Here is a 70,101-nt window from a genome sequence, read left to right on the forward strand (position 1 = left end):
AATTTATTGTCATGATTCTGGGTCCTTTTAACCCAGCGTTTTGTGTTTTCTCTTATTGCGATTTTGGTTCTGTTCTTCCTCTGTTTGGTGTTTACTCTGTTCTGCCCGTGTGCCCTGTATCTAGTCTGCGTTTCTTAGTTTGTGTCCTTTCATGTGTAAGTTCCTGTTTTATTGTGAAGGTCTGCGTCTTATGTGAGTGTTTTCAGTTTGACTCCCTAGTCTCGTCACGTTAATCACTCCCAGCTGTGTTCCTCACCTGTGTGTAATCTCCCTGTGTTCTCTGAGTGTATTTAAGTTGCGTCTTCTGTCATAGTAGTTGCTGGTTCGTCTGTGTTGTTTCCCCTCGGTCTCCCTGCATCTCTTCATGTGTATTTCCCCGGACCTCCCTGCATCTTCGTTTCTGGTTTGTTTTGTTAGTTTTACCCAGTTTAGGTTCCAGTTTCATGTTCCCAGTGCCTTTGTTGTTTGTATTTCCTTCGTTAATAAATACTCACCTGCACCAGAGCTGCCGCGTCCTTGTCCTAAATAATTCCACACGGCTTGCCCCGGCAAACCGTGACATTTATAAAATACAATCGGTCACATTTTTGAACAAAGGAACTGTACATTTTATTCAAATTATTCACACTGACTTTTTTGAATCTGCACAATTTGCTTCCCCTTTATTTTAACATTAACTTTGACTATTGCCTCCTCTAGTTCCTTATCAAAGGGACTCCACAGCTCACTGTCAATGTGTACAGGCTTTGTCAAACGAGCAGTAGCGACAAGAAAGTCTGCAGAAGTCCTGCCGGGCTCTCACCTTCGACCCCACCGTCCGGCTCTGCCCGTGGGCTTGTCTTCCTCAGCCTGCAGCCCTTCCTGATCTCGGCCAGCAGGTTGTCGACGGTGCATCCTTCGTCCCAATTGGCCATGTCTGTCCTAACTGCAGCACAGACACACGTTCCCCTGTGAGCTTAGCGCACGTGTCACAAACAACAGGTGAAAGCTGTCACTGCATCACCTGACAGCCTCACAGGTACAGCAGCATTTAATCTTTACAAACTTTCTTCTCGTCCTGATGCTGTCACATCATTTCCTTTAAATATTCAGCTGCTGATAAACTGTTGCAGAAAAATGTTGCTGATGTCAGCTATTGATTCTCGACCTGTCCGTCACCGGCCCTTCACATGTCTCACCTGTTCTCCACTTGCACTTGACCTGTCCTTCACCTGCCACACCTGGAGAGACAGGTGAGGGACACCTGTCTCTCCATTTAAGGAGGGAGGATTTAAGGTGAAATAATGGTGTCTGACTTGCTGATCTTTCTGGTGGGGGCTTCTTCTCTCAGTTTCCTCCCTTCCTCCAACCTCTTCCTCCTCTTCTCCTGCTCCCTGTGACCTTCGTTCTCCTGATCGAAGAATAAAAGGAACACACAGTTCAAACTTCAGCAGGCTAACCGGCCCCCCAGAGAGGGCGGAGCTTAACATTTACAGGGAAACAGGACTAATGTGTGGCAGCTACCACACTTTGTCACGGTTCAAGTCAGAGCCGATTGGCTGGCTGAGACATAGTTTAAATGACACATGCAAACGTGCGGCAGGGTATGAGTCCTGCAGACTGAGCCGCACTGCGATTGGCGCTGACCTTGAGGGTTCGAAGGAAGAGGTCTCTGAATGCCTTGATGGTGCTGAAGAGCTCTTCGAGGGAGAAGCTGTCAATGAGATGTCCTCACTAAGATAATAAAACGAGTGTGTGTGTGCACACGTGTGGTATCCCATGATTCCATGCTGTAAGTTCAGAGCCTGTGAGAACAGGCTGGGCGGGGACGATAAGATCTGCAGCGTCTGAGGTTCAGCTGTTTGTTATGGTGTATCTGCAGTTACGCCCTGATGGTACACAGACCACGTCGTCGTTGCTCTCACCTGGCAGCGAGGAGCTGTGGTGGAGCTTTGTGAGCTCTCTGCTGACTTAGGTAGTCAGCCAGTGGCTTTCAGTTTGAGCTGTTCTGCTTGTCATGTTAGCCTTGAAACTAAGTGAAACTGACTCGCACTTCCTTTTGCTAACGTCCTGCCGATAAAGCTTTTCAAACCGACCCAAATGGCCTGCTCATGTCTCCCCATCCAGCTCATGCGACATCTGTTGGTTCGTCCATCAAGCAGGTAAACATGCCCCTCTAAACAAATGAAATCAGCCAAGAGAGCCTCTGAAAGTGACCTGGACCTACAGCAACATTTAACTGTTTATATGACTGAGCGCCAACTGTCCTGACTGCCATCGTGAGGCAGAGTTCAGATTACTTAAACTGATCTCATGAAATCACAAATCACCTCAGAGGAGACCGAGAAGGAAGGGAAAAAAGGAAAAAAGGAAGGACAGGAAGGAAATAAGGAGAGAGGAGGAAGTGGACGAGGACATGAGCATACCTTGTAGTTGTCGAGTGCATCGAAGACGAGGTGGTGTCCCCGAGGGTCGAAGACGGCAAGAGCAGCCAGCAGCTGGAACAGCTGCATCTTCACCATGACATTGGACGTGTCGAGAGCTGAGGGCATATAGGAGGAGGTGGAGTTACCGCTTTCATAAGTAATGACTCTGAGTCGTCATCTTCACCTCACAGGTACACCGGCTACCTGCTTAGCTTAGGCTGGAACAGCCACCTGAGTCTACCTGTTGCTCAGGGTAGCGTGTAAATATGATTTTAAGGTGGTTTTAAGGCAGATCTGCTTCATTCTAACTTTCTGGTCCTCCACCCACCTTGAGCCAGCATCCTGATGTAGCCCTCGTTGTCCAGGATGAAATGCAGCCCTGCGGACGAGTTCATGATGGTCCGGACACAGCTGACGCAGGTGAGCTGCAGCAGAGCATCGGCGATGTGGGCGCAGCCGCGGCCCGACAGAGCCTCCAGCGCCTCCAGCAGGAGGTCCAAACCCTGTAGTTCAAGGAACTGCACCATCCATGACTGATTACTCACCTCCAGCCGCCGCTGCAGACCCGAGTAGTTCACCACTGTGGGAACCTGGAGGGGCAGAGTGACCATCGGTCAGAGCTGTGAGACGCCCTCTCCTTCCCCTGCAGGACTCCTGAGGTTCTGCTTCTTTCCTACCTGCAGCAGTCGGATGCAGAGCTCGGGGTCAGCGTTCTCCAGATTGGCCTCCACCTTGCCGTCAGTGACTGTGGCGGGGCCTCTGGTCAACTGGTCCTTTACCGCCCCCCATTTGGTACTGGTTGCCATGATGACAGGCTAAAGGTTTTACCGATGTTTGAGCTGACGAGGGTTAAAACAGATACAGGTAATCAATCACAAACAATCAATGACATCATCATCTTTTTAACGTCCATGACAAGCAGACCTGACACAAGCGATGACATCACGCCCGTGTCAGCCTGCCTCGGGCTCACAGTTTCACATTCATTAACACATCTCTGAGTCACAAACTGAGCTCCTCCAGTGGACGCCTTTATCTGCTCAGGAGGTCAGAGTCCTTTACTGTGATTGGACTCCATTTGGCTTTAGTTGTGTCATAAATTATTATTTGAATTATGTTCCTGACTGACAGCTCGAGTACACTTCTGATGTGGACCAGTTTTAACTTGGTTTTATTCAGCTCCGAATCAAAGCTCCAAATCACAACAACAGTCACCTTGAGATGCTGTACTGTCTTTGTACTCTCAACAACCATATGAGTAAGAAGTTTTGTGACAGTGGCAAGGAAAACCTCAATTTTAACAGGAAGAAACCTCCAGCAGAGCCAGGCTCAGACCAGTTTGGGAGAGGGAAGGAAGACAGGACAAAGGCACTCTGTGGAATGCATGAATAACAAGAAACAGAGAAAAAGAAGAAGAATGCAGTGAATCAGGCTGAAGGATCAGCTGATTAACAGACTGATAATAAAGCACATGATTGGCTCCAGTAACAGAAAAATAAACACGAAGCGCTCACAGCTATCGTGGCTGTGATTTGGAAAGTGAATGAATCAGACTGAAGGCTACGTGAATCCTGCACTCAGTGTGTTGCAGAGTCTTCATCAGTGAAGAAGAGTGACTGCACGTCACAGCGTGGTGGGTGAAATATGTCAGCTATGTGGTATTTCTGGTATTCAGTGCGTGTGCATGTCCTGACAGCTGAGCACGCTCGCCACATTAACGCGCCGCTGTGAGAAAACCTGAACTTTAAACTTGAAAGGTGGAGTAGGTCAGTCACATGGTCAAAGGGTGTTTCCAGAGGCCTGGATTCAAATCTCCCCCGGGGCATTTGAATCCCCCCCCCCATCCAGCCAGCCTTCCTGCGTCAGTAAAGCTTCAGAATATTAAACACAACCATGAAACTTTCAGACTCACTGCAACATGGTCCTAATAAAGTGAGCACTGACTGTGTAAACCAGCAGAAACACAGGCAGGAAATTCACCTGTAAAGGTGTGTGTGGGTGTGTGTGTGAGTGAAGACAGACTGACTGGGGGGAGAAATTCCTTCTCAGCAGATGAGCTCAGGATAAAGACTCTTCCTCTTTTTGGACAGATGCTTCATCGCTTGGTTAAACTGTGGCCTCCTCCTCACGCCCGGCAGCAGAACTTTAACCACGGAAACAAATGCTCCTCATCAGCAGCAGCAGGTTTCAGTCTTCAGAGAAGGACCAGCAAACAAACTCAGCACTAGTTGTTCCAGTATCGGGAAAAACTGAGGGATGATCCTTTAAACCTGAAGCTCAGGTGTTTGTCATCATTTAACAACTTAAACAGACCTTTCACTGTACACATGCGCATATCTGTCAGTGGTACACCCTCACAGAAGAACAAATGCATTGATCTCAGTGCTGATGGATCAATACAGTGATTGGATAAGAGCAGACCCGCATGCTCCGATTCAAAGGTTCAAAAGTTTAAACACAGTTGTGGCTAAAAACCGCTGACAGGTCGAGCTGTGCCTGCCAAACCGGACTCCCTTCAAAATTAATCGAATTTAGTGTCTGAGCTTCAGTTCACTCGGTGCTGTGGTGGGTTCGGCTCAGCAACACCGGCCGGAGGACGGAGCAGCTTCAGCCGCTCCGCTGCTCCCACAGGTACAGGTGTATTTCACCGGGAACAGAAGAAGCTCATCACACAAACTTACCTGGAATCTGTCACTTGTGTCAAGCCGGCCTCCAATTCGAGACTTGCAGTCAAGCCAGCCTCCAGTTTGTTTTACGTTCCCTGTGTATTCAAAGTATTACGGAATGGATGTGGAAACCGGATTTCAAAATAAAAGCCAACTTCGAGTGAATTAACAGGTATGTTAAGAACATAATAACATATAATTTAGGCTTTTTTTTTCCTTTTTCTTTTTTTTCAAACTCTAATGTTAGATCTATATGATAGTGATGGCCCGCTTGAAGCTGACGCTCCGGAGCGTGTGTCGAAAAAAACAACACACTGGTTCAGAAGCACTGTGTCGAGGCTTGCTTCGTTTGGCAAAAGTCACGTGACCAGTGACGTCCGAAGCTTCATTACGCACGTAACTGCTTCGGTACCTGATTCAAACGGATATAAGGAAGTGAATCATCCACGGGATTCGTGGAGTGTGTTGATGGTGACATAGAGCGAAGAGGTGATCATTCCACTGACAGATATGGAGCCAGCGAGGAAGAGAGGACGTTCTGGCGTGTGGGAATATTTTGAGTTGATTTTGCTCAATTCATTTTATCTGCCGAAGTGAAAAACCTGAAATGTCCAAAATCATGTTTTCATAATGTAAATCTCATTACAGCATATGACTTTAGGAACACTTCCATGTGAATTAAAGCTGATGAAGACTACAACAATGTATTTGACACTATACGTACATTACATTGCTACAGTTTAGAAAATCATTTTGTTTATTGTTTTTAGGTGATAGTCTGCAGGACCCAGGAATACCTGCATATCTACCAGCTTGCAGTGCAGTTCCTGCACTCCACAGCCTCTTCTGTTCCATGCAAGTGGATTTTCTCCAGGGCAGGAGAAACTATTTCTAAGAAAAGAAACAGACTCAGCCAGCGCACAGTAACACTAATCCTCTTTTTAAATGTAAATTACAAAAGGGCTACCTGACATAGATCATGTTTTTACTTTGCAAGTTCTTGATTAGGGGTGGGTTTTGATTATTGCCTTTCTGATTACAATCCATGCTAAATTGGATAAATTTATATTGATTCATTACAATCCTGTGTCGATTTGTAAATTAACGTTATTATGCCTGAAACGCCAGCATCTCAGGTTAAACCTCACAACATGTCGTCAAACACCATACAGCTAAAACAGTACCTGGGAGCAGGTTTACGGATTCTGCATACAAACGTAAACACAGAGCGCGGACCCGACGCGTCAGAGTCAGATTTTGGTGTGTCGTCGGGTCCGCGCTGTGTTTGCCTCTTTTTTTTTTCGCTGGCTTCTGCAGCTGCAGGTTCATAACTCTCTGTTTACATCTCTAATTAAGTCTCACATGTGTCAGCTTTCTTTTAATAGATACGAAATTATGGATATATACTGATAGATGACCAGAATTGTAATATTTCTGACTGAGGCAAAACTTTCAAGATTCCAATCAAATTGAATCGGATCCTGTATCGAATCAAAATGATTCTACAAATCAGTAACGATGCAGCCGTACTCAGCCCCTAAGCATTTTCCCTTTCCAGTTCACAATCAATCCCACCCCTAGGTCAAAAATATGTATAGGACAATTGGCCTAATCTAATATTTTGTATGAACCTGTCCAGCTGTCCAGTGATTAAATGACAAGTAGATGGGGGCAGGACTCCACAGCAGGGGCATACTCCATAATGTGCTGTGCAGTCTCATATGTATATTGTATATGTTGCTCACTTATTGTATTTACCAACATAAAGGAGTTATGAGCAAAGAAAGGCCACACCATAGTGCATGTTTAAATAGGGAAAGTTTATTGATCAAAATGTATTACGCAAATACGCATTACATTTTTTTCAGCCCCCCAATCGAGAAAACAAAACCAATTACATGTTCAAAGCAACGGAACGGTGGCCCAATATCAGAGAGAACTCCACTCTTGAGTGAGCAGTGATGATTGAGTGTGCGTGTTAGTCCCCATAGGGAAATAGTTCCTCTGCATTTAACCCATTCACCCAGTGAATTTTTTATTGAGCAGTCTGTTTTATTTTGCAGATTCAAGCTGCTCTTCAAAATATTCGCCACCAGATGTCACCGGAGAGGACTGTGTTGAAAAGCTTCGAGTAATGAACCATTTTTCAATACAAGCTTCAGTGCTTCGGAAAGCTTCATTTGGCCATCACTACTATATGACACAGCCTTGTACCCTAATTGTGCCCTGTCACTATCAAGGCCATCTTATTTTGCCTTCCAAAATAAAAGCCTTTTCAAATTGTCCATATACGACCTACTCTTTTAACGATTTCAAAATGCTCTTAAATGAAAAATTCATGTTTCAACAGGATAATTCCACTTTAGATCAACAGTATACAGCCCCACAGTGATACCATATCAATATCAAGTCATTCTGATTTTGACTTCCAAAGTAAAAGCCTTTGACAATGTCAAAGTAAAAGCAGGAGTGACTAAAACAAGCTCTCTTCAATTATTTTGGGATGTTATTTACTTATCAATTGTGAAAAAATTGCTCTGAATAAACAGAGAAGCAAAAACGCTCATGAACTGGCGTGGAGAAAGACGTGTCTGTGTGAACAGGGAAAAAGCTGAACGTGGCGCGGCGCTTCCACGTGCAGTGTCTACCATCACGAGTAAAAAGACTGCAACATTAACATTAGCATTGGAGGCTAAATAGAATTTTCGACACATCTCCTCCTCTATTAAAGCTCGTTTTCAGCAACCGAACACCAAGAAACATCAAGAAAACCTCACTGCGCCGATAGAATACCGTGAATTTTATATAAGTTTGAATAACTTACCGTTTGTGTAAAATACTCCAATGAGTACGGCAGGCATCCACCACGGTGTAACCAGCAGAAGCACATGGAAAATCGGCCCGGCAGAGCAAACTATTTATTGATCCACGGGTTTACCTGGGCAGAAGCCCAGGGGCCTGCCAAGTTAAATAACTCTCTTCAGAGTTCATTTGCTTGGACTTGAATAACACTGTTTAATAACTCCAACACTGAACACTATTTGAATCAGAATGTGTTAAAATGACACTTTGAGAGTGGAAATCAACTCTAACATCTTTAACCCTGAAATTTTAACACTCCAGTTTTTGCTGTGTATATTTAGCCACACTGATGTTTCTGTTTTTAGTTCAGATATTGTCATCATTGTGGATGTTTTTGCTAGATGCTGTAAATGTGTAGTACGTGTGTGCCACATATGTGTTATAGGCAGGAACACAACGGTTACATCATTATCATACAGCATACGGATGATGATGCCCGATGAGGAGCGAGACGAGGAAGCCGACGAAGCCGCCTCCCCCTCAGTCTTTTCTCTCTTCAGAGAGCTTGACCTCTGAGGGCCGCCATGGCTCTGACTCTTCAGAGGAACCGTCACCTGCTGTGTGGGAGGGATGTGGCCGTGCACAGATGCCGGCCTCTCGCCGCCTTTCCGCCGCTCCAACTTGGCTCTGAGTGTGGAGTACGAGTCAGCATGGGCGGGGTTGTGGGTGAAGGACTGAGAGCGCTTCTTGCGTGGGTTGTCATCAAAGAACTCAATGATGAAAGCTTGCTGAGTGAGGTGCTCGGGGGGCGCCTGTTTGGGAAATTCGGTGGGTGACAGAGCTTTAGGAGGACTCTGGGACAGGGGCCTCTCAGGGGCTACGGGTGAGGCAGAGGCCGGTCTGGGTGGAGCATACTGCAGTGGTTGGTGTAGCTGACTATGGATGGACTGGCCTGATTGGATGACCTGCTGCGACGCCTGGGACAGCTCTGATTGCATAGAGTGCTCAGTGCGGACCGAGTGGTGGGATTTACCCCTTCCTTTGAGAACTGGGTCCTCTGAGTCACTCTGGGTCCCATCCTCATGGTGGTGACCTAAAGACAGGAATAAAGATGTCAGTGAGTACTAGCTTTTGAACTTTGAAGCTCAATGGTCACAAGTGTATGACTGAAGCTTTGATAGCCTCAAACAAAGACAGAAGTTTAGTGGGGTCAGTAAAATCAGAGAAATATCAGAAGATTCAGGGACCGTGTGTCAATAAATTGTTAACAATGAAGTGCTGGACAGGTTTTATCACCAGCAGGAAGCATAATCCCCGATTACCTGTGAATGACAAACAGGTAACACAGGTATGGTCCGGAACACAGGTGCAACTCTGACCTTTCAGGGTCTTGATGTTCATGGCGAGGTCACTCTTGGTGCTGTAAACGTCTTCAGACGGTGGGCGTCTCTTCATCATGCTTACATCACTGTGGACCAGCCAGTCAGCCACCTTGCTCTCTGCTGACATCACCTCTGCAGGTGTGGCCATGATGGCTGTCTTGGTGGGTGTAGCCTGCAGCTTCCTCTGGCGAGTGGAGAACTTGGTGATGTGGTCTTTAATCTTGATCTTCCCAGGCATGCAATCATCAAACTCAATGGTAAAGGAGGCATGGCTCTGAACGACAGGCGGAGTCGGAGTGGGAAGTGAGGGTGGGGCCGGGGGCGTGTCAGTGTCCTTGGTGGGGATCTCATGGAGCTCCGCGCCTGAGGACTTAGGGTGCTGGAAGTCCTTGGTGGGGATCTCAAAGTAGCTCGGCTCACGGTGGTACGAAGGGAAGGCGGACTTTGGCTGACAGTCTGACAGCGATGCAGAAAATTCTGGATCTGCAGAGGGAGCGTCTTTCTGAACATCTGACAGAGGCAAAGAGATGACATCTCACCAACATCATCAATAACGCACCATCAGCTCAATTTAGCTTTATTTATACAGCACCAGTTTACTGCACTCCTCCACTTTATTAAGGTGTGCGTACCTGAATGTGGCTCATCGCTGGTTTGGACTTTACTCCCATAATCCTCCTCTCCCCACCAGGAAGGCTGGCCATACAAAGGAGTGGGCCGACACACCGGCGCCTCTGTCACAGAAACGTGTGATAGGTGAAATTGCCGACCAATCAAAGTGTCCCGAGGAGCGTGAACAAACGACTTTCTGGTTTGTTACTAAAACATTTTCCTGAACGAGCAGATTTATAGTAAAAAATACATCAGAACAAACAGCAACACATCATCTGCGTACAGGAACACACAGCGGCCAGACACCTGATCCAGTACTTTTTAACCCTGCACCAGGCTTTCTGGTGCAGGGTTTTGTGTTACATTATGTTTTGTACAGTGCAGTATATTTTTGACCCTGTGTGATGTCAAAATTTTGTGTTATTGCTTGTATTACGCCCAGTATTGTTAGGAGTACATTTGATACACAGTATATTTACTGCCAGTACTGTTGCTGTATTATTGTTACCCTGTGCGAGGCTCTTGGTACTCTGCGCTTTCTCGCCTCTCGCCCGCTCATCCACGTCACTCTTCTTCCCCTCTGAAGGCTTTAGGCTCATCTGCAGCTGACTGCTGTACTTCTCATGCTGAAACAGAAGAACGAGGCAAACGTACTCAAGGTACTGCAAATTGCATGTACTCACGGTACTGCATGTGCTCACGGTACTGTACATGCTGTGTGTAGTCATGAGAAATTCATGACGCTCTGAGTAGTTTTGGAAATGCAAACTAAATGCAGTTAAACAAGGAAATTAAATAACACCCTCTATGCAGTAATTTGTACAATAGAAAACACACACCCACAAACACCAACCTTTAGGGCCTCCTCTGGGACTTTGTGTTGACTTTTCTCCAGAACGTAGACGTGAGAATGTGAACAACAGCTCAGAAAAATATTAAAATTATCACACACACACACACACACACACACACACACACACACACACACACACACGCGCGCACAGACACGCACACAAACAGTGCGTGTGTGCGTCTGAAGGATATCGTATCCGAAGCGGATGATGTCGGACAGTTTGAGGGTGATGTAGGTCTGATCAGGAATCCGAAGGTCGTTTACAAATGTCTGCAGGAAACAAACAAACAAACGTCCAGGTGAAAATTTCTGATTATGATGCTGAAGTCCACTCTGAAGGTTTTCACTCTTTTGTGATTTTACAGTTCTTGCCTGTTTAAATTAAAGTGGAATTAAATTTTTTTAAGTTAATAAAAAAAAAAAAAAAATCTTTGTACTGTAACCTGTGACTTTAGGCATCACCACCCCCCACCTGTGTTTGCTGCTGATTGGTGGATACCTATGATAATGTACTGATATGTTGTGTATGGCTCACCCCATTGAGGCTGCCCAGGTCCTTCACCAGGTGTTCATCAGTGGTCGGGTTGTAGTTGATGACAGCGTGCTGTTTGTCCACACTGCGAGACTGAGACACACACACATACAACTCTTTTTGCTTACTTTCACTGCGACTCAAACAAGACACCATTACAACTTCCTTTTTCAGACCAACCTAGAGGGAGGCAATTTCTACTAACCCGAACACCTGCACAGGTCAGCCTCACCTGAAGCATCAGCTCGCAGTCCTCTCAGCCCACAAAAATCATCTCTCGGGGGAGGCGGTGTCGAGTCCCCGAACTGCTTACCAGGAACCATGATGTCACACTCATCTTCACAGGCCTGCTGAGAAACCCCAGAGCATCCTGGGAAATGAAGACAGAGGCAGGTGATACAGGTGGGTTTGTGCGGGCCTGTTGTGCCACCGTGACAGATTTTAAATATTTAATCAGACAAAATGAGTAATTTCAGACGATCCTGCTCTTACTGATTTGTGTGTGTTTGAATCCTGACAGCTGAGGCACCTGCAGGTGTGTAGTCAGGTCCAAAAGGACCTGCAGGTTGTCCACACCAGCCTGAGTCTGAGGTTCAAACACCTTCAACTTTCAATTAAGCACTGAATGAACTCCTACAGACATTTTTATTCACAGTGCTCTGATTACAGAGGTTCGGCACAGAAACGGGGTCATGCAGTCAAATATGTGATATTTATTAAAAACACAGAGCATGAGCAAATCAACTGTTCATTTCATCTTTAGAGTTAAAAGTTGAACTAAAGCACTGACCAGCAGAAAATAAAACACGAGCGCTTTATAAAACTTCTAATTTGAAATAACGGCTCAGAGATGATTCTGTTTCCTGGGAAGGGGTTAAAGATATTTCCTATTTCTAACAGGAAATATCCAACTGTCAAATGACCACATGATCTCACACACACACACTCGCACAGGTGAGAGTCACTGACATTAAAACTTCAGTTTTAGTGTTTTTCTGCACATATACTGCAGTATCATCAGTACTGTCAATACTTTTGTGTGAACCACACGAACAGATGAAGTGAGAGTTTGGAGTTTGAGCACTGGGTTTTGTATGCAGGAGCTCTTGCAGACACAGCTGAAGGATAGATGAAGCTCCTCTGCAGCACAGACAGCAGTGCCACAGACGCTCTGTCCAATCAGAGGCTGACACACGGGCACACATGGAGTAGATCAGCTCCTCCATCAGTCACTGAGACTTCACATCCACTCTGGAGCTCACTCTGTGAAGCTCTGCCCTTCTCAGGAGGTCAGAGGTGATTGGACGGCTCACTCCAAAGGGTTCCATAGGTAAAAAGTCTGGGGAAGGGAGGGGGGATCTTCCTGTTTTTCATCACGGCATAGAACCAGTGAAGAAAACTGCTCATGATGTGGACAAGTGTGGACAACACACACTCAGATGCACATACACACAGACAACCACAGACACTGAGCTGATGCTGGAGGAGAGGAGCGGCTCTTCAGCAGCATCTCTCCAGGCCTCAGCGCCTCTCGGCGGCTGCTGCCCAGAGCTGCTCCTCCTGTCCGGTTCCGACAGACGTGTGTGTGTGTGAAGGGTGGGGGAGTTACAGACAGATGACAGACAGGCTCTCCTCCTCCACGCCCTGCCCTCCCCCTCTCTTACCTCCGGGCTCTTCCCCGCTGCTCTTCGCTTCTTGGATCTGGGGCTGGCGTGCTGCGGGGCGGGCAGAGCATGAGCGGGTCCCGTTATCCGGACTCACACGGACTGGGGCGGCTCGGCTCCGATGATGCTCTACAACATCTCCTCCTGACGCACCCGCTGCGTCAACACGCACCGCGACAGCGACCACCGCACCGGAAGAGCTGCCGAGACCTTCACAATTAAAGCCCGCACCTGATAACATGCCCAGTGAGGTTCGAACAGGTTTTATTAGAAAAAATAGAATATTACAGTCCACTGCAGCACCGACCGAGTCTGAGGCAGGCACACCGGGGCTGGCTGTCAAATTACCTGGTACTGCCACAGCAGAGGGCGCTGTGGAGCTCTGTTATCATACATTTGGCTTGGCAGTGGTCAGTAGTTAGACTCAGAGGCACTATGTTGTAATTTCGGTGAGTCAGACTGAATTTTCATGTTGTTTTTGTTCACACAAAACTAGCCATTGATTAAAATGAAACAGTGGTTCACCTGCTGGCTAAAGTCACGTGGTAGGCAGGATTCTGCAGATTGTACCGATAGGGATGGTGTGTGCTGAGCCAATCCAGCGGTGCACACCTCACACGACTGAGTCGAATGGCTGTGTAAGTGGCAAGTCAGACCTGCATGATCCAGCAAGACTTAAACCGGAGAGCAGCTCAGAGTCCCTTTTACATACTGTAAGACTTGAGCACGGAAAAGCACGGCCCCCTCAGCGTTGGTCTGCTGAGGAGCGATGATGGAGGATAACTCATGTACGAGTAAAAAGTGTGACCACGCGAGTAACTTCGTCACAGCACACCTGACTGCAGGTGTGACCGTGACGGAACGGCTGCCCTCGGCCTACTCTTATTGTGAAGGCGGGTCGGTTTCCGGTCGCGCGCTCGGCAGTGTGAGGGTTTTCGGAAGACCCGCTCATCGGTAATCAGCACAGATTCTTCTGATCGATCAGCTCAGCGTGCGCCGGGCAGAGGTCACATGATTTGGAGCGCCGTCGCTTCAGTACGGGAAGCGCCGGTTTTGCGTGACGTCACCGCAACGCTGACACGGGGATGAGGATGATGACGTCATCTATTGTAAAAAAAGAAAAAAAAAGAAAAAGAAAAAAAAAGTAAATAAGCACGTGCACGTCTCCGGTTCATGGCTCTGCGTGTGACCGTCTGTGAGCTGCAGATGAAGAGTCTACCTCACATGTGACTCAGCTGCTTACCTGCGCTGTGTGCGTGCGTGTGTGTATGTTGGGGGGGTGTACACTAATTCAGTTTTATTTATACAAGCTCAAGGCGCTTTATATTGTAAGGTAGACCTTACAATAACCCAGCAGTCATATGACCTCCTATGAGCAAGCACTTTAGCGACAGTGGGAGGGAAAAACTCCCTTTTAACAGGAAGAAACCTCCAGCAGAACCAGGCTCAGTGAGAGGGCGGCCATCTGCCGCGACTGGTTAGGGTGAGAGAAGGAAGACAGTACAAAAGACATGCTGTGAAAGAGAGCCAGAGATTGATAACAAGTATGATTCAGTGCAGGGAGGTCTTTTAGCACATAGTGATTGAAAAAGAAACATCCATCATGGGTGGATGCATCTGGGAGTTATTTTTTCTAAACAGGCTCAGATTTGACCAATCAGATTACTGCATATGGCAATGAGTACTTTGTGGCTCAAAACCTGGAACTGAAAGTCCAACATGTTGGTTCTCGGAGAGCTGCTGCTCCGTCAATCACAGCAGCTCCTTGGTGCAGGTGACCGTCAGGTGAGCACAGGAGCTGCTCGCTTAGAAGAGCACGCAGCAACACGACATATGAGCAAGCGGAGTGAGGTATGGGGTCTTCACAACCCCTGTTCTCTGTACACCATCAGGACGCTTGGCCTCCCTGTGGCTGCGGGCTGCTTGCCTCCACCCCAGGGAAAAGGGTAACATCTCCTGGGTCTGGGGGTTGTACACATGGGTGCTCACAGACACAAACTATATCTTCCTTGGCTGCTACCTTAAAGCATATCGTGCGCTGTTGATCTTGCGTGCTGCTCAACATTCAATATTTAGTATTTACTGTTACTTACACGTAGATAGGTTGTTGCTTTGACCTCTGTTTTGTGTTGTTCTCTTGTTGTTTGTTTTCTTTTTTCTTCTGTTAACAGGTGACCCAATGGATTTTCTCAGTGTCTTCTCTTACTGTCCCCCGATCCCCTCTGTTTTTCTTTCCCCCTTTTCTGTCTAATTGTCTGTCCAATTTTTAATAACTTTAAATAAATAAATAAATAATAATAATAATGATAAAGATCAATCAAGTGGACCAATATCACATTGACACGTTTTCTCCACTTGAAGAAATAAACCCGTTGGGCATCTTTCCTGGCCCTCAGACAATTCTGATTGTTTTTCTGTCCCGTTCGGTACTTTAGCAAACAAACAAACAAAAAACAGGACTCATCAAAGAGCTAGAACAACATTTATTCTAACAGTAAAAGTCTCAGCGAACTTTAATCAACAATAAGAACAGAAAAGTCTAAAACCTGAACACCTGCACGGGAACAATGTGAGGCTTTTAATCTAAAAGGTCTTTTGCAAGAAACCAGGTGAGCAGGCAGGTGGCATTAACCTGGAAAGAGTTTATTTGCTGTGCTTTCTGAGCCCCACCCACATCAGACCACCTGAGCTCAGAGACAGTGCAGCGCCTCGACCTGACAGGAAGTGCACACAGAAACCTTGCTGACATCACAAATGGACGCAGTCACTTCGGCGCCACTGAGAGGTGAGCGAGGGTTAGATCAGTCAGTCACAGGAAGCTCCGCCCAGAATCCTTGCTGCTTCCTCGTTCTTTATGATTGTGTTTCCCTTTTAACCCTTGGTAGAACCTCAAAATCCCATCCTTTCGTGAACCTCGGGACCAAAAATTGTCCCGCCCCAAAAGTGCTCTAAAAATGTTATATATCAATATTTTTTTCTACTTTAAATTAGTCAATCTTTTAAAACTACTTCTGCTTAAAATATCCATGTCAAGTTTTAATTATATTTTCGTTGTTTTAACCCTTTAAATCCCAGTTTTATTACATGAGCGCCCTGTTTTTTTAGCCCCAAAAAACAAAAGAACTAAATATTTTCCAAAAAAACCCATTTGAAGTAATATTTGTTTGTTATTATAATTAGGCCTTTAGATGGACCAAAGATTGGCACCAACATTCATTTCGATCCACTTTTATTTTTTTTGCAGGAGCGCATTTCATAAAATGCACACACTATCGGTCCTAATCGACCACGCCCAAAAAAAGTGCTATAAAAAATTTATATATTAATATTTTATTCCACTTTAAATTAGCCAATCTTTTAGACCTACTTCTCCTTGAAATATTCATGTCAAGTTTTAATTACATTTCGCGGATTTTAACCCTTTATATCCCGGTTTCGTCACATGAGCGCACTGCTTTTTTTGCCCCAAAAAACATAAAACTTGAATATTTTCCAAAAAAAAACATTTGAGGTAATATTCAATTGTTATTATAATTAGGCCTTTAGATGGACTAAAGATTGGCACCAACAGTCATTTCGATCGCCTTTTTTTTTTTTTTTTTCAGGACCAGAAAATGGTGCCTTATTACTTTGCATTGATTTAGTTACTTCGACAATTTCACTAATGGTTATCTCTCTATCAATTTCTGTTCTGTCATTTACCGATATTTGTGGAATCGGTAATCTATCAAGCGTTTCAGCAATCTTTTTTTCATCAACCGGATCTGAGGTATAAAGATTGGAATAGAACATTTTAAACTGGTCATTAATGGTTTTCGGATCAGACGTCTTTTCTCCAGAGGTTTTACAGATTTCAGAAATCGTGTTAGCTGATATGGATTGCTTAATTTGATGTGCCAAAAGTTTTCCGGCTCTTTCCCCATGTTCATAGAACTTTTGCCTTGATTTGAAAAATAAACGTTCTGTTTGCTGAATGGACCGAATTTTGTATTCTGAATTTAGTAATAATTTTCTCTTATATAGGTCTGGTGTTGGATTTTCTGCATATAAGCAGTCAATCTCTTTTATACTGTTGGCTAGGTTGTTCATTTGTTGTAAGTATTTCTTTTTTTGAAATGAGGCGCTGTGGAGAGCATCCTCACACAGAACATGACATCGTGGTTCGGGAACAGCTGTGTGAAGGACCAAAAAGCTCTCCAGAGAGTGATCCGTACAGCAGAACGCTGCTGCAGGATTGCTCTCCCCCCGCTTCAGGACACCTACACCAGGAGATGCCGGACTAGAGCAGCGCAGATACTGAAGGACCCGTCCCATCCTGGCAACAAACTGTTCCAACTTCTGCAATCTGGTAGAAGGTTCCGCATCTTCCGGGCAAGGACAGAGAGACTCAAGAGGAGCTTCTATCCCCAAGCCATCCGTGCCCTAAACACACACACCCGCCCTCTCACATCATCTATAATTGACTGAGTCAGGACTCTTCCAGACACTCTAAACCAAGGCACAATGTACATTTCAATTCCTTTAATTTTAAATATGTTTATATTGTCTATCCTGTAAAATAGTCAGATGTCTATTCATATTAATGTACAGAATTCACCTGCTTGCTGCTACTACTGCACATTCACCCAGTGTGTATACTATCTATCTATATCTATCTATCTATCTATCTATCTATCTATCTATCTATATATATATATATATATATATAAATAAATATATAAATATATATATATAAATAAATATATAAATATATAAATAAATAAATAAATAAATAAATAAATAAATAATGTTCTTCCTCTACACCCCCCCCCCCAATTTTTGCACATGTCGAGGAGCGTGTCAGGCTACATTTCACTGTGTGTTATACTTGTATAACTATGCATGTGACAAATAAAGAACCTTGAACCTTGAAACATATGAAATTATCTGGCCTCTAAGATAGGCCTTTAATGCCTCCCATACAACAGTCATTTTCATCCCTTGGGTTTGATTTGTCTCTAAGAAAAACTGTATTTGCTCAGAGACCTTTTTTTTTTTAAATGAGTCTTTAGTTAGGAGTAAAGGATCAAGTCGCCAGGCCGGTTTTTGACTTAAGCGTTCATAAAAATTTACATCTAATTGTACTGGACTGTGGTCTGAGATAACAATAGAGTTGTATTGGCAATCTAAAACCTTGGGAAGAATTCTACTATCTACAACAAAAAAAATCGATCCGTGAGTATGACCGGTGCACTGGTGAGAAAAATGAGAATTGTTTAGATGTAGGATTTTTGTCCCTCCAGGGGTCAAAAAAAGCATAAGATTGCATAAAGGATTTAAGAACATTACCCGCTTTTGAAATTTTGCTATCAGGTTTTGGGTTTGATCTGTCAAGTTGAGGATTAAGTACGCAGTTAAAGTCACCACCCAGTATCAAATGGGACTCTGTTAAATCTGGCAGGTGTTTTAAAAAGGTACAATAAAAATTTGGGTCGTCCCAGTTTGGTCCATATACATTAGCAAGAATGACTTGTTTCCCATACAACCTGCCCTGTATAATAATATATCTCCCTCTGGTATCCGCCACAGTTGATAGTGGAATAAATGGAATCCCCTTCCTAATTAGAATAGCCACACCCCGTGATCTATCCTCAAATTTTGAGCTAAATATTTGGCTTACCCATGTTTTTTTTAGTTTAATTTGTTCACTTGATCGGAGGTGTGTTTCCTGCAGATATACAACATCGGATCTCAATGATTTTAAATGAGTAAAAACCCTTGTGCGTTTAACCGGATTATTTATACCTTTAACATTCCATGTTATAAAACGAAGAGGCAGATGACTTTGCGAGCTTGCCATTCAGGTACCAAAATGCAGGTGCAGAAAAAATATGTCCCAACCTCTGGAACCCCCCCAAAAGAAAGAGGGGGAGAAGGAAAAAAAAAAAGGGAAAAAAATAAATAAATAAAACGAGCCTCAAAACCCCATGCTGATCTACTATTATCCCTGAGATCGCAACCCTCCAGGCTAGGATAGCACAGTGACTAAACGTACTGTTAACCCTCAAACAGCCCCTCAACTGGGCAAATATATAACATTTAATAACTAAACAAAACTCCAAAACTTATATTTTCCACTTTCCCCGTGTTTATTCTAATCAAATGCCCCAGAATAACAGCAATATCTCGAACATATCAAAAATCGGAACGAAGAAGGAAGGCAGAGTATTCATAATCAATTAAATCAAAAATCATTCTACCTTCCGGCCTTTTATGACTATGGCCCAATTATTTACTTGACATCTCCCCAGCACCGACGTATAACTATGTCCCTTGAGTTCAAGCAATCACACATGTGGAGTCCAACTTATCTTTTCTCACACGGCTGTACCTCTCACGGCCGTCGTAAGTCTTTTTTGATAAAGTCTATTGCAGCCGCTGGGTCGGTGAAACGATTGTCCTGTCCCGTCGGTGAAGTGATGCGGAGAACAGCTGGAAACAAAAGTCCAAACTTAACGCCAGCCTCGGAGCAAACGTTTAGCCTCCATAAAAGCAGCTCGTTTCTTTGCCACCATTGCTGTAAAATCAGGAAAAATGCTTATCTTCATGTCCTGCAGCAGCAACGGCTGCGACTTGGCGGCCCTTCGGAACACCTCTTCCTTGTCTTGGTAATAGTGAAACTTCACCACGATTGCCCTGGGAGAGTTTCCCTGTTGACCCAAGCTTCGATGAGCGCGGTCCAGCATCGGAGTAAAGTCGAGGCCCAGTATGTCTTTCAGCATTGTAGCAATAGCTGCCGTAGGTTTCCCGGTGTTTTCAAAGCCCTCCTTCACCCCTACAATGCGTGCATTGCACCGGCGTTGTCGCCCCTCGATGTCGTCCAACTTGCTGGTCAACTTAGCAACGTCCGATTTCAGCTTGCTAACCTCGTTTTCCAACTCCACTGTCCGGTCTGAAGAAGTATTCAAGTCAAGTCAACTTTATTTGTCAATTCTGCCACATGTACAGGACATACAGAGAATAGAAATTTCGTTACTCTCAAACCCTAGTGATTAAAAAATGCAAATAAAATAATTAAAAAGTAAAAATTTAAATAAATACAATACAATTTTACGTATAACAAAAAAAAAAGCTATACAATATACAACATTCAAAGCAAACTCAACACTTTCCAAACGGGTCTCTTGCTTCTCCAGATCTTCTTTGATTGTGTCTATTTTATCATTTAAATCTTTCGTGCTTGAATCGATACGGTCCAATATCCTCTTTTCAGAGCTAGCAATAGCTCTCATAATCTCACTCATGTCATGGGGTGGTGCCTCCGGTCTGTCCTCAGCATGGTCCGAGGCTTTTGCGGCCTGCTCTTTCCCCGATCTAGTTTTGCTCATATTTCGTACACCGTAGCCTTGAAGATGTAAAAAGTGCCTCAGAGCAGCACACGGGCGTGTTATCGTACTGTTGTTAAAAGTTCGTTAGTTTTGGAGCAATGGAATTATGAAACAAGTTAGTCCATTGAGGAGCCCTGTACAACACGTCTTCACATGGCTACCAGACACGCCCCCCGTCATTTTGTTATTATTCAATTCAGAACTGCCCAGACCAGACACAGTGACGTTTCACCAGAATCCCTTTGATCTCTGATCTTCTTTATGACATCAGCACCCGAAAACCTATAAATAGGGGAGAGGTTCTCACTCTTGTCAGTCTTTCAAAGAGAGTGGAAGAATTCACTAGGCAGGAAAACACTTAAACTACTCGAAACTTCCGTTTCTGACACAGTTGACCGTCTTTTTAAAAAATCTTTTAGTTAGTACAGAGATTTAGCATCAACTTCAATTTGAAATATGAGTCTGTCAAATCCTGTTGTATGCAACATGAGAGCCGAGAACGAAAAACTTCAACAGCAAATCAAAGAGCTGAAAAATGAGAATAAAACTCTCAAACAACAAAACTCTACCATATGTGACCTTAAAGTCGAGAACGCCGACCTTAAGGAGCAAAAAAGAGAGCTCATAAATGAGAACAAGATTCTCCAAAAAAAACATTGAAGTTCTCTTCAAACGAAGTGGGTTCTCTAAAAACAAGAGGAAAAGAGACCTGCAACTAGAGAATGAAACAATTCACTTCAAAATTCAAGAGCTGGAATATTGTAACCAAATTCTAAAGGATTTAAACAGCTCCAAAACCAAAGAGATCCAGCAACAGAAAGAGGTGATGCAGGAAATGGAGGCAGAAATCGGAGAGATGCAAAGCAGCAAGACAGGCTTGGTTATAAAAGTGGGAGACATGGAAAAGGACAACCCGTCTTTAAGAGAGGAAAATGATGTGACGGTAAAACGCATGTGTGAGCTGAAAAGGGACTTTGAAAAGGAAAAAGATGACATGCAACAGGAAATACAGGCTGTTAAAACTGAGCTCCATCAGGCAAACACAGCCTTTAAAGAGTTACAAGAGAGTGAAGAAAGAAAAAGGATCATGAATGAGGAAAACAAAACAACGGACAGTGAACAGCTCAGACAGACCCTGGAACTCCAATGCTTTGCACATGAAATTGACATATTGAGGCATAACGAACTTCTTGAACAGGACCTCCAGGAGCTTTCCAAAAGGAGTGGTGATTCTCAAAAAGAACTGAAACCACACGATGAGGGTGTGAAAGGAGAATCACGGATCTCCAAAGCCACTGAGAAAGACTCCCAACATGATTTTAACGTGACCAACAGAGAAAAGGAGTTTTTGTACCATCAATTTGAGGCAGTGAAAAGAGAGCTCCTAATTGAGAACAAAATTCTCCAAAGAAACGCTGAAGTTCTCTTCAAACGACGTGGGTTCTCTAAAAACAAGAGGAAAAGAGACCTGCAACAGAAAGAGGTGATGCAGGAAATGGAGGCAGAAATCGGAGAGATGCAAAGCAGCAAGACAGGCTTGGTTATAAAAGTGGGAGACATGGAAAAGGACAACCAACATGATTTTAACAAGACCAACAGAGAAAAGGAGTTGTTGTGCCATGAATGTGAGGCACTGAAAAGAGAGCTTGTCAAGAAAAATCTGTGTAATGTACAGGAAGCCTTGAAAACAAGACATGGCGTTGGGAGTCTGAGCTTGGGTTTGCAAAGTTTCACAGGAAGCACATAACAATCTGATAAACAACTACGATGTCCAAGTTGACATACTCAAACAACAAAATAAGGCCTTAGAAAATACGGTTAGCGACCTTACCAAAAAGATGTGGAATGGACGGGAAGCGATGAGACAAATGGAAAAGAACTTTCAAGAACAAAGGAAGCTACTCGAAAATCTCCGAGGAGAATTCGAGGAAATTTAGCACAACTAGGACTTTGGCCCTCCCTATTAAACCTGGTTAACGCAGGTTCAATAGGGCTATAACTCAGACAATGGAAGTTCATTTGATTTAATTGGCCCAAAATGAGTGACTGCACCCAGACACTCAGTAGCAAAAGAATTACAGAGATTCAAGAGAGAAAACTGTTTCTGCATAGACTCCTATAGTACTGCAAGTCGTGTCATCGCTTGGTGTCCTGCATAGAGTGCAGGTTTAAGGTATCTACGTATCTTTCAGAATTAGAAGCTATGCTGCGTCAGGGGTTATAACAGCTGTGCCCCCCCCCAACCGGTCGAGGCAGATGGCCGCCCCTCACTGAGCCTGGTTCTGCCGAAAGTTTCTTCCTGTTAAAAGGGAGTTTTATTCTTTCCCACCGTCACCAATGGCCTTGATGACTGATAACCTTCACAGACACTGTCATCAAGGGTTTGCTCACAGGGGATCATCTGATTGTTGGGGGGTTTTCTCTCTTATATTGTATGGTCTTTACCTTACAATATAAACAGCCGAGAAGCGGCTATTTTTGCGATCCGGTGCTTTAGAAATACATCTTAGCTGAACTGAACTCCATAACATCTGGACCGAAATGCCTACACACAACGGTAGGCATTTCAATCAAGAGCTCTGTCCAAAACGTTCAGTGACAAGCATCAGCACCAGGATTGTTTTTTTAGCTCACCAACAGTTCATGTTCCATACCCAGTTTTTATTGTGACTGCAACTTTGTAAGACTGGGTTGGGAGATGTTCTTGTGGTGAGCTTTTATTCACATAATTGGTTTCTTTAATAGTGAAATAAAATATATTTGTATAACTGGAAACAGCGTTCTCATGTGTGATTATCACATTGTATTCTTTAAACCATGTAACAGAATATATAATATATATAATTTACTCATAGTAATATTAATATCTAATGTGACTGAGTTTCCTCATCTCTACTTATGTGCCGATGTGTTCACTGAGGCCATTGTATGGTCCATTTTGGCTGCATTTCCATGTTTTAAACATGAAATTTGCTTATTTAAAGGGTGTCTCATGTATCTCTTATGCAGAAATATGTGTTGCCTAGCTGGACAAATGTAGCACAGGTCTACTATTATTGGCCTAATGTATTTTACCAATCATTTCAGCATCCAGATAATCTCTTTCATACTCCCTTAGATGAATTTAGCCTGGTTGTCATGAAATAGGCATTTGAAACAATAACTACCAGTATCTTCGAATGTGTGTGATTTCACTAATCCTACACATTCTTTGCAAGACAACTGGGTGCTTTTATGTAAAGAATGATCTGAGAACACTGAGGCTAATGAAGTAACAAGAGAAACATAGTAAGTAGTCTTTCAGTTTGCATGATCAATTTGGATTATTGTTCATTTTCATTTACCATGTCAACATGTTTTAGAGCAACGTTTTCTGATTTTGAGCTCTTTTAGGTGTAAGTCATCGTCAGTGATTACCCTAAGCCCAAAGCAACACCAAACATGGGCAACCAAAATGCATCATTTTGTTAGCATGTAATTGTTCTCCCAATTCTTAGAAATCAGGAAACAACAAAAATAACAATTTTAACTTACAGACATGAAACACTCCCCCACCCTGGAAAAAAGTCCATTTTGCCTTTTACAAAAATATAAGGTTAGTGTAATGTTAGATTTTGCATTAATACCTATGACTGAGACCTCAAAGGTAATTCCTCGACTGCTTCAGTAACAGCCTGGTTGATTTTAACAAGTTAAGTAAATTTGCGGTCAATTTAGACTCAATTCAAAATCTCCTACTTGGGACGAACACTAAATGTAAATAGCTGACTTTCTAAATAAACCTATCCATCTTTGCAAGGTCCATTTTTGCTTTCACTAAATTCCAAATGTTTAGCCATAATTAGCTTAGCTGTCCTACTCTTGTTACTGCTCTTTCCTACTGCTGTTACAATCAAATGAACATCTCTGCAAAGATAAATTAGCTGAGACCTTAGGTTGATGGTAGTTACTAGCAAACATACAAACTTACATACACTATATAGTACAGTTCTATGATACATCACCAAATAGAACAATTTGTGGCAATGCAGACAAGCAGAGAAACATGCACAACATTGCTTCAGTCTCATAGCTACATGCAGCACAGTCAGTCCACCAAATCATCAAGCACTTAAAGTACCATTACTCATTAAAGACAGAAGGAAAATCACACTGCAACTCGATACACCTGGACAAGAAGCAAACTGGTAAGAGGGCTGATTTTACATTGACAGTTTACATTCAGGACTACGCTGCTATTGCTTTTCTTTGTTGTAACTTTTAAACTTTTTAAAATTTCTCTTCCCATTCAAATGAATGGCAAAATCTTCAAATCTCTTCAAACCTACCCTACTCTGAAACTTAACTACTTCAGAGTATGCAATAAGGTTGATTGTGTTCATCTGGACGTTGTGTTTTCAGTGGGAGAAACGCTACGTCATTCATCCAAGTGACTTCTTCACTTTTAGTCTCATTCACATTGCATTTTTGCTCGCAAATAATTTTCTAGTTCATGTTAGTATGTTATGTTTACAATGTCCACTGCCTTTTTTAAGCAAGCTACTGGAAAGCACACAAAATATTCATGAATTGTATGTAAAATTATTTTGTGAAAAATAATTATTGTTTTTTCCATCTCCCTTCACTCTTTGGCTCACCTTGTTCTTCCTGATCTTGTACAATCTCTTTGTCCTCTCCCTCTGATTTGAATTGATTAGGTAAATTAATAGTGAATTTAGACAAAATTAAACATCTGCTACTCTAACAGCCATCTTTCTATACACACACATCCCTCTTTACAATTTAGTCACAACAAAAAGTTACTTTGACGAGATTTAAGCATTAAAAGCTCGCTGGTCAGTCATCTCCATGTGTTCTGTCCTTGGTCTTTCTCCCATTGCTCATCTTCTTAGCTTGGCCTGGATTTACTGAAGGGCTCCTAAATGTGGGTTCCATTTATGTAAAATCATACTAACTCTTCACCACAATTATATATTTTAACTGTAGGCAACACTAACTAACTGTCAGAGAGCCTGACAGATGCTTACGGCACATCAGTTGACCAATCTAGTATTTGCCAAAGCTTCACAATGACATGTTTTTGTTTTTTTTGGTTTGTTTGTATAAAAGTCAACCCGACACACTGTTATGTTGATCACTCTGGACGAGTGTTTGTTGAAGCACCACACATATGGCTTTCATGGTTTGCCAACCTGTTCACCAACTCTCCGGTTGGTCTTCTGCACATGCTCCTGCTCTCCAGGCGGCAAATGCTGCTCCTCTAGGCCGAAAAAAGTGCATCTTCCCGGGGTACGATCACCGGGGACTCCTTTTTCCAGCACACACGTGACAACAAATACGTCATTTCCTGTTGACCAAAAAAAAAAAAAAAAAAAAAAATGCACCCTCTCACGGTCCTAGGGACCGAAAATGGTCCCGCCCGATCAGCGGGCGAAGCCGCTGCTGCACGCCGGGAATCAGGCTTCCTTTCCCGCAGGTCTGTTTAAGCAGCCCGCTGTTTTCCAGCAGGGGTCAAATGTGAAGCAAGGGCGCCACCCGGTGGACAAATAAAAAAATTACAACTCTAAGGCCTCCTCCAAAATGAAAGTGAAACTTAAACATCGACGATCCCTTTGACCGTAATTAATTTGCAGTGAAAAATAGCGTTTATAATGGGTTTCAAGGGGCAGAAATCGGCCACGAGGTTCGATAGTGGATGTATGCCTTTTATTCAGCCATTTAAGCTCATTTAAAAAACTCAGACTGAAATTTTAAAATAAAATGGGAAAAAAAAATACATGTTTGAAAATTTGGCTATACTCCATTAAACACTACGGAAGAGGATTAGGGCCACTGGAAAAAAACCAAACAATTCTGACTTTAATCTCAGAATTCTGAGATTAAAGTCAGAATTCTGAGAAAAAAGTCAGAATTCTGAGAAAAAAGTCAGAATTCTGAGAAAAAAGTCAGAATTCTGAGAAAAAAGTCAGAATTCTGAGAAAAAAGTCAGAATTCTGAGAAAAAAGTCAGAATTCTGAGAAAAAAGTCAGAATTCTGAGAAAAAAGTCAGAATTCTGACTTTAATCTCAGAATTCTGACTTTAATCTCAGAATTCTGACTTTAAAGTCAGAATTCTGACTTCTTTTTTTTTCTGAGATTAAAGTCAGAATTCTGACTTTAAAGTCAGAATTCTGACTTTAATCTCAGAATTCTGACTTTAATCTCAGAATTCTGACTTTAATCTCAGAATTCTGACTTTAATCTCAGAATTCTGACTTTTTTCTCAGAATTCTGAAAAAAGTCAGAATTCTGACTTTAATCTCAGAATTCTGACTTTAATCTCAGAATTCTGACTTTTTTTTCTGACTTTAATCTCAGAATTCTGACTTTTTTTTCTGACTTTAATCTCAGAATTCTGACTTTTTTTTCTGACTTTAATCTCAGAATTCTGACTTTAATCTCAGAATTCTGACTTTAATCTCAGAATTCTGACTTTAATCTCAGAATTCTGAGATTAAAGTCAGAATTCTGACTTTTTTTTTTCTGAGATTAAAGTCAGAATTCTGACTTTAATCTCAGAATTCTGACTTTAATCTCAGAATTCTGACTTTTTTTTTTCTGAGATTAAAGTCAGAATTCTGACTTTAATCTCAGAATTCTGACTTTAATCTCAGAATTCTGACTTTTTTTTTTCTGAGATTAAAGTCAGAATTCTGACTTTAATCTCAGAATTCTGAGATTAAAGTCAGAATTCTGACTTTAATCTCAGAATTCTGAAAAAAAGAAGTCAGAATTCTGAGATTAAAGTCAGAATTCTGACTTTTTTCAGAATCCTGACTTTTTTCAGAATTCTGAGATTAAAGTCAGAATTCTGAGATTAAAGTCAGAATTCTGAGATTAAAGTCAGAATTCTGAGATTAAAGTCAGAATTCTGACTTTAATCTCAGAAAAAAAAAAGTCAGAATTCTGAGATTAAAGTCAGAATTCTGAGATTAAAGTCAGAATTCTGAGATTAAAGTCAGAATTCTGAGATTAAAGTCAGAATTCTGACTTTAAAGTCAGAATTCTGACTTTAAAGTCAGAAAAAAAAAGAAGTCAGAATTCTGAAAAAAGTCAGGATTCTGAAAAAAGTCAGAATTCTGACTTTAATCTCAGAATTCTGACTTTAAAGTCAGAATTCTTTCCTTTTTTTTTTCCAGTGGCCCTAATCCTCTTCCGTAAAACACAGTGGAAATGGTGTGGAATTAAAAAACGCAAAGGCCACGAAATGGTCCCAGGTTCTACAGAGGGTTAAACACTTTGTTCTCCTGCAGGTCCAGTCCTGTCGCCACAGAAACAAGTCCTGACCCATGTACCTGGAACCATAGAAGAAGAATAAAATAATAAATGATATTTAAAAAAAGACCTTAAATCCCACAACATAAAAACATTTCGACCAATGAAATGCTTTAGAGTGAAGGACAGCAGTGAATCGCCGCTGACGTGGATTTATGCACAGCTGCAGGTGAGCTCACCTCACTGAAGGATGCATTTTTTCTTTTTCTTCAAACGCTTTCTTCCTGTGTGGCCTTCTGGAGATCAAAGAGAGGATACGATTGGTCGGTTTCTAGATATAAAGCTTATTTCATCATCAACACTAAAGGATGTTCTATCATCGTCTTGATGAGACCTTACAGCCTGAGCCTCAGCTCACCATGTCACAGGAAACACTAATGTTCAGGAACAGGAAGTGACCTCATAGACTCAGAGCTACATCACAACAGCCAGACTGACCCGGCTACATCACCATGGTATGGCAATCTCGACTCCACTCAACTGTAATCTGCGGCCGAGTCTCCGTCACTCTGCTGCAAACACTGAACACAACTTGATCTGTGTGGGTGGGCTGTGGGACAGGAAGCATTAAAATTTCCATGTTTCAGAAACAAACAGCAGCACTGAGCGTGCTCAAAGCCTGAAGCAGAGAGCACAGCGCCTCACTCTACCTGCTGGGCTGGTGTCTAAGGTGTTTGATGCGTTCCGGGGAGCAGAATCTTCCGGGTTAGGATCTTTGCTCCTGTTGACCTGGGTCACATCCTGCTGACTAGCTGTGTGCTGGACTTCCTGCTGCGCCGGTCTGGTGTCCACTTCAGACTCCGGACCCTGGACCTCAGCTGCGGGGCGTTCACAGAGGGCCTGGAGCTCTGAGGCAGCTCTGTCTGGCTCTGCTGGCTCCGGTTCTGGTCTGGTTCCAGCAGGTGGATGTGTGGGAGTCCGGACCTCCTCCCGAGGCTTCTCGGGAAAATCTGGCTTATCTTGGGCCGGTGACATCTGCGTGACCCCGGGGTGACCTGAAAAGGAGAACTTGATCAAACGAGCAGTAGTGACAAGAAAGTCTGCAGAAGTCCTGCCGGGCTCTCACCTTCGACCCCACCGTCCGGCTCTGCCCGTGGGCTTGTCTTCCTCAGCCTGCAGCCCTTCCTGATCTCGGCCAGCAGGTTGTCGACGGTGCATCCTTCGTCCCAATTGGCCATGTCTGTCCTAACTGCAGCACAGACACACGTTCCCCTGTGAGCTTAGCGCACGTGTCACAAACAACAGGTGAAAGCTGTCACTGCATCACCTGACAGCCTCACAGGTACAGCAGCATTTAATCTTTACAAACTTTCTTCTCGTCCTGATGCTCTCACATCATTTCCTTTAAATATTCAGCTGCTGATAAACTGTTGCAGAAAAATGTTGCTGATGTCAGCTATTGATTCTCGACCTGTCCGTCACCGGCCCTTCACATGTCTCACCTGTTCTCCACTTGCACTTGACCTGTCCTTCACCTGCCACACCTGGAGAGACAGGTGAGGGACACCTGTCTCTCCATTTAAGGAGGGAGGATTTAAGGTGAAATAATGGTGTCTGACTTGCTGATCTTTCTGGTGGGGGCTTCTTCTCTCAGTTTCCTCCCTTCCTCCAACCTCTTCCTCCTCTTCTCCTGCTCCCTGTGACCTTCGTTCTCCTGATCGAAGAATAAAAGGAACACACAGTTCAAACTTCAGCAGGCTAACCGGCCCCCCAGAGAGGGCGGAGCTTAACATTTACAGGGAAACAGGACTAATGTGTGGCAGCTACCACACTTTGTCACGGTTCAAGTCAGAGCCGATTGGCTGGCTGAGACATAGTTTAAATGACACATGCAAACGTGCGGCAGGGTATGAGTCCTGCAGACTGAGCCGCACTGCGATTGGCGCTGACCTTGAGGGTTCGAAGGAAGAGGTCTCTGAATGCCTTGATGGTGCTGAAGAGCTCTTCGAGGGAGAAGCTGCTGCTGTCCTCACAGAGGTAGGCGGACAGGTGCTTCCTCTGCTCCTCCACAGATGACAGCAGGAGTTGCAGCTGCTCAACAGCCTGCAGGCTCTCCTGGTAACACCACATAAGAACAACAGGTAAGTTCACCTGGAACAGCAGGTCTGTCCCACTAAAACGGTGTCAGTGAGTGTACAGACTGGATTTATCTGCCCGTAAAGGTGACAGCCTCATCCTGAGTGACTCACCTGTATGGTGGACAGGTACTGCTCCTTCATGTCGTCAGATGAGGAGGAAACGCTCCTCTCTGAGTTTTTCAGCCGTTTGTTTAGAGTCTTTGTTTCAGACTGAATAGAGTCCAAGCTGAGCCTGCAGGTGGAGTCAGAGGGCAACATTTAACACCGCTGCAGGCGAAACACCTGAGCTACCACGTCACAGACTCCACCCAGCAGTCTGTACGTGACTGAACTCCTATATGTGTTTACCCAGCAGCCTTTGCACAGATCTCCAGGTCATCGGGCAGGTTGAGCAGGTCGGGGTGATTCTCTTCAGCCTCCTAAGGGTCACAAACAGCAGCAACTGAATTATTATGAGAATACTGCAGTATTCCCCAGTATTCGTAGTATTCCCAGCATTACCTGCAGGATGTGGTGCAGCAGCGTGACTCTCGACTTGTTGGCTTTGGTTTCGGTCAGAATTCTGACTTTAATCTCAGAATTCTGACTTTTTTTTTTTTCTGAGATTAAAGTCAGAATTCTGACTTTAATCTCAGAATTCTGACTTTAATCTCAGAATTCTGAAAAAAGTCAGAATTCTGACTTTAATCTCAGAATTCTGACTTTAATCTCAGAATTCTGACTTCTTTTTTTCAGAATTCTGACTTTAATCTCAGAATTCTGACTTCTTTTTTTCAGAATTCTGACTTTAATCTCAGAATTCTGACTTTTTTCTCAGAATTCTGAAAAAAGTCAGAATTCTGACTTTAATCTCAGAATTCTGACTTCTTTTTTTCAGAATTCTGACTTTAATCTCAGAATTCTGACTTCTTTTTTTCAGAATTCTGAGATTAAAGTCAGAATTCTTTCCTTTTTTTTTCCAGTGGCCCTAATCCTCTTCCGTAAAACACAGTGGAAATGGTGTGGAATTAAAAAACGCAAAGGCCACGAAATGGTCCCAGGTTCTACAGAGGGTTAAACACTTTGTTCTCCTGCAGGTCCAGTCCTGTCGCCACAGAAACAAGTCCTGACCCATGTACCTGGAACCATAGAAGAAGAATAAAATAATAAATGATATTTAAAAAAAGACCTTAAATCCCACAACATAAAAACATTTCGACCAATGAAATGCTTTAGAGTGAAGGACAGCAGTGAATCGCCGCTGACGTGGATTTATGCACAGCTGCAGGTGAGCTCACCTCACTGAAGGATGCATTTTTTCTTTTTCTTCAAACGCTTTCTTCCTGTGTGGCCTTCTGGAGATCAAAGAGAGGATACGATTGGTCGGTTTCTAGATATAAAGCTTATTTCATCATCAACACTAAAGGATGTTCTATCATCGTCTTGATGAGACCTTACAGCCTGAGCCTCAGCTCACCATGTCACAGGAAACACTAATGTTCAGGAACAGGAAGTGACCTCATAGACTCAGAGCTACATCACAACAGCCAGACTGACCCGGCTACATCACCATGGTATGGCAATCTCGACTCCACTCAACTGTAATCTGCGGCCGAGTCTCCGTCACTCTGCTGCAAACACTGAACACAACTTGATCTGTGTGGGTGGGCTGTGGGACAGGAAGCATTAAAATTTCCATGTTTCAGAAACAAACAGCAGCACTGAGCGTGCTCAAAGCCTGAAGCAGAGAGCACAGCGCCTCACTCTACCTGCTGGGCTGGTGTCTAAGGTGTTTGATGCGTTCCGGGGAGCAGAATCTTCCGGGTTAGGATCTTTGCTCCTGTTGACCTGGGTCACATCCTGCTGACTAGCTGTGTGCTGGACTTCCTGCTGCGCCGGTCTGGTGTCCACTTCAGACTCCGGACCCTGGACCTCAGCTGCGGGGCGTTCACAGAGGGCCTGGAGCTCTGAGGCAGCTCTGTCTGGCTCTGCTGGCTCCGGTTCTGGTCTGGTTCCAGCAGGTGGATGTGTGGGAGTCCGGACCTCCTCCCGAGGCTTCTCGGGAAAATCTGGCTTATCTTGGGCCGGTGACATCTGCGTGACCCCGGGGTGACCTGAAAAGGAGAACTTGATCAAACGAGCAGTAGTGACAAGAAAGTCTGCAGAAGTCCTGCCGGGCTCTCACCTTCGACCCCACCGTCCGGCTCTGCCCGTGGGCTTGTCTTCCTCAGCCTGCAGCCCTTCCTGATCTCGGCCAGCAGGTTGTCGACGGTGCATCCTTCGTCCCAATTGGCCATGTCTGTCCTAACTGCAGCACAGACACACGTTCCCCTGTGAGCTTAGCGCACGTGTCACAAACAACAGGTGAAAGCTGTCACTGCATCACCTGACAGCCTCACAGGTACAGCAGCATTTAATCTTTACAAACTTTCTTCTCGTCCTGATGCTCTCACATCATTTCCTTTAAATATTCAGCTGCTGATAAACTGTTGCAGAAAAATGTTGCTGATGTCAGCTATTGATTCTCGACCTGTCCGTCACCGGCCCTTCACATGTCTCACCTGTTCTCCACTTGCACTTGACCTGTCCTTCACCTGCCACACCTGGAGAGACAGGTGAGGGACACCTGTCTCTCCATTTAAGGAGGGAGGATTTAAGGTGAAATAATGGTGTCTGACTTGCTGATCTTTCTGGTGGGGGCTTCTTCTCTCAGTTTCCTCCCTTCCTCCAACCTCTTCCTCCTCTTCTCCTGCTCCCTGTGACCTTCGTTCTCCTGATCGAAGAATAAAAGGAACACACAGTTCAAACTTCAGCAGGCTAACCGGCCCCCCCAGAGAGGGCGGAGCTTAACATTTACAGGGAAACAGGACTAATGTGTGGCAGCTACCACACTTTGTCACGGTTCAAGTCAGAGCCGATTGGCTGGCTGAGACATAGTTTAAATGACACATGCAAACGTGCGGCAGGGTATGAGTCCTGCAGACTGAGCCGCACTGCGATTGGCGCTGACCTTGAGGGTTCGAAGGAAGAGGTCTCTGAATGCCTTGATGGTGCTGAAGAGCTCTTCGAGGGAGAAGCTGCTGCTGTCCTCACAGAGGTAGGCGGACAGGTGCTTCCTCTGCTCCTCCACAGATGACAGCAGGAGTTGCAGCTGCTCAACAGCCTGCAGGCTCTCCTGGTAACACCACATAAGAACAACAGGTAAGTTCACCTGGAACAGCAGGTCTGTCCCACTAAAACGGTGTCAGTGAGTGTACAGACTGGATTTATCTGCCCGTAAAGGTGACAGCCTCATCCTGAGTGACTCACCTGTATGGTGGACAGGTACTGCTCCTTCATGTCGTCAGATGAGGAGGAAACGCTCCTCTCTGAGTTTTTCAGCCGTTTGTTTAGAGTCTTTGTTTCAGACTGAATAGAGTCCAAGCTGAGCCTGCAGGTGGAGTCAGAGGGCAACATTTAACACCGCTGCAGGCGAAACACCTGAGCTACCACGTCACAGACTCCACCCAGCAGTCTGTACGTGACTGAACTCCTATATGTGTTTACCCAGCAGCCTTTGCACAGATCTCCAGGTCATCGGGCAGGTTGAGCAGGTCGGGGTGATTCTCTTCAGCCTCCTAAGGGTCACAAACAGCAGCAACTGAATTATTATGAGAATACTGCAGTATTCCCCAGTATTCGTAGTATTCCCAGCATTACCTGCAGGATGTGGTGCAGCAGCGTGACTCTCGACTTGTTGGCTTTGGTTTCGGTCAGAATTCTGACTTTAATCTCAGAATTCTGACTTTAATCTCAGAATTCTGACTTTAATCTCAGAATTCTGACTTTTTTTTTTCTTAGATTAAAGTCAGAATTCTGACTTCTTTTTTTCAGAATTCTGAGATTAAAGTCAGAATTCTGACTTTAATCTCAGAATTCTGACTTTTTTCTCAGAATTCTGACTTTAATCTCAGAATTCTGACTTTAATCTCAGAATTCTGACTTTAATCTCAGAATTCTGAAAAAAGTCAGAATTCTGACTTTAATCTCAGAATTCTGACTTCTTTTTTTCAGAATTCTGAGATTAAAGTCAGAATTCTTTCCTTTTTTTTTTCCAGTGGCCCTAATCCTCTTCCGTAAAACACAGTGGAAATGGTGTGGAATTAAAAAACGCAAAGGCCACGAAATGGTCCCAGGTTCTACAGAGGGTTAAACACTTTGTTCTCCTGCAGGTCCAGTCCTGTCGCCACAGAAACAAGTCCTGACCCATGTACCTGGAACCATAGAAGAAGAATAAAATAATAAATGATATTTAAAAAAAAGACCTTAAATCCCACAACATAAAAACATTTCGACCAATGAAATGCTTTAGAGTGAAGGACAGCAGTGAATCGCCGCTGACGTGGATTTATGCACAGCTGCAGGTGAGCTCACCTCACTGAAGGATGCATTTTTTCTTTTTCTTCAAACGCTTTCTTCCTGTGTGGCCTTCTGGAGATCAAAGAGAGGATACGATTGGTCGGTTTCTAGATATAAAGCTTATTTCATCATCAACACTAAAGGATGTTCTATCATCGTCTTGATGAGACCTTACAGCCTGAGCCTCAGCTCACCATGTCACAGGAAACACTAATGTTCAGGAACAGGAAGTGACCTCATAGACTCAGAGCTACATCACAACAGCCAGACTGACCCGGCTACATCACCATGGTATGGCAATCTCGACTCCACTCAACTGTAATCTGCGGCCGAGTCTCCGTCACTCTGCTGCAAACACTGAACACAACTTGATCTGTGTGGGTGGGCTGTGGGACAGGAAGCATTAAAATTTCCATGTTTCAGAAACAAACAGCAGCACTGAGCGTGCTCAAAGCCTGAAGCAGAGAGCACAGCGCCTCACTCTACCTGCTGGGCTGGTGTCTAAGGTGTTTGATGCGTTCCGGGGAGCAGAATCTTCCGGGTTAGGATCTTTGCTCCTGTTGACCTGGGTCACATCCTGCTGACTAGCTGTGTGCTGTACTTCCTACTGCGCCGGTCTGGTGTCCACTTCAGACTCCGGACCCTGGACCTCAGCTGCGGGGCGTTCACAGAGGGCCTGGAGCTCTGAGGCAGCTCTGTCTGGCTCTGCTGGCTCCGGTTCTGGTCTGGTTCCAGCAGGTGGATGTGTGGGAGTCCGGACCTCCTCCCGAGGCTTCTCGGGAAAATCTGGCTTATCTTGGGCCGGTGACATCTGCGTGACCCCGGGGTGACCTGAAAAGGAGAACTTGATCAAACGAGCAGTAGTGACAAGAAAGTCTGCAGAAGTCCTGCCGGGCTCTCACCTTCGACCCCACCGTCCGGCTCTGCCCGTGGGCTTGTCTTCCTCAGCCTGCAGCCCTTCCTGATCTCGGCCAGCAGGTTGTCGACGGTGCATCCTTCGTCCCAATTGGCCATGTCTGTCCTAACTGCAGCACAGACACACGTTCCCCTGTGAGCTTAGCGCACGTGTCACAAACAACAGGTGAAAGCTGTCACTGCATCACCTGACAGCCTCACAGGTACAGCAGCATTTAATCTTTACAAACTTTCTTCTCGTCCTGATGCTGTCACATCATTTCCTTTAAATATTCAGCTGCTGATAAACTGTTGCAGAAAAATGTTGCTGATGTCAGCTATTGATTCTCGACCTGTCCGTCACCGGCCCTTCACATGTCTCACCTGTTCTCCACTTGCACTTGACCTGTCCTTCACCTGCCACACCTGGAGAGACAGGTGAGGGACACCTGTCTCTCCATTTAAGGAGGGAGGATTTAAGGTGAAATAATGGTGTCTGACTTGCTGATCTTTCTGGTGGGGGCTTCTTCTCTCAGTTTCCTCCCTTCCTCCAACCTCTTCCTCCTCTTCTCCTGCTCCCTGTGACCTTCGTTCTCCTGATCGAAGAATAAAAGGAACACACAGTTCAAACTTCAGCAGGCTAACCGGCCCCCCAGAGAGGGCGGAGCTTAACATTTACAGGGAAACAGGACTAATGTGTGGCAGCTACCACACTTTGTCACGGTTCAAGTCAGAGCCGATTGGCTGGCTGAGACATAGTTTAAATGACACATGCAAACGTGCGGCAGGGTATGAGTCCTGCAGACTGAGCCGCACTGCGATTGGCGCTGACCTTGAGGGTTCGAAGGAAGAGGTCTCTGAATGCCTTGATGGTGCTGAAGAGCTCTTCGAGGGAGAAGCTGTCAATGAGATGTCCTCACTAAGATAATAAAACGAGTGTGTGTGTGCACATGTGTGGTATCCCATGATTCCATGCTGTAAGTTCAGAGCCTGTGAGAACAGGCTGGGCGGGGACGATAAGATCTGCAGCGTCTGAGGTTCAGCTGTTTGTTATGGTGTATCTGCAGTTACGCCCTGATGGTACACAGACCACGTCGTCGTTGCTCTCACCTGGCAGCGAGGAGCTGTGGTGGAGCTTTGTGAGCTCTCTGCTGACTTAGGTAATCAGCCAGTGGCTTTCAGTTTGAGCTGTTCTGCTTGTCATGTTAGCCTTGAAACTAAGTGAAACTGACTCGCACTTCCTTTTGCTAACGTCCTGCCGATAAAGCTTTTCAAACCGACCCAAATGGCCTGCTCATGTCTCCCCATCCAGCTCATGCGACATCTGTTGGTTCGTCCATCAAGCAGGTAAACATGCCCCTCTAAACAAATGAAATCAGCCAAGAGAGCCTCTGAAAGTGACCTGGACCTACAGCAACATTTAACTGTTTATATGACTGAGCGCCAACTGTCCTGACTGCCATCGTGAGGCAGAGTTCAGATTACTTAAACTGATCTCATGAAATCACAAATCACCTCAGAGGAGACCGAGAAGGAAGGGAAAAAAGGAAAAAAGGAAGGACAGGAAGGAAATAAGGAGAGAGGAGGAAGTGGACGAGGACATGAGCATACCTTGTAGTTGTCGAGTGCATCGAAGACGAGGTGGTGTCCCCGAGGGTCGAAGACGGCAAGAGCAGCCAGCAGCTGGAACAGCTGCATCTTCACCATGACATTGGACGTGTCGAGAGCTGAGGGCATATAGGAGGAGGTGGAGTTACCGCTTTCATAAGTAATGACTCTGAGTCGTCATCTTCACCTCACAGGTACACCGGCTACCTGCTTAGCTTAGGCTGGAACAGCCACCTGAGTCTACCTGTTGCTCAGGGTAGCGTGTAAATATGATTTTAAGGTGGTTTTAAGGCAGATCTGCTTCATTCTAACTTTCTGGTCCTCCACCCACCTTGAGCCAGCATCCTGATGTAGCCCTCGTTGTCCAGGATGAAATGCAGCCCTGCGGACGAGTTCATGATGGTCCGGACACAGCTGACGCAGGTGAGCTGCAGCAGAGCATCGGCGATGTGGGCGCAGCCGCGGCCCGACAGAGCCTCCAGCGCCTCCAGCAGGAGGTCCAAACCCTGTAGTTCAAGGAACTGCACCATCCATGACTGATTACTCACCTCCAGCCGCCGCTGCAGACCCGAGTAGTTCACCACTGTGGGAACCTGGAGGGGCAGAGTGACCATCGGTCAGAGCTGTGAGACGCCCTCTCCTTCCCCTGCAGGACTCCTGAGGTTCTGCTTCTTTCCTACCTGCAGCAGTCGGATGCAGAGCTCGGGGTCAGCGTTCTCCAGATTGGCCTCCACCTTGCCGTCAGTGACTGTGGCGGGGCCTCTGGTCAACTGGTCCTTTACCGCCCCCCATTTGGTACTGGTTGCCATGATGACAGGCTAAAGGTTTTACCGATGTTTGAGCTGACGAGGGTTAAAACAGATACAGGTAATCAATCACAAACAATCAATGACATCATCATCTTTTTAACGTCCATGACAAGCAGACCTGACACAAGCGATGACATCACGCCCGTGTCAGCCTGCCTCGGGCTCACAGTTTCACATTCATTAACACATCTCTGAGTCACAAACTGAGCTCCTCCAGTGGACGCCTTTATCTGCTCAGGAGGTCAGAGTCCTTTACTGTGATTGGACTCCATTTGGCTTTAGTTGTGTCATAAATTATTATTTGAATTATGTTCCTGACTGACAGCTCGAGTACACTTCTGATGTGGACCAGTTTTAACTTGGTTTTATTCAGCTCCGAATCAAAGCTCCAAATCACAACAACAGTCACCTTGAGATGCTGTACTGTCTTTGTACTCTCAACAACCATATGAGTAAGAAGTTTTGTGACAGTGGCAAGGAAAACCTCAATTTTAACAGGAAGAAACCTCCAGCAGAGCCAGGCTCAGACCAGTTTGGGAGAGGGAAGGAAGACAGGACAAAGGCACTCTGTGGAATGCATGAATAACAAGAAACAGAGAAAAAGAAGAAGAATGCAGTGAATCAGGCTGAAGGATCAGCTGATTAACAGACTGATAATAAAGCACATGATTGGCTCCAGTAACAGAAAAATAAACACGAAGCGCTCACAGCTATCGTGGCTGTGATTTGGAAAGTGAATGAATCAGACTGAAGGCTACGTGAATCCTGCACTCAGTGTGTTGCAGAGTCTTCATCAGTGAAGAAGAGTGACTGCACGTCACAGCGTGGTGGGTGAAATATGTCAGCTATGTGGTATTTCTGGTATTCAGTGCGTGTGCATGTCCTGACAGCTGAGCACGCTCGCCACATTAACGCGCCGCTGTGAGAAAACCTGAACTTTAAACTTGAAAGGTGGAGTAGGTCAGTCACATGGTCAAAGGGTGTTTCCAGAGGCCTGGATTCAAATCTCCCCCGGGGCATTTGAATCCCTCCCCCCCATCCAGCCAGCCTTCCTGCGTCAGTAAAGCTTCAGAATATTAAACACAACCATGAAACTTTCAGACTCACTGCAACATGGTCCTAATAAAGTGAGCACTGACTGTGTAAACCAGCAGAAACACAGGCAGGAAATTCACCTGTAAAGGTGTGTGTGGGTGTGTGTGTGAGTGAAGACAGACTGACTGGGGGGAGAAATTCCTTCTCAGCAGATGAGCTCAGGATAAAGACTCTTCCTCTTTTTGGACAGATGCTTCATCGCTTGGTTAAACTGTGGCCTCCTCCTCACGCCCGGCAGCAGAACTTTAACCACGGAAACAAATGCTCCTCATCAGCAGCAGCAGGTTTCAGTCTTCAGAGAAGGACCAGCAAACAAACTCAGCACTAGTTGTTCCAGTATCGGGAAAAACTGAGGGATGATCCTTTAAACCTGAAGCTCAGGTGTTTGTCATCATTTAACAACTTAAACAGACCTTTCACTGTACACATGCGCATATCTGTCAGTGGTACACCCTCACAGAAGAACAAATGCATTGATCTCAGTGCTGATGGATCAATACAGTGATTGGATAAGAGCAGACCCGCATGCTCCGATTCAAAGGTTCAAAAGTTTAAACACAGTTGTGGCTAAAAACCGCTGACAGGTCGAGCTGTGCCTGCCAAACCGGACTCCCTTCAAAATTAATCGAATTTAGTGTCTGAGCTTCAGTTCACTCGGTGCTGTGGTGGGTTCGGCTCAGCAACACCGGCCGGAGGACGGAGCAGCTTCAGCCGCTCCGCTGCTCCCACAGGTACAGGTGTATTTCACCGGGAACAGAAGAAGCTCATCACACAAACTTACCTGGAATCTGTCACTTGTGTCAAGCCGGCCTCCAATTCGAGACTTGCAGTCAAGCCAGCCTCCAGTTTGTTTTACGTTCCCTGTGTATTCAAAGTATTACGGAATGGATGTGGAAACCAGATTTCAAAATAAAAGCCAACTTCGAGTGAATTAACAGGTATGTTAAGAACATAATAACATATAATTTAGGCTTTTTTTTTCCTTTTTCTTTTTTTTCAAACTCTAATGTTAGATCTATATGATAGTGATGGCCCGCTTGAAGCTGACGCTCCGGAGCGTGTGTCGAAAAAAACAACACACTGGTTCAGAAGCACTGTGTCGAGGCTTGCTTCGTTTGGCAAAAGTCACGTGACCAGTGACGTCCGAAGCTTCATTACGCACGTAACTGCTTCGGTACCTGATTCAAACGGATATAAGGAAGTGAATCATCCACGGGATTCGTGGAGTGTGTTGATGGTGACATAGAGCGAAGAGGTGATCATTCCACTGACAGATATGAAGCCAGCGAGGAAGAGAGGACGTTCTGGCGTGTGGGAATATTTTGAGTTGATTTTGCTCAATTCATTTTATCTGCCGAAGTGAAAAACCTGAAATGTCCAAAATCATGTTTTCATAATGTAAATCTCATTACAGCATATGACTTTAGGAACACTTCCATGTGAATTAAAGCTGATGAAGACTACAACAATGTATTTGACACTATACGTACATTACATTGCTACAGTTTAGAAAATCATTTTGTTTATTGTTTTTAGGTGATAGTCTGCAGACCCAGGAATACCTGCATATCTACCAGCTTGCAGTGCAGTTCCTGCACTCCACAGCCTCTTCTGTTCCATGCAAGTGGATTTTCTCCAAGGCAGGAGAAACTATTTCTAAGAAAAGAAACAGACTCAGCCAGCGCACAGTAACACTAATCCTCTTTTTAAATGTAAATTACAAAAGGGCTACCTGACATAGATCATGTTTTTACTTTGCAAGTTCTTGATTAGGGGTGGGTTTTGATTATTGCCTTTCTGATTACAATCCATGCTAAATTGGATAAATTTATATTGATTCATTACAATCCTGTGTCGATTTGTAAATTAACGTTATTATGCCTGAAACGCCAGCATCTCAGGTTAAACCTCACAACATGTCGTCAAACACCATACAGCTAAAACAGTACCTGGGAGCAGGTTTACGGATTCTGCATACAAACGTAAACACAGAGCGCGGACCCGACGCGTCAGAGTCAGATTTTGGTGTGTCGTCGGGTCCGCGCTGTGTTTGCCTCTTTTTTTTTTTTCGCTGGCTTCTGCAGCTGCAGGTTTCATAACTCTGTTTACATCTCTAATTAAGTCTCACATGTGTCAGCTTTCTTTTAATAGATACGAAATTATGGATATATACTGATAGATGACCAGAATTGTAATATTTCTGACTGAGGCAAAACTTTCAAGATTCCAATCAAATTGAATCGGATCCTGTATCGAATCAAAATGATTCTACAAATCAGTAACGATGCAGCCGTACTCAGCCCCTAAGCATTTTCCCTTTCCAGTTCACAATCAATCCCACCCCTAGGTCAAAAATATGTATAGGACAATTGGCCTCATCTAATATTTTGTATGAACCTGTCCAGCTGTCCAGTGATTAAATGACAAGTAGATGGGGGCAGGACTCCACAGCAGGGGCATACTCCATAATGTGCTGTGCAGTCTCATATGTATATTGTATATGTTGCTCACTTATTGTATTTACCAACATAAAGGAGTTATGAGCAAAGAAAGGCCACACCATAGTGCATGTTTAAATAGGGAAAGTTTATTGATCAAAATGTATTACGCAAATACGCATTACATTTTTTTCAGCCCCCCAATCGAGAAAACAAAACCAATTACATGTTCAAAGCAACGGAACGGTGGCCCAATATCAGAGAGAACTCCACTCTTGAGTGAGCAGTGATGATTGAGTGTGCGTGTTAGTCCCCATAGGGAAATAGTTCCTCTGCATTTAACCCATTCACCCAGTGAATTTTTTATTGAGCAGTCCGTTTTATTTTGCAGATTCAAGCTGCTCTTCAAAATATTCGCCACCAGATGTCACCGGAGAGGACTGTGTTGAAAAGCTTCGAGTAATGAACCATTTTTCAATACAAGCTTCAGTGCTTCGGAAAGCTTCATTTGGCCATCACTACTATATGACACAGCCTTGTACCCTAATTGTGCCCTGTCACTATCAAGGCCATCTTATTTTGCCTTCCAAAATAAAAGCCTTTTCAAATTGTCCATATACGACCTACTCTTTTAACGATTTCAAAATGCTCTTAAATGAAAAATTCATGTTTCAACAGGATAATTCCACTTTAGATCAACAGTATACAGCCCCACAGTGATACCATATCAATATCAAGTCATTCTGATTTTGACTTCCAAAGTAAAAGCCTTTGACGATGTCAAAGTAAAAGCAGGAGTGACTAAAACAAGCTCTCTTCAATTATTTTGGGATGTTATTTACTTATCAATTGTGAAAAAATTGCTCTGAATAAACAGAGAAGCAAAAACGCTCATGAACTGGCGTGGAGAAAGACGTGTCTGTGTGAACATGGAAAAAGCTGAACGTGGCGCGGCGCTTCCACGTGCAGTGTCTACCGTCACGAGTAAAAAGACTGCAACATTAACATTAGCATTGGAGGCTAAATAGAATTTTCGACACATCTCCTCCTCTATTAAAGCTCGTTTTCAGCAACCGAACACCAAGAAACATCAAGAAAACCTCACTGCGCCGATAGAATACCGTGAATTTTATATAAGTTTGAATAACTTACCGTTTGTGTAAAATACTCCAATGAGTACGGCAGGCATCCACCACGGTGTAACCAGCAGAAGCACATGGAAAATCGGCCCGGCAGAGCAAACTATTAATTGATCCACGGGTTTACCTGGGCAGAAGCCCAGGGGCCTGCCAAGTTAAATAACTCTCTTCAGAGTTCATTTGCTTGGACTTGAATAACACTGTTTAATAACTCCAACACTGAACACTATTTGAATCAGAATGTGTTAAAATGACACTTTGAGAGTGGAAATCAACTCTAACATCTTTAACCCTGAAATTTTAACACTCCAGTTTTTGCTGTGTATATTGTTTGATAGTTGGAGTCAGGCGAGTGTTGTTGTAGACTTTAAGTCGCTGTGCGAGTTAATATTGCTGGAGGAGTTTAAGAACTGTTTTCCTGAGCAGACAGTGATGTACCTGAGCATGCAGAAGGTGGCCACGTTACAAGAGGCAGCTGTCCTGGCTGAGGAGTTTGCCCTAACGCATAAGGCAGTGGAACAAATAGAATAGTGCTATTGTAAATTGTGTGAGAACATGATTGTGACTGTCCTGAGTGAAGTATTGCAAACTGTGGAAAGAGTGATTTTGAATGTTCTGAGTGAAGTATTTTGCAAGTGTCAGAGGCATAAAGTGAGACATGAGTAAGAAAGGGAATAGGAAGTGAAGCTGGGGTAACAGAGAGACAGACTGACAAGGGTGCAGACAGTAAACTGGATAGCAGAGGGTGATACTGCAGGTCACCAGCTGCCCCTAGGGGACACAAAATAAATAAAGTAGAATGAAAAAATATGAAATAATACTAAAAACCCTTTTAGTATTATTACATTTTTTTTGGTGGGCCAGACCCTAAAACAGAAAAAGTCCAGTTTCCTGTTTTTGAAAAAAAAAGAGAAACCAAACACTCTTTATAGATAAACAATAATAAAGGTATGAATAAAGAATAAGAATAAATAAGTAACAATTAATGAAACTGAATGCATTCTGAGAATTATGAAAGATAATTCTTGAAAAATGCCTTAAACGTTAAAGGGAGCAGTTGCACATTAAACAGCATGGTGGATGGAGAATCACAAGCTGGGAAGTTCACCTGCAATATCACTGTGTCTGAGTGGACTCAGAAAGACTGTCTGAGTTTGAAATTTGCCACAGATGGAGTAAAGTTTCAACAGAAGAGACTGAAAAACAAGACAAGGCTGAAGAAAAACTGTAAAAAAAAAAGTATCACTGATAATGCACATCCCATACGGAAAAGAAATAGAACAAACTTATAAGTCTTGCATAAGATGTGGCCTACTTCATATAGTGAATCATATAAGTGGCCACTAATGAAAGTGGCCACTTTCTCATTACTTTCATATATTGTTTTAGTAAGCATCCAAAACATACAAGTTTCATTTATATAATTTTTCAAGGGATCTTGTATCTGTTTTCACTCTTGTATGCTTTTCATACATGTTTCACACAAGACAGATACAAACTTTATAAGATTTATATCTATCTTTTCCGTATGGGATGTCACAGCCATGAACTGCTGCGGGATGTGGGAGAGAAAGACAGCAGCAGACAGGAGGAAGAAGATAACAAGGAGGGAGAAGAGAACATAGAGGAACAATGAAGACTGTTTTTAGTGTGGGGACACGTGAAAATCAGGTTAAGGAAAACCAGGAAAAAACTGAGGCCGACTGACTTGGTGTGGAGGTTGAGAAAGGGTCAGAATATTGCAACATGTTTGATCTGGCTAATGTATTTTTCAGTAAAAAACATGTAATCCTGGCAGTTAGCTTTGGGTCACGGAGCCCCGCAGCGGACATGGGAGAAAAAAAAAATTAGGGAGAAAAAAAAAAATAATTAGGGAGAAAAAAAAATTAAGACGGACTTTTGCGAGAGCTCGCAAAAGTTTTAGCCGCATTCTTCCGAGGCCGCCAGCTCGAAGCCGACCGGGAGGTCGAGGCACGATGTGCCGGGAAAGCGGTGTTCCTCCCGGCTGTAGTAGGTCTCGACCTCCCGTTAGCTTCGAGCTAGTGAGTGTCAGATCTCCACTTTTGCAAATATGTGATGTCTTGTAAACCGAGCAGGTATCTGACGTTTACACAACTACATTCACGCCTCAAAAGATCTTAAGAGTGTATTTTGTGACCCAGAAAGAGTAATATTACAACTAAGTAGCGGCCGCCATTGTTGGAGTTTTGCGAGATCTCGCAAAACAAACTCGGGATCTCGCAAAAGTCCGTCTTAATTTTTTTTTTTCTCCCTAATTTTTTTTTTTCTCCCTAATTTTTTTTTTCTCCCATGTCCCCTGCGGGGCTCCGTATTGGGTTGCTTTCTCTTTCCAGGCAAAAAATTATACTCAGCCATGGCCTAAACCAGTCCCTAAGATTTTTTACAGTGCACTTAAAGAAAACTTGTCAGGTTTAATCCCTATGGAGAGATCAACATTTTTGGATACGCAAATTTAATAATCTGTCCTTTTTAGCAGGCCTGCAAGATTAAAACTAAAGTGCTATAAAATATCCTACCTAGAGCAGTTGCAAGGTTAACCCCCTTCATTAGGCTTTGGAGAAAAATGTACCTCTCTGGGACCAAAAGTTCATCTGGACGTAGCGTTTTCAGTGGGAGAAACGTTTTGTCACTTATCCAAGTGACTTCTTCAGTCTCAGCTGACTGCAGGTTTCCCCAATCTTCATGCTCATGACCATTGATAAATGGTCAGGAGAATTTTGATATTACATGGTTATTACTTTGGTAGTTGCATAGTAATAACTTAGAAATTACCGCATTATTACCCTGTTGTTTCCCCCTTGTTATCCTACTATTCACCTTTATTACCAAGCTGTAATAGAAAGTGCTACCATGTATAATTTCAATATCCAATAAGCAATCTGTTTAAGGTCTTTCTATACATATTTCTGTATGTTCATTTTGTAGTACAAGTAAATTATTATATATATCTTAGAGGTTGCTTTAGGTGGCTGATAACCCCAGAGATGAGCAATCCTTAGAATAATTAAATTTATATCCATAATCACATATTGTGTATGCTACCGTTGTATATAGTGTATTATCTTCTTTCTTTTTTATTTGTCTGTATTTTTCTTCTGCTATCTGTACACACAAATTTCCCCAACGTGTGATCAATGAAGTCGTATCTTATCTTATCTTAGAGACTTGATGAGACTGCCGAACACAACCTATCACATGAGACTGCAAACTTATCAGTAAAGTTGTTATTAATATTAGTAATATTATTGCAAGATATATAATACAATAATGATGGTAAGTTTAACAAAAAGTGAAAAATCCAGTTGACTATAAACCCAGATAATTATACAGAAAACCTTTAAAATATTGAAGAAAACAATGCACTGCAGAGCAGCAAAAAGAGCAACAACAATTCTTTGTACCTTTGTTAAATTCTTAAGCATTTAATAATAATGTTTCCCTTGAAATGTATGCAATTCATCTGTACAAAACCTCTATCCATATGACCAGCTGGTGTGTTTGTTCAGTCCAGTTATTTACAATAATATTCGAATATAGTGGTGGTGTAGAAACTTCATTACTAAATTAACTGTAATCAGCCAGCAAGCACAACCTCAGTACTAAAATGGTTATTGTATCGCAATATACAATTTTATACAAAAAATAAAAAATAAAAAAAATAAAAAAAATATATATATATAGTAAATACAACATTAATTGGAAATCTAAAACCAGAGCCACTTCAGCTGAGAGCAGTACTGCTCAGATTCTTGGTATTTATCTGTTGGTTGATGGCAACACTAAATAATATTTGTAAAGGATGCTGTTTGATTATTTTCTCTGTTCTATCTACATTTGACTCACTTTGACTGCATCAGCTGTCCTTTCCGTGTTACCATCAGTTACAGTGATAATCAGCTGCTACATCTGATACAGTGATGTTCATAATACAGCAGCACAGACAGACTAGCAGCTTGTCTATGCATCCTTTTTGCATGAAAAGGAACAAAATCAAGTCCACAAAAGGACAAAGCAGAAACAAGATTGAAACTGGAATGAAAAGACAGAATAAATTTATATCTGCTAAAAAATCTAAAATTGGAAAAATCAGTGTGGGAAGAATCATGACAAAGTAGTTAAAGAACAACAGAACCAAAGTTCCCAGACTTCTTCGTTTGTCTTCAGTGGGCACTGAGGTGGCAGCAGGCAGGGCTGTGAAAGTCCAGGCTAAGCAGAAGATGGACATAGGGGCAGGAAGGAGGGCATAAATAATTAAACGTACAAATTCTTTTAAGATTATGGCAAGAGGAACACTGACAATACAAAAAGCCCAGACCAGGACACAGACCAGCACAGAACTCCTAGTTTGTCTGAGGCAGTCCAACAGTGGGTAGGCAAAGAAGAAACATCTGTAACACAGGATGCGAACATATTATGATTATCACAGTACAGAATGGTATGTTTCTGACAATAATGATGCTTTCCAGTAGAAAACAACATTCATAGACATCCAAGTACACAGATGGGTACCTTTCCAAAGCGATGCACATCTTGAAGTAAAGACTGGCCATAGCACATGAGACGTGAATCATAACACAGATGCTTCGTTCCACTCTCGCCACCCAAGCAATCATTATACACATCTGGATTAGATGTGAGATGAGGAGGTTTGTGTAAGAGATGATGGGGACCTTAACTCTTTGCACCTGTAGGAAATACATGTTAAAATTAAATTTCCACTTTATTTCCTCTCCTTCACATACATATGTTATATCTTTCTTTTTACTTTCTTTTTTTAACTTTCTTTTTATTGTTTTTCTTTAAACATTGTACAGTGGGGGTAGAGGATAACAACAAACAGAAGATAAAAAGAAAGAATAAAATGATAAAATAAAAAGTAGGTAAATAAATAAATAAACCAGGTGAAAAAAAGAACGTGTTGGGTTACCATTTTTCTAGAATTTGATTATTTCTCATTATCAGTGTGATGGTCTTTTTCCTGTCGAGTTTGTACTCAGTCCATTTCTCCCACTTTCAATGGTATTGAAAGTGGGAGTAAGTCAATTGTTCCATGATTTGTATTTCATCTATAATTTTGATCTATTCATCCTGCGATGGTGGGTCTATCTTGTACATTTTCTTGTGATTGCCAATTTACAGGCTGCAAGCATAATTTTCAATATGTCTCTATCTTTGTTCAACACATTTCCCGTAATGACACCAAGACATAATAATGTACAAGACTGAGATACAGCATAACCCAGAATTTTAACCTATAACTAAATGAACATCTTCCTCAAATTTCCGGATCTTGGGAGAGAACCAAAATACATGGGAATGATTCACAATTACATCTCCACAGCTTTTCCAACACGGTTGTGGTAATGAAGTGTGTTTGTTCCTAATTCTGGGTGTCATAAAAAATCTAATTACATTTTTCCAGCAATGTAATCTTCAGGCACGTAATGATGATGTTGTTGACTGCTGTGTTTTCCAGATTTGTGACCATTCCTCATCAAATATGTTCAGTCCCAAGTCTCTCTGCCACTTCACTTTTACATATGTTGTTGTTTAATCTCCTGGAAGTTCATAGAATTCCTATCTTTAATTAGTGTACATATCGCTGTTAATCCATTAGGAATCCACTGTTTAAATCTTTGGTCCATAGAACAAGGGAAAAAACCCTTATCATAAGCGATCCATTGAAGCAGTCCGAGCTCTTTTTCCAGTTTGTATTTTTGTACCAGATTAAACCATATTTTTAGCGTAAACCGAGTGACTAAATTCAGCTGTTTAATTACTCTCATTGCTTCTTCTCTGTGAATTTCTCTTCCTTGTACTGATTTTTCTAAATTCTTTCATTTGGGTGTAGCTAATTTTTTGGAAAAATGGTTTGCAGATTTTCTGGAGGAGGACAGACATTTGTTTAGAACTCTTAAAGATGTTGAAGAAGCAAGCTCCTTTAAGCAAATACTTTGGTGTCCCTCCACTTTCAAAGAAATGTCAGGAGTCCGAATCGCAAAACAAGCGCGTATTCTCGGAAAAGTGGTTGCAGGAGGTGAGCTGGCTTCAAACAAATGATGTGGTGCAGAATATGCCGTGAAAATCCCACTCTAGCGGACGAAAACAGTGCTTTTTATATGTACACAAACGCGCGCACATGTACATATATATATACAAATGTGTATGTGTGTGTGTGTGTGTGTGTGTATACATATATATATATATATATATATATATATATATATATATATATATATATATATATATATATATATATATATATATCCTCAAGCGGCTGGCCAAGGCTGTGAGTCTTTGCTTGGCAGTTTCCAAGGCCTCAGGTATGGACAACTTGCTGTATTTCTTAGGCACCTTCTTTGTCGCACCTTTCTGCAACTCCGTTAGTTGGCTAACCTCCCTCCGTGCTACTTTGATCTTGCCCTCTAGCCTCCTTCTCCATGGAGGGTACTGCCCCTTGTGGCTGTTCAACTTGTAGCCAAGCATCTCACTGATCACTGCTGCCGTATTGTAGATCAGCTTGTTAGTGTCGGTAATCGTGGTTGTAGGTATTGCCCGTAGTGCTGCATTAACATCATCTAGCAGACCTTCTGAGGGTACTTCACGTAATCTTGGTAACCGGCTACGGGGGATCCAGGTTTCAAGCTTGGCCATGATCCTATTTTTCAGGTCAGTTCCTCTCGCACTCAACGATCCTTCTCCTATCGCACTTGGGGCTATGTACCCAATCTCGGGTGGGGGTGATGATATCTCCCCCCTGACCTGGCGTCCTGACTCCTCCTTGCCGTAGCATTTGTGTTGTACCTCGTCAATCTCTAGCTGTGAGAGCAGTCCCTTCTTTCGAATGTTGGAACACTGAGCACTGTAATTATATATATATATATATATATATATATATATATACGTGTATATATATATATATATATATATATATACATACACATATATATATATACATACACATATATATATATATATATATATATATATATATATATATATATATATATATATATATATATATATATATATATATATATAAATTGGCCATTCTTGCTAGTATACATACTCATTCTCCTAATACTTAATACTTTTGAAGTAAGAAGAACCCATATGGTGTAACTCAAACACCTTTTAAATCATTCGGTAAGCTTGATTATGTGTGAGGATGGAGCTAATGATTTCATTTTCATGATGATGAATTCAAATAATTACAAATGCTACCAGTGTTTTTCTTTCTTTCTTCTAAATCTTAAAATCATTCAAATACTCACAGACTCATAAAAAAATGTATAAATATTAATTATTATTTACTTACTGCATAAAACACACAGTAGATGATCAGTATGGTCAAAGGAAGGCAGACACACATGTTGATCCACATCATCACTTCAAGGACATAACGCTCTTCTTGATCATTTTCTATGATGGGGTTGTTGTATATGAATCTAAGAGGACCTCTTCCTCTGTAAAACACTTTATGGCATAGCAAGTAAAGGAAAACACAGCAGAGTATTAGTGTAATTATTTAGACATGAAATTATTAATGACATTAGTTAAGAAGAAGCAACTTCTGCTTAGCTGAAAGTAAAAACATGAAAGAGCCTCAACTTGTGCCGACAGGGACACGTCTGTAAAATAAAGCTGAGATGAAGAAAAACCGGCTTAAAACCAGTTTGATAGCACTTGATTGAAACTTAACTGATTTTGGTCAGATTTTGTTAGATGTACAGAACTGTCTATAAAAATTTTATTTGCACAAATTTAAATTTAAACATGTTGTTATGTTATTAAATCTATGATTGTGAATAAAATTGATTCAGAAATTCCTCAAAAAATGTTCCAACACACCAAAAACAGTAAAAAAAAACCAAAAATCCAACTTTGCAGGTTTTTTTAAAAAATTTTTGTAAACTCCTTAAAGGCTTAACTTTGAACATTCATTGGAGTCTAATATGTATGTGTACTGAATGAACTGGATGCATTCTATGGGTAACTCTTTTGTTATTTTGTGTTCACCAGGATCACCTGTTGTATTTACTGCTATTTTATATAAAGATGTGAACACAAATGACTGATCTGTCATCAGGTCTCCATCAAATAATATAAAATAAACTTAAGACATTACCAGCACACACATTTACATTAGCTACACTGAAACAGAAGTGCACGACAAGAACAAAGGAAAAGAAGTTAGTACCACAACTTCAGTAGTTATTCAGCTGTTCTAGTTATGAGTCAGTTTCTTCATAACTATCCTCGTTTTCATGTAGAGAAAATATGAATAAGTGTAAACTTTGGCCTTACTTGTCTCAGGGCTGCTTCCAGCTGAACCAGTGGGTAAAATCTGTAATGTGATGAGTTTGTCTTAAACAAGGAAGCTGTGGTGACCTACTTTACAAACCTCGTACTCACAGCAGCCCACGAACATGAAGCCAGCAGCAGTCAGCCAAACTAATAAACACAAATCATGATTTTGTTGTGAACATTCTCCAGTACTGCTGTTGCTAAAAGTAACACAGCCATTAGGAACCGAAAATAACATAAAGGAAAAATAACCTTTGTTACATAAAAGGTTTTTATCTCTGATGTTGATTATTTGGCATGTTTTCACAGGATTTTGAGTCATCCTTCATTTCTTGATATTTTTATTGGCAAATAGAAAAAGCTGGAGTGATTTATTACAAACATGTAGAAAACATACATTAGCTACATACAAAAACAGCAAGCACAGGAAAGCAGTGAGTTTATTTACAGTGGACGTAGCTGTTTAACTAAAACTGTCTTCAGGTAGTGGGTCTGTTGGTGAATGCAAGTCTCTGGGATTTAATCCACACAGACACAGAAATTTGCTCACTAATCTCTCTCACACATGAACACCACTGCAGGGAAGCATCCAGGCTTTTGCACAGTGAGATTAACAATTTTCTGAGATGCAACAGACTGACCAGACAGAGAGGTGCACTAACACTGGCAGTGCACCACTCAGGCAAAGAATGAAGGTTTGCTTCCAGCTTAAGTAGGCTGCCAGCAGACTGGGTGATGACCACCAGGTGAGCTTGATTATCCCAGGTGTGCCAGGAGGTGGGCGGATATCCAGGAAGACCCCACCACTGAAAGGTGGTTATCCAGAGACACACACCATGAGCGAATGAGAGGAAGAGAAAGAGCCCAAGGATGGAGCGAGACAGAGAGTACTGGCAGAAACGCAGAGGAGTACTGGAGATCCATGAGAGTACATAAGGCAAAAACAGAGTCTGCACAATTCTAATAATTTTGAAAGGCTCTATTTAATGTCATCACCTTTATTCAGAATATTTCTGTACCAAAAATTTTGAATTTGGACTCATCACTCCATCTGACCACTGATTTTCAGTCTAGTTCTTGTGTAATTTGGAATAGCCCAGCCGTTTATCCCTGTTTGCCTTCTTTAAGAAAGGCTTCTTCACAGTCATTCTCCCACTGAGACTTCTCACGCAAAACTCGAAACTGTTACACAAACCTGTCGCGGAAAAGATAGAAACAACTCCTTACAGGCGTTTGCTCTCTCAGGCTCAGCAGGAACAAATAAACAAAGAGTAGAAAAAACAACAGTTTAGCTTTAAGGCTGTTTTTAGTGGAAAAGAACTACGGCAAGTCTGCTGGTACAAAAAACACAGCCAAATTATCATACCTGCCTTAAAGGGGCAGCACAATGCTATGTACAATGCAGTTCATAGGGCAAACAGAGTTTCTAATGAGCTGGAAAGGCAACATTTGGTGTCACCACCTTTATTCTTAGGACTGTTGGAACTCTTTTGGGCAAAATCTTTTGCTGTTTCTTTAAGTAATCTTCAGAAGTTTTACTCCAGAGATCTTGGATTACATATCAAAGCCCTTTCTTGGTTGCTGTGTTTTTTTCCTATTTCTTTGTCACACTGCTTCAATAATATTGAGGTCTGGAGTCTGCAGAGGTCCGTCCATGACTCTGTGTGATTTTCTGTTCATACTTTCATCTCATTGGCAGTGTGTTTGGGATCATTGTCATGCAAAAAAACAAACAAACAAACCCACTGATGACAGTTCAATCCCCCAAATTTTAATTCAGATTCAGAGCTGTTGCCACTGATATTCATAACAGTTCTTGTTTAACTGCAGAAGCCTAGCCTGTATCCCTAATAAAGAACGGCTTCTTCACATCCATCCTCCCACTGAGACCATTTCTGATGAGGGATCAGTGAACAGGAGATGGATTGAGACAGATGCATGTGTAAAAGCTCTGTGTCAGGCCTTTGGTGTATTTTTCCTGTTTCTTAAGGACATGACAGATCTTTTTCATGACAAGGAGCTACTCCATCCTTCTTATACAGTTAATTATCATAATCTTCAGTGGTGTGAAGGTCCAGCTGATGGCTTATTCAAGAAGTCACAACCACAGACTTGTGTAGAAAATCAAAACAAGCATATAAGCAGGTATTCTAGTATCATTAGATAAATCTTCTACACAATAAGAATTAGGTTACTCATTAAGTCTGCTGCAATACCGACACATGGAGTCTATTTATTTTGATTTTTAGTGAACACAAACTAAAACTATTTGGTTATATGAAAGCAAATGTGATTTCGTGAAATAGTCAATGATTGTTATTTAATTTTTTATATTTATTGCAGAAACTATCCATCTTTGTACAGTATAGGTGATAATTAGTGACAGCACATTTTCTTACCTTTCACTTGTGCTTACAGCACCAGACCAGACGGCTGATTCAGACAAGTACAGAATCTGCTAACAAAACTTGAAATACTGGTAGTTTCATAGATGTAATTATTAGCACTAAAACATTTTTATCTTCCACATCTCATATTTCCTTGTATACTGAACAGAGTTTGCTGCCAGGGTTGGAGGAAGAAAACATGGGACAGAGTGTCCTTTTTTCTCTCCGTTACATAGAAATACTCACTAGAGCAGCAGTTGTGAATTGAATCGATCCACAAATGGAAATAATCTGAAACAAATGGAGCATATACAGATTTAGCCTAACTTTTTGAAGTCATGTTTTTAACTTCATGAGCTCCTTACAAACCTATTCTTCCTGTTTACACCACATTAAAACCCACAGACACAGCAGTAGCTGAAGTGGCAGCAAATGCCTGATTGATGACATAGTTTTTTTTAAAGATTGTTATCTTCAGTAGGAAAGTGTGGCCTCTGAGATGTGAAACAGAAATAGGATATGAAAGCCTAAAAATTACACCAGTTTTCTCACGTCTAAGCAGACGACTGCTTCTCACCAGCAGTAGAAAAAAGTGATACAAAGCAGAAATCAAATTATGCAAAACATTAAAAAAACAGGTACTCTAGTTCCTATTGTTAAAATATATGAGACGTTTCATACACATTTCATACACAATCATTTTGTATTTTGGCTCAGAAAATTATGAAGAACTGTGATATTTCCTTGAAGTGATGCTGTGACTTTTTGTCAATAGTTAAAGAATTACACATTTTACAAAGAGCAGTATTAATGATTTATAGAACGTAATTTCCAAACACATTACTGACCTTAGTTTTTAGACCTAAATATTTCTTCACATGGGCACTTAACCTCTTAGGACCTGCTGTCCACATATGTGGACATCACATTTTGGGATGTCTAGACCAAAATACAAAATTTTACTCTACAAGGGCCTGATAACCACTTATAAGGACAATATACTGCAAATGTTCCATTGAAGTTTAAAACAAATGTCCTCATATGTTGATCTTATTTTTGTCAGAGATAAAATCAGGTAAAAAAAAAACAAAATCTGTAAATTCTTTGTTTTTATATTCATCAGGTCCCAAACAGCTCAAATAGCAAAGAGAATTTAAAAATGCTGCCATGAAAGAGTTTGGGTCTTAGGAGGTTAAACTGAAGGAAGAAACCCGATGATGAGAGGTGAGTGCTTCAGTTGTCACGGTCCTGGGTCTTATGACCCAGTGTTTTGAGTATGAGTTCATTTTGATGTTTATAGTTTATGTTAAGCCCTTCAGGTTTTCTAAGTTCATTTGTTACCATGTCTAGGTGATTTTAGTTCTTATTAATTCCCCCTCATGTTTCCAACCCATGTTAAGTCTCCCCTGCTCTTCATGTGTTTCATGTCTGTGTCTTACGTTGTCAAGTTCTGGTTGTCATGTCTGCGTTTCATTATGCTTCCTGTTTTATTTTGGAAGGAGTCGTGTGTTCTTGGTTCTTTGTATTTAGCTTCACTGCTCCTGTCATTAGGTTCATGTTAGTCAGCTGTTTCCTCATGTGTCTCCACTTCCCCTGATCACCTCATGTGTGTATTTAAGTCCTTTGTTTTCTGCATGCCATTGTCGGGTCGTCTGTTTACCTCACCTCAGTCATAGGTCTAGTTGTCGTCTGTTATTTCCACGTTAGTCATAGTTATAGTTTTTGGTCGCAGTACCGTCTAGTATTTTGTTTCTTAGTGTCTTGTCAGTTTACTTTGGTTTCCTGGTTTACTTCTGCCGTCATCTAATAAAGGATCACTTTTTCTGTTCAAACTTCAACTCCTCGTCCTCATCTGCTTTTGGGTCCTGTTTTCTTTACACACCGGCGCACCCCGCCGTGACATCAGTTTGTCACAAAGTGGAATGAATGTGATTGGTTAGACAGGTGTTCTTGCTCTGTGTTCTGTTTGTTGCGTTTCCATCAGCGTCAGAGACTCAGCAGCAGATTAGAATCAAATATCATAACATTTATACATTTAATAAATACATGCATGTTCTTGCGACAATGCAACTGTCAATGGAAAATTGTATTTAGTAGTCAGTATAATCTTTTAGTGATATAAGTTTGCATATGATAGAATACTGCATGTAGTTATTTGTATTAGGAAATATTCAGCCATGTATACTTAGAGGCATATAATCAATTGTGTGTGATCTCTAACAGGCTGCAGGCTTGGTGTGCACTCCAGGAATGCACCCCCACGTCCTGGGAGCATGAGAGTTCGTACCTTGTTTTATTGTTTTATTGTTTTAACGTAGCTACGTCTGTTCTAGTCTAAGTGTTTTAACTGCTGGACTTCCTCACAGTGTTATCTAGGGTGAACCATCTAGGGTGAGGGGGAGATTACCCTCTTCCTGACCAAGGATGTACCTTTTGTGCTTTCATGTTATATGACCCTTTGATCAGCAACACACACACACACGTACACCTCCACATTCCAATGTAAAGAACAAACGCTCACTGAAGTATAAATAAAGACCGGGGCAGTTTCTTAGCGCGAGTCTCAGTCTGGAGGCTGCCCTTGCTAGCAAGAAGTTCTGTGTGTTTCTCCTCTCTGAGTCTTTACTGAAGAAGTGTTTTAGAACATTTTCCTTAACAGCGACGCACTGTTTGTTCTTCATTCAGTGATTTTAGTACAGCAGGCTTCACATGGTGCACATATAAAACATATTTCTCCTGAACAGAGCCGCTTGCTGTGAAAACGTGGAGCTTCCAGCTGATTTTAAACCTGAACGATCAAACCTGCTCCGACAGTTTGAGTTTTTCTTCTCTCAGCTGTCCTGCTGGAAAACTATCAGCACAGCTGATGAACGACCGTTTTTTAGTTTCAGAGATATGAGGGATATTTCCCAAAATCTGACCTGCATCGATCCTCCACTCAGTGTCCGTTGTTACCATGGTTACTGCACACGCTGTGTGAATTAAACAGCTGACACTGCGGTAACTCCCGGCGAGTGTTTACGTTTTCATTACAAAAGAATTATCTGACTTGACTTAAGTTAACTTGGATAACTTAAGTTAGGGAGTATCAGAACTAACGTCAACGTGAGCTGTTTCCTCGGAAATCTCGACTCGTGTTGACGTTCGAACGACAAACTGGTAAGAACTGCACATCACTACACTGAAATATACAGGCTATTACTGAAATACACACGCTATGTTATAAACTCTAGTGGTACTATTAACATGTTTAGTTATAAAGGACACCTTCTTGCCTTTAGTCTTATTCATGAGCATTATTAATTGTCTTCTAACACCCAGAAGTCAGCACAATGTGTTTCATAGTTTCTAACAAGCATTTTACATCTCAACGTAACATGATCGAAACACCGACATCTGCTTATTGAACAAAAACAAAAAACAAAAGAACACAAATCAGATGTGAATTTGATTTTTTTTTTCTAATTTTAATTAACTCCAAAAATTCTAATAGACAGCTGAGCTCAGAATAGAATAATCATCTCTGGACAGGCTGGAGGCTTTCAATATCCACCTACTGTACAACTATGTGCTGAAACTTTAATCTGAGCCAAACTGATTTTCTTAGGAGCAAATAAAATAGTGCTATTTAACGAAGCCACTGATGTCTCAGCGGACGCAGTATTTTAACCCAGCCACGCGTGACGGACACTCGCGCTCATACCAGGTCAGAGCACCGACGGAGCTGCGTTGCATAAGCCGCTGATCATATGAGTCTGATTACTGCTTTGGCAGGTCTCCTTTTAAAGTGGACATGAAAATCATTTATACCCTGCTTTCAAAATCTGACATATTACTGTGTTGTTTAATAAATAAGTGTTTACTACTTTAAGAACTTTTCTGCCATCGTGTGCCAGTCCAGAGTGTAACGTCACAGGGTGTTCCCTGGCTGTGCTGCCTTCCTGCTGTAATATTCAGGGTTGTAAAGCACACGAGAAATGAGGACTGTGTGGAAGAGAGAAAGTGTTAAATCCATGTGAGAGCAGTGCTCCATAGCAAGGGTGTAGATTTGGTTTCGGCGTTGGTGGGGACCGAAGCCTGCCCTGTTTCTTTTTTTTTTCCTTTTTGTTTTTGCTTCTTGATAAAAAGAGGAGAAACATACTTGCCTACATATGCTATTCTACGTGCTTTTAAACCATTTAAAATCACAATTCATAGTTCTATATGTGAATTATATAATGTTAAATTACTATTAAACAAATGACTGCCTAAGTATTTTAGGCTTTAGTTTACTTCAGCCATATTCCATATAAATCAGGTATCATACAAAAATAAAAATAGCTTCAAATACAGTCATGACAATAAAAGAATATGACTTTAAGGACTTAACAACATTACTTCAGTTATAGTACACCAACATCTCTGACACATTAGCACTAAGGGAACACTGAATGACCTGCTGGTTTTTGTCCATAAAACTACTGATGTAAGATGACCACAAAGTAAAAGATCTCTCAGCAAAATTATGCAACATTTTAGGCACTATTGCCCCGATCAACTCAGTGAGCTGGGATTTTTTATTCTAAACATGGACTACTGTTACAGCAACAGACATGGACTACATGCCCCACACAACAAATCTACACCCTTGCTCCATAGCGTAAATTAGCCTTTAAACATGTAGTATTTCATGTCCAATTTAAGCTCTTGGTCCAACACCTCCTCTGAAATGTGTTCATTCACAATCATTTTAAACTTAACACTTGCAACTGTAGGATGTTGTGGTGTGAGGGGGTTTTGTTTTTTTTACAAAATCTTTTCTTTCACTGATATAACAGTAAAGGTTGTGAGAAAACTGAATTCACAGACACTTCAGTTTTTTTCCTACAAACTTTATTAACCAAAACACACACAAAAGAATTCAAAACTTGGCTGGGATCCACGAGGGCAGAAGATCTACTCTTGTGTTTGACTCACGTGTGCTCACTCAGTTATTTGACAATAATGGCTGATTGTAAGCAGTGTTGGTCAAGTTACTTGAAAAAAGTAATCAGTAACTAATTACTGATTACTTCCCCAAAAAAGTAATCCCGTTACTTTACTGATTACTTATTTTCAAAAGTAATTAATTACTTAGTTACTTTTTAAAAACACGATTTACAACCTGAAGAGGTGATAAAGTGATAGATCTTTCAGCCCAATTCTACTTTTTCTACATAATCCATCATACAAAATGTAATCAAATGGAAAAGTCCCTTTTTAAAACTTGTTTTATTAGTTTTAATCTTTTAACTTTATGCATCAAGCAAAAATGTAATTATATGCAACATTCTCTGACTGGAAGAAATTTGTTTAATATTTAAACCTTTTTTCTGCACATTCCAGCACATAAATTTATTTTTTTTGTGTGTTTACACTCAGTCTTTAAATAGATGCAAGTAAAACACAGCAGAAAATAAATAAAGTCAAAGACTGAGCGGTCCTTTTGCTCTATTTTCACCTGTAAAGCAGGAGCAGGGTAGGCGGAGGTTTACCCTGGTGCAGGTGTGCCGCAGCGGTCAGTGGAAGGATATGGCAGTTTCTCTGTGAATTTCCCATTACGTGGTTGCGCACTCGGTGCTTGCTTGGAAGTTTAGGGTTTTTTTCGCTGTAAAAAGAAGTTTTCTTCCCACGCACAACGGACACTAATGTTTTTGTCACTTTTTATGGAATCAAACTCAAAGTAAGGTCAGTACTTCCATGCTTTAAACGCTGCACGCTCATACTCTCTCCAGTACTCGATATATGATCCATTGTTGATCTGCACACAGCTGTTGTCACAAATGCAGGTTTTTTATTTCTTGTATAATAATTCTTCATAATGAAACATGAAAGATATCATTTGAAATACACTACTGCTTAGTTTAAATTTCCAAAACACATCCAGTTTTTGTACAAACAATCTGTGTCGGGTCAGCATCGTCCATATCAGCTTGAGTTTTATTTGGTATCAGATCAGAAAGGAATTTAGTATTGCGCCAACAATAAAGCTTTAATTCCCAAACTTTTGGGATAAAGTATTTCTTATTCTTTATTGTATTTTCCTATTTAAGCTTGTGAATGGTTTCTTATTCCTTGTCCTTAACGTGTTATTAACATGCAGAACGTTATAAATACTTTTATCCTGTAGAGAGAGACAAATATCACTGTTACAGTGTGTTCATCTCCCTTCTTGACAGAGTAGCTGTCACAAAGTAAAGTTCCTTAGAAGGAAACGGGAGACTGAAAAGTTTTAAGTAGGCAGAGTATGGCTAACTGGCATTTTATGATGATATATTAATAAAGAATTTCAAACATGCAGCAAATCTGCCAAGAAGAAGAAGTGTCCACACACTTTAATAATAGCAGTCCATTTCTTTAAACCACTTTCTTATTCTGAGAGTATTGCAAACAAATACTCACTTAGTGCTCTGCATTAGGATGTCTCTCCTTACTTTGTACCTGTGACTGTTTTGGAATTATTCCTCTTATTGTTTCAGGTCAGTCATCCTGTGTTTTGCCTTGAGCTTTTAAATACCACAAATAGCAATAGGTAAATATTTGAAAAGTCATCAATCTGACCTGGGTCCTGGAGAAAATTGCGACCCAGATAAGGGCTCTAGCATGAGTAGTGGTCAAAAGAAAGCAAAAAAGGTATACTGGGGACAAACTGAGCCAATTCTGCTAAGCCTGGTGCATAGAGCAAAACTATCAATATGCTATTTGTAACATTTTTGTGTGGTGGTGTGCCGTGTGATCTTTTGAATGTGAAATATGTGCCCTGGCTCCAAAAGCCAGGAAACATTGGTTTATGTCATGTGATCATGAGTGTGATGTCACAGTGTATTTTCTCGTTTAAAGCAACTTTGAATATTTTAGTGATTTGTTCAAAAAAAGAAAAAGAAGAATGGCTACCGAAAAACAAACCCAATACAAGAACATGTATCACAGGATCAAAGCCATTAAAGAACAGTAATATGCTGCGCAACTCCAAATTTACGAGGTCAGCACTGAGCTCCACAGCCCTGATTATATGGAGGACAAATATTTCGTAATGAGGGCAGAGGAAGTGAATGCAAGAGCAAAATGTGTTTCTCTTCAAAAGGAATTAAACAAACTCTTGGACGTAGCCCAAAATCATAAATCTAACGCTGAAATAAGAAGGAAGAAAAGAAAAGCTGTTGAAGCGTCTCAGAAAACGGTCAAAGACAACAGCGGGCCAGAAGTTAATGTGACCATTAAAGAAGAGAATGAAAGTGTCACACAAGAGCATGTGGCCCTCAAGAAGGAACTTCAAGATCTGCAGGCATCAGTTATAAATAAAGCAGCCTTAGAGAAGAACTGTGAGGCGCTAAAAAATGTACAGAAGAGATGAAGGCGCAAAACAGTGCACTGCAACAGCAAATCCGGAGATTGAAAAAGGAACGCGAGCACATAAGCAATTTGGTTCAGGTCTACGAGTCTGAAAAACAACAACATGTCGCTGTTAAAAGGGAAAATCAGAAGTTGATGAAAGACATCGAGAAGATACTTACAGACGTTCTACAGGCCAGATCATCCCTCAAAGAAACTTACAAAAATAACCATGATCTCAGGAAACTGTTCTCTGAAAATGGAGAAAAACTGGCACAAATGAGCAAAATGAAAAAAGAAAACAAGGAATTAAAAGCTCAAATAAGTGGGCTAAATGATCGTGTAGAAATGAGAAAAGCTTTAAAAAAAACTAGAAAAGGAAGAAAAAGCCCTCCAGGGGCACAAAAAAGTATTTTTAAAAGGCGTGCTGATGTCTCCAAACAGGTGTTTACTGAAGAAGACTGGAGTAAAAAAATATAGCATACTAAAGGAACAGGTAGAAGTCTTGAAGAAAGAAAATAACGAGATAACTACAGAAATTGAAAGACTGAATGGAGAAATAGACAGTCGAAAGGCTATTAAGGCAAATTATAAGGCTCTGGAAGCAGAGAAAAAGTCTCTTACCAGCCAAGGTACCACTCTGCAGAAAGAGCTTGAGGGGCTGCGGCCAAAGCTGGTTAAGGAACAGGCTTTGCGTCAGCAGAATAGTGAACTTAGAGCAGAAAATGAGAAAGGAAAAGGCTCTGCAAGAGAAAGTCGCAGCAATGAGAGCGAAAAAAGAGAATGTATGCAGACAACAAGACGCTCTAAAAACAGAACTCAGTGATTTCACAGATTCAACAAGGTCAGACTTTGAAAGCTCAGTCACAGAAAGCACCAGATTGTCAGTTAGGAGAAGATAGTTTAAATTTTAAACTTCATACAAGAAGGTTAGAATGTGAGTCCACCACTGTGTGAAGTCTGACTTTATGGTGTTGAACTGGCTTTACTCCAGGGGCCTTATTTCAGCTCTAATCTCAAAAATAATATTAAACTGGCACTTTATCCAAATTACAGTTAAACAAAACCCAACCAGTCCTGGCGGATGGCTGCCCCAAGAGGAGCCTGGTTCTGCCGGAGGTTTCTTCCTGCTAAAAGGGAGTTTTTCCTCCCCAAGTGCTTGCTCACAGGGGATCATTTGATTGTTGGGTTTTGTTTTTTCTTTTTTGTTTTGTCTTTGTTTCTCTTTTTTGTTTCAATTTTTTTCTGTTTTTAGTTTTATTTGTCTTTGTTTCTGTTTTTTTGTTTCGTTTGTCTTTGTTTCAGTTTTGTTTTGTTTGTCTTTGTTTCAGTTTTTTGTTTTATTTGTCTTTGTTTCTTTTTTTTCTTTTATGTTTTGTTTTTTGCCTTTTATTAATATTGCCGGTTTGATCCAATTAATCCAAATACATAGGGTTAACTAATAAAAACCAAAATCAATAATCAATGAACAAACTGTCTCTTGTAAATGTGTTTTTAGTTTTCCATTTCAAAATGCTTCCTGTTAGACATGCTGTCTTTGGTACCTATTGTATTAGGGGAAAAAGTAGGCATATTTCCATAAATTAGGTATTGAAAAAATAACAATGTTAATGCAGTGGGCCCCAGTCCCAATAACTCTTAAAGTTTCTTTGTTGACTCTGTTATGTGGTTAAAATCAAGAGAGAGTTGAGGATTAGAATTCCCAAAGACACAAGTAACATTAGAAATAAAGATCAGACGTCCCCTGTAGTTAGATTGTGTTTCATACAAAATTAAGTGGGTTTTTTTCTTGCACAGACACCATCACAGATATCATTGCTGTGAGCTTGCGGGATAAGGTCCATGTGGTATTTTACAAAGGCTTATGCCCACATGTGCTTAGTAAAGCCAGGTGCTGAAAGACATCCATTGTTTTCTTACTGCTTTATAATACTAAACATTTTATATATGTAATCGTGAGAACTGAAGCTTCTATTGAATTTGAATTTGAAGTTGAACATCGTGGCTTTTTGTCATGGTCCTGTATCTTCAAAACAGTTTTTGAGTTTGTTATGGACGCGTTATTTGTTCTTTTTCTTTGGAAATTTGAGATAACTTGTGTTCTAGTTGTGTATTTTCCACATGAGTTAATCTTGAACTCAGTTTTTGTTAGTGTCTCTCTGTGTTTCGTCCCTTTTTCTACCCTTTCTGTCATGTCTCAATGTCTGTTTATCCCGAGTTGCAGTTGGAAATTTACATGTCTTAGTGTGAGTCTCAGTGAGTATGGAGGGCCAGGCGTGCTAAAATTAAACAAATTACTTAAATGCGCTATTGAATACTTAATTAACATTTTCATGTGGCTACGCTTTCGGTGAGCATTTTCCCAACACAACAACGGACATGTGGAAACTAACTAAACTAAACTATACATTATGAAAAGCCCCGTTTGTGTGTCACCAAATACACTTTGGATATTTGTGGTTTCATGTTAGATATCCGGTCAGTTTGCCAAGATAGAGCCTATTTGCCAAAATCTTTGATGATTTTGGAGATGTCTGCCCAGCCCAGTATCTCAGTAAAGGGTGTGACAGACCCGCTTGCCTTGCAAGAGGTCAAGCTCTTGTTCAGCTAACACACACAACTTGCATAACCCCCGCTGACTGTCCCCTCTCAGAGGCTGAACACCAACTTCATTTACTGAGATAATATCTATCGGGTGTTTATTTCCTGTGTCATGCTTGTTGTGGACTTTACAAGGACAAACTGATAAGAACTGTAAATTGCGATACGGAAATATATGAGCTCTTACTGAAATGCACGTGCTGTATTAAAACTATGATACAAATCTGGAAGTGCTGCTACCTGTAGCAGTATGATTTTCTCACCCAATAAAGGAATATTTAATATATCAGTCTACTCTTCATTCTATCAGAAACAGTTATCACAGCTCGTACATTTTCTTTTTACACATATATGTAAGCATTGAGCCAAATGTAAGAATGGCAACAAATTAAGAGCGGCCTCCCATGGACGAACGTGATAGAGCCTGCCTGAAACTAGGAAAAAAATTGAAACGGGAGTGGCATTCAGGGAGGGAAACGTGGGTGTACGGGGTGCGGGAGCCAACCCTGATGCGCGGCCTGTGAAATGCGACCCAGGAGTACTCTGGGACCCCCGGGGTCTGGAGCTGGCCCGAAGGGGAGCACAAGGGTTAAACCCCTCTGGGCTACCTGGAGCCATTTTTCATCCACAGCGTTTTTTAATTTCAAGCCATTTTCACTGTGTTGAATAGAATATAGCCAAACTTTCCACACATTTTTTTTTAACTTTAGAATTCCAGTCTGAGTTCATTAGATTAGCTTAAAGTGGCTAAGCTACAAACTTCCATCCACTTGAGATGCTAGAGCCAAAAAACGCCCCATTGAAACCCATTATAAACGCTATTTTTCACTGCCCAATCATTACCATCAAATTAAATGTCATCTTTCCACTTTCACTCAGTCTTTGAAGTAGGGGCCTTAGAATTGTAATTTTTTTTATTTGTCCACCAGGTGGCGCTCTTGTTTCATATTTCACCATTGAACGAACTCCAGCCAAAAAAAGTCAGATTTTGAGCGTCTCTTTCTGCTTTAGAAAGTGAAAAAAGAATGGTGTTCTGTGTCACTATCAATGACCTTTATATTTACAAAAAAATAAAGGTCCTTTTGCCTAAAAGAAGAGAAAAAGATCTGTCTGTGTCTGCTTCTAACTTTAGATAAAAGTATGTTTATGTCTAAAATCAGAAGCCTTCCCTCTTTGAAGTCCACCCCGCAATGCAAACAAATCTAACATGAAAACAAGAACAAAAAACAAATTAGACTTTATTTTGTCTTCAAGCTTAGCTTGTTTATGCAGGTGCACTGCAGCAGAGGTTATAAGAATAAGCCGTAGCGCGGGAGTAGGCATTTTCACGATGGCACGGTATTACAGGACCGAGGAAGTAGTGGACATTCTGATGCGCTCCGACAGCGAGGATCTTTCCTCTTCACCCGCCCAGAGTGACTCTGATTCCGGGGATGACACGGAGTCGTCGTCTCTCCACACCGATCAGCAGGAGTCATCTTCTGATTTTTCTACTGGAGATGAGAACGAGGGGGAGACGCACGAGGAAGCAGTGGCGTGGACTGCCAAAAATGGAGAGAAATGGTCCCCGACAAACACCGAGACGCTGCGCTACGTCGCAGCACCCACGGGGCTTATTCCGGGACCAACCCACTAAGCCGTCGCCCGAATTTCAGACCCACTCTCCAGCTTCAGGTTGTTCCTAACCGATGAGATTATACAGCATATCGTTTCAATGACAAACCTTCATGGCAGACGGGCAATCTCAGAATGGAGCGATTTGGACAGCGACGAAATGCTGGCTTATGTGGGGCTGCTCATTTTGGCCGATGTATACCGGTCAAAACACAAGTCAATCAAAAGCCTTTGGAGTGAGAAAACGGGATGTTCCGGGACGCGATGTCCCAGAAAAGATTTTCGCACATTTGCAGGGCCCTCAGATTTGACGACAAGCTCTCCCGACCTGGACGCCGTACCGACAAATTGGCTCCCTTTCGGCAGGTATGGGACATGTGGGCACACCGCCTGCCGATGTTGTTTAGTCCAGACCGGGACCTTAAGGTGCGGTTTCCGCCAGTACATCCCCAAAAAGCCTGCTAAATACGGCATAAAGATCTGGGCAGCCTGCGACGTCAAGACATCTTACGCCTGGCGGCTGCAGGTTTACACCGGGAGAGCAGCGGGCGAACCAGCCGAAGTAAATCAGGGGATGAGGGTCGTCCTGCAGATGACGGACGGGCTCCAGGGACACGTCGTGACATGCGACAACTTTTTTACCTCATTTGAACTGGCAGAGGAACTCCTCAAGAATAAAATGGCTCTGGTCGGCACAATTCGCCGGAACAAAACAGAAATTCCACCCGTTTTGCGCCAGACGAGAGGGAGAGCTGTCTATGCCTCCACCTTTGCCTTTTCATTGAAACACACCCTAGTGTCCTACATTCCTCGACGGGGCAGAAATGTGCTTTTGTTGAGCACCAAACATCGCAGGCCGGAGGTCAGCAATGGACAAAGAAAAAAGCCGGTGATCATTGACGACTACAATCGATGCAAAGGAGGTATCGACAACCTTGATAAGGTGGGTGTCATTACGCATCAGTTACGCACACCTTTATTCATTTTTGCTCATATATTCTTGTGTAAAATATACAGAGGTTTTATGTTGTTGTTGTTTTGTTAGGTTGTCGGCACCTACTCCTGCAGGAGACGGACCAATCGATGGCCAATGGCCCTCTTTCATAACGTCATAGACGTCTCCCTCTACAACGCCTTCGTGCTGTGGACCTCCGTAGATCAGGCCTGGCATCAGCAGAAGTCACACAGGAGGAGGCTGTTCATAGAAGAGGTGGGAGAAAGCCTGATCAAGCCTCATTTGTCAAAAAGAGAGCGCCTTCCCCGCTCATTAGCCGCTGCTGAATTAGTCAGAGATGCGCAGGATGGTGCTGCTGCAGGCCCCTCTGGAGTGACAGATCCCAAGGGCAGGAAGTCCTGTGAGGTCTGTTTTGAGAAAAGGAGGCGAGTCGGAAACACCTGCAGCAAATGTGGAAAGTTCACCTGCCGAGCCCACAGCAAATTTGTCTGCAGCAACTGCTCTACCTGAGCAAGACATTTACCCCCCCGGCCACACACAGCCCCCCCCACCCTCTCACTAGCTCTCTCTTTCTCTCTCATACATTTCCCCATTCCCAACAACAATATACATGTTCTTGTTCATCGTTGAAAAAATAAATGTTTATTTGGTTCAAACTGATCTTGAATTTTTATTTACATAATGCTTTTTATTTTATTAGAAGGCAACAAGGTAATATGCATTTAACAGGGCAAGAGTGAAAAACCGTTCTCCTGCAGAAAAACTAACGGCCGATCAAAATGAATGTCAGTGGTAATCTTTGGACCATCCAAAGGCCTAATTATAATTACAATAAAATATTACTTCAAATGTATTTTATGGAAAATATTCAAGTTTTTTGTTTTTTTCGCCAAAAAAAGCCATGCGCTCATGTGACAAAACCGGGATATAAAGGATTAAAATCCGCGAAATGTAATTAAAACTTTACATGAATATTTCAAGGAGAAGTAGGTCTAAAAGATTGGCTAATTTAAAGTGGAATTTTTTTTTAATATATAATCTTTTTATAGCACTTTTTATGGCGTGGTCGATTTTTGGCTGTAGGGCGTCGAAAGGGAGTCTTTTTTTTACATGAGCTCCTGCAGAAAAACCAACGGCCGATCAAAATGAATGTCAGTGGTAATTTTTAGACCATCTAAAGGCCTAATTATAATTACAATAAAATATAACTTTCAAATGTATTTTATGGAAAATATTAAATTTTTTCGTTTTTTTCGCCAAAAAAAGCCGTGCGCTCATGTGACAAAACCGGGATATAAAGGGTTAAAATCCGCGAAATGTAATTAAAACTTTATATGAATATTTCAAGGAGAAGTAGGTCTAAAAGATTGGCTAATTTAAAGTGGAAAAAAATATTAATATATGATATTTTTATAGCACTTTTTATGGCGTGGTCGATATTTGGCTCTAGGGCGTCGAAAGGGAGTCGTTTTCTAAGGCGCTCCAAGTTAAGTCATACAGAATAGATATCAGAGCCTTAAACAGGCTGACTTCTACTATTTGGGTCAAATTGGGCACAAAGTATACAAACACATAACCAGTGTTGGGTAAGTTGCTTTAAAAAAGTAATTAATTACTAATTACTTAGTCAATATTGTATTTAAAATACTAATTACTGTGTCAAAGTAGTAACTTAATTACTACATAAGTATTTACTTATGTAGTCGTTTGGTACCGGGCCGTGAGAGTTGAGGCTCAGGTATGAAATGTATAGTTTTCAGGGTTTTTATCGGTTCTGAGCGTGATTTTGTTATCGTTTTTATCGTTAACTCGGTTTTCCTGGGTCTTTTCATGTGTGTTATGAATAAATCTTCTTTTTTACGGTACCGGTACTAGTTTTATTTTGTTGTATTTATCCGCAACACCTTAAAGGCCGGTCTGTGAAAATATTGTTGGGCATGAACCGGTCCGTGGCGCGAAAAAGGTTGGGGACCGCTGCTTTAAATAATAGATACATTTTTTAAAAGACAGACACTCTACAGTACGCAGCGGTAGCATCTGTTCCACAATGTAGCCTAAGCCTGCAGTCATTTTTTAAGCTCACCTTCAGACGCTTTCTGTGCTGCTGAAGTAAAATCACGTTTTGATAAATCACGTGATATTCAGGACTGCAAACAGAGCAGCATTCACTGAGCTTGTTGCGTTTGTGGATATGTGACTGACTTTAATTATCCATTAAATCATCACATTCTCTGTAAGATTAAGGTCAACTATTGAACGTCTTATATTTTAAAGTAAAGTCTTTAAAACCAAGTTAACGCTGAAAGTGCAAACACCGCTAATGTCACATGACTTTACGGACATGTGGCCAACAGTAATGTTTTAATGTTCTTCATTATTAAACATTTGCACATAAATAAGTGACATAATATTCAGTACTTACTTTTAAAAGTTTACTCTTTGGCCGCTCCGCTTTCACCGTTTTTTTCGGCAAAATTATCCACACCCACCGCCGCGCTATGAAGTCTGAGATATGTTGGGCCATGAAGTCTACACCACCACATCTTTAAAATTCAGGGAAATGAAGGACGCATTTGAGGGCCGCATTTCGAGCAGCCTTTGAATTGGGACAGCCTTCGTCGCATCGCTGTGATGTAATCGGCCTTAAAATGCGGCCTTTAAGGCTGCAGACCCAGAGCCGTTTCGTTCACGATCAACACATCACTAGTATGGAGAAGGCGAGTGCGTGGCAACTGAGATCAGACAGAGTCACCACTGAAATCTCAATTATTAAAGAATCCAGAGTGGAGAGCGGATGAGAGGGTTTTTAAAGGGGCAAGTATGATTTAAGAAATGTAAACTTACTCTGTGTTTGGTAAGGGTGTCAGCCATTCAGAGAAAAGTTCTGTAAACTGACGAGACCCTGATCAACCTTCAAGGGTGCGCCTTGAGAGGTTCAGAAGTTTTATTCTTTTCATTGTCGGTTGTTCAGTGTGTTGTTTATACAGTTAAGATGTCCTTTTGTAATAATTACAGTTGGACCAAAATCACCTCACAAAATGCTATAAGAAAGAAATGTTTTGATAAAATTATAAAGTGTGGTAAGTGATAGTAAAATAATGAAATATATAAGAAAGTCAAATGTGTAAAATAGTCAAATAATATTGCAAAACCTAGTATGAACCATAACTAAGGTTAAATTACTATGACGTCCGCCCCAAATTTGTCAACAGATGCTGGGATCACCAAAAATGGTGCCAGGAGTTTCATACAGATATGGTGAGAAGTTTAGAGGCTCTTATAATGAATATGAATATTATATTGTAATTTGGGGCTTTTAATGATTTCTCTAACTTTACAGTATACATTTTAATGCCTTTAAAAGGGAAGAATTGGGTGCAGAAGTTTGAATTTAGTTTTAGATAGTGATGTGCGATACCACTGATTTTCTTTCCGATCCGATACCAATTAATATTCAGGGTGGTATCGACGATACTGATCCGATACTTATACTTATGTTATTTATTGTATCTCAAATTATAGCGTCATAATGATTACAGGACATCAGATTACTTGTTCTTATCACTTAATAATGCAGAGTTCATCACATAGAAATAAAAGCGCTATGTGAACACGTTGCCTGCCTGCAGCACTAAAGGACTCCGTGTCTCGCCTTAGCAGCACCTGTCCCTGTCCTCCTCTTCAGTTCACCTCAACATACACTCGTCATATTCTGTGATATGATTTGCTCTGAGGTGTTTGACAAGGTTAGTGATGTTGCCACAACCATACATGCCAACCCTCTAGATTTTTCCGGGAGAATCCCAAATTTCAGTGCCCCTCCAGAAAATCTCCCGGAGCCACCATTCTCCCAAATTTCTCCCGATTTTCCACCCGGACAACAAAATTGAAAAACCATATCCCAGACTGGTCCAGCCAATTCCAGTTTCCAACAATGTCGGCAGCAACTTAGTTTTAATATTACTCTTATTTCTCTTTTTGGGTCGCAAAAAAACTTTTAACATATTTTCAGGTGAGAATGTAGCTGTGTAAACTTCAAATATCTGAGCCGACCGACGCATCGTCTTCAAATCCCCGCGGTCTTTCGCTACTTGGGTTAAACATGATATATAAGTCACTTTGATAACTTCAAAATGTTATTGTTTGGCGTTTTCAGTTTTATTTGTAAATCAGTTTGGCTGAAATTAAAGTTATTATATTAGATCAAATTAAATTTAACTTTATTAATCCCTCGGGAGGGTTCCTCTGGGTTTTCACAGCTGAATAAACGTCAAACAGAAAACTGATTAAACAGAAGTGTGAGACGGTCGAGAGTTTACGCCAGTGCACTGTTATATTTTAGATAGCAAGGAGCAGATGGCAGCGTTTCACTCCACCGAGGGAGCTCGTGACGTACTACCCAGCTTTCTTTAGACCGCGAAGGCCAGGTCCTCAGGTGGAAGCAGCCTCTGAATTTGGACAACCCCGCTGTTTCCGGACATTTAACGTATTTTATCCGATAAATAAACACTGTAAAATGTATTTATCCCCCCAGCAGCCCTTTTGAATATCTCCCGAGTGTGGCCACAACACCTCACGTTTTTGCCACATGTATCGCAAACCACGTTTCAGCTTTTATGGAGGTAAAATACGTTCGCACATTACTCCAATTACGCTCAGCCATTGTTGTGAGTGCGCACGCCAAGGGGCTGCGAGACAGACAGCCGTATTTCGCACATGACTATGAAAGGCGGAAGAGGAAGTAGTTCCTTTGAATGTAGACAATCCGAATGTTATAGTTTCTTTCCACTGTGTTCCTGTTAATTATAAACTACAAATTTACCCTAAATTA

At 42.0% G+C, this 70,101-nt stretch overlaps 4 protein-coding genes and 1 pseudogene across 11 annotated transcripts; all 5 read right to left on the reverse strand.

Annotated features, from left to right (window-relative positions):
* Positions 1-2,080: 2,080 nt before the first annotated feature.
* Positions 2,081-7,973, reverse strand: LOC309720128 (inverted formin-2-like). Its single transcript, XM_082556719.1, has 4 exons — positions 7,896-7,973; positions 3,083-3,244; positions 2,734-2,995; positions 2,081-2,521 (listed from the first exon to the last, which is right to left on the reverse strand). The coding sequence occupies exons 2-4, from the start codon at positions 3,209-3,211 to the stop codon at positions 2,280-2,282; spliced, it is 633 nt and encodes a 210-aa protein (XP_082412845.1). The 5' UTR covers positions 3,212-3,244; positions 7,896-7,973; the 3' UTR covers positions 2,081-2,279.
* Positions 7,635-14,009, reverse strand: LOC309720789 (centrosomal protein of 170 kDa protein B-like; annotated as a pseudogene). The gene is made up of 11 exons: positions 13,205-14,009; positions 12,917-13,116; positions 11,485-11,622; positions 11,256-11,345; positions 10,910-10,990; positions 10,721-10,777; positions 10,356-10,493; positions 9,888-10,059; positions 9,253-9,765; positions 8,338-8,966; positions 7,635-7,715 (listed from the first exon to the last, which is right to left on the reverse strand). The product of its transcript is annotated as a centrosomal protein of 170 kDa protein B-like (transcript).
* Positions 14,010-27,400: 13,391 nt separating this feature from the next.
* LOC309721012 (uncharacterized protein) lies at positions 27,401-30,340 on the reverse strand. Of its 4 annotated transcripts, XM_082558312.1 has the most exons (9): positions 30,177-30,331; positions 30,024-30,094; positions 29,787-29,907; positions 29,488-29,652; positions 28,664-29,251; positions 28,248-28,592; positions 28,079-28,147; positions 27,777-27,833; positions 27,403-27,617 (listed from the first exon to the last, which is right to left on the reverse strand). In XM_082558312.1, the coding sequence occupies exons 5-8, from the start codon at positions 28,773-28,775 to the stop codon at positions 27,778-27,780; spliced, it is 582 nt and encodes a 193-aa protein (XP_082414438.1). In that variant the 5' UTR covers positions 28,776-29,251; positions 29,488-29,652; positions 29,787-29,907; positions 30,024-30,094; positions 30,177-30,331; the 3' UTR covers positions 27,403-27,617; position 27,777. The 4 variants fall into 4 exon arrangements, 3 of the variants coding, with proteins under 3 accessions (XP_082414438.1, XP_082414439.1, XP_082414440.1); XR_014280630.1 differs by lacking the exon at positions 28,079-28,147 and having other exon boundaries at positions 27,401-27,617; positions 30,177-30,340; XM_082558313.1 differs by having other exon boundaries at positions 30,024-30,331.
* A 228-nt stretch (positions 30,341-30,568) lies between these two features.
* Positions 30,569-35,569, reverse strand: LOC309720355 (inverted formin-2-like). Of its 4 annotated transcripts, XM_082557201.1 has the most exons (11): positions 34,955-35,569; positions 34,539-34,883; positions 34,068-34,124; positions 33,354-33,907; positions 33,201-33,271; positions 32,964-33,084; positions 32,665-32,829; positions 31,840-32,427; positions 31,424-31,768; positions 30,953-31,009; positions 30,569-30,793 (listed from the first exon to the last, which is right to left on the reverse strand). In XM_082557201.1, the coding sequence occupies exons 1-2, from the start codon at positions 35,064-35,066 to the stop codon at positions 34,657-34,659; spliced, it is 339 nt and encodes a 112-aa protein (XP_082413327.1). In that variant the 5' UTR covers positions 35,067-35,569; the 3' UTR covers positions 30,569-30,793; positions 30,953-31,009; positions 31,424-31,768; positions 31,840-32,427; positions 32,665-32,829; positions 32,964-33,084; positions 33,201-33,271; positions 33,354-33,907; positions 34,068-34,124; positions 34,539-34,656. The 4 variants fall into 4 exon arrangements, with proteins under 4 accessions (XP_082413327.1, XP_082413325.1, XP_082413328.1 ...); XM_082557199.1 differs by lacking the exons at positions 34,068-34,124; positions 34,539-34,883; positions 34,955-35,569 and adding an exon at positions 31,255-31,323 and having other exon boundaries at positions 33,354-33,486; XM_082557202.1 differs by lacking the exons at positions 34,068-34,124; positions 34,539-34,883; positions 34,955-35,569 and having other exon boundaries at positions 33,354-33,490.
* A 433-nt stretch (positions 35,570-36,002) lies between these two features.
* On the reverse strand, positions 36,003-42,805 carry LOC309720363 (inverted formin-2-like). Its single transcript, XM_082557215.1, has 4 exons — positions 42,049-42,805; positions 37,235-37,396; positions 36,886-37,147; positions 36,003-36,673 (listed from the first exon to the last, which is right to left on the reverse strand). Exons 2-4 carry the CDS (start codon positions 37,361-37,363, stop codon positions 36,432-36,434), a joined length of 633 nt encoding a protein of 210 aa, XP_082413341.1. The 5' UTR covers positions 37,364-37,396; positions 42,049-42,805; the 3' UTR covers positions 36,003-36,431.
* Between the last annotated feature and the right edge of the window lie 27,296 nt (positions 42,806-70,101).

Source organism: Aulonocara stuartgranti (genome assembly GCF_965226115.1).
Source record: "Aulonocara stuartgranti genome assembly, chromosome: 13".
NCBI lineage: Eukaryota > Metazoa > Chordata > Actinopteri > Cichliformes > Cichlidae > Aulonocara > Aulonocara stuartgranti.

Bases quoted from the DNA above. Each gene is read 5' to 3' on its own strand.
- LOC309720128 (XM_082556719.1), bottom strand. From the start codon at position 3,211: ATGGCAACCAGTACCAAATGGGGGGCGGTAAAGGACCAGTTGACCAGA. The intron at 2,996-3,082 runs GTAGGAAAGAAG...CTGCCCCTCCAG, and splicing joins TCTGCATCCGACTGCTGCAG to GTTCCCACAGTGGTGAACTA. The intron at 2,522-2,733 runs GTGGGTGGAGGA...ATATGCCCTCAG, and splicing joins CATCAGGATGCTGGCTCAAG to CTCTCGACACGTCCAATGTC.
- LOC309721012 (XM_082558312.1), bottom strand. From the start codon at position 28,775: ATGGCCAATTGGGACGAAGGATGCACCGTCGACAACCTGCTGGCCGAG. The intron at 28,593-28,663 runs GTGAGAGCCCGG...TCTCCTTTTCAG, and splicing joins GCCGGACGGTGGGGTCGAAG to GTCACCCCGGGGTCACGCAG. The intron at 28,148-28,247 runs GTAGAGTGAGGC...CCTGTCCCACAG, and splicing joins CTTAGACACCAGCCCAGCAG to CCCACCCACACAGATCAAGT.
- LOC309720355 (XM_082557199.1), bottom strand. From the start codon at position 31,951: ATGGCCAATTGGGACGAAGGATGCACCGTCGACAACCTGCTGGCCGAG. The intron at 31,324-31,423 runs GTAGAGTGAGGC...CCTGTCCCACAG, and splicing joins CTTAGACACCAGCCCAGCAG to CCCACCCACACAGATCAAGT. The intron at 31,010-31,254 runs GTTGAGTGGAGT...TTTGATCTCCAG, and splicing joins AGACTCGGCCGCAGATTACA to AAGGCCACACAGGAAGAAAG.
- LOC309720363 (XM_082557215.1), bottom strand. From the start codon at position 37,363: ATGGCAACCAGTACCAAATGGGGGGCGGTAAAGGACCAGTTGACCAGA. The intron at 37,148-37,234 runs GTAGGAAAGAAG...CTGCCCCTCCAG, and splicing joins TCTGCATCCGACTGCTGCAG to GTTCCCACAGTGGTGAACTA. The intron at 36,674-36,885 runs GTGGGTGGAGGA...ATATGCCCTCAG, and splicing joins CATCAGGATGCTGGCTCAAG to CTCTCGACACGTCCAATGTC.